We start from the raw sequence: 72,089 nt of genomic DNA, 5'->3' as shown, positions 1-72,089 counted from the left end.
CAAAGCTCAGCTCTGAATAATCATTTCAGCTTTTAATTTACAATGTGCCAGGAGAAAGGATTTTTTTTTTTAACAGATGCCACGACAGCCAGTTGTTTCACAGAAAGGAAGTTTGTTTCCCACTAGCACTAATAATACTCCTTTCCATCAGGAGCTTGAGTCATAGCCATTACTCACCTCTCGCCTAACCATTAAATCAGGTCCTCCCTCAGATTCTGCTCCTGTTTCAGTAACAGGGATGTAAGCTGCATCAAGGCAAAAGTATAGGGTGACAGTATGGGAAGTTTGCTCATCTGCTTGCTAAATACCTACAAGTTAAAATTAACATGCATCATTAGTGTTCCTTTCTGCATAGGTAAATGGCAGAATTCAGCCTTTAATTGGTTATGGACAGTAAAAAAAAGCATGCAAATAGTAGTGGTGTCCTGCAGGGATAACATTCAAGCAGCATTTTGTCATTTTGGTAGTCTCCATTATAAGTAATCCCAGTAATTAACTAACAAAAAGCTAGGAATCCCACATACTTCACATCACCTGTAAGCTAAATTTACTGCTCCACTTCCCCAAGAAATACCTGTTCTCCTCTATTTTAACATTCCTAGATTTTCATAGTTCTCTGACATGCAACCACAAGGAAGAGACTGTTACCCCAAAGAGCTGTTCACAGAAAATAATGTTCCTCCCATCCTCACTGCTACAACTAGCTGTGAACTAACAAAAATACCATTGATCAGCCTTCCTGAGCAGGATGGATGTCTTCTTTTTGAAATATCATGAAATCATCTTTTTCCAAACAAAGCCATTTTACAGTTTCCATTTATGGGATATGAACCACCCAATTTAAAAAAAAAAATAATCCTATTCTGGCATTCAATCACCTGCCAATGGAACATTCCTTGGCTTGCTGGAATGCAGAAAGAACCTTACAGTCATGAGAAATAAGCATCTTATCTCCATTTTTCAGATAAGGAAAAGTTACTTGATGCAGGTCACAAGACATTTCTACAGCAGGAACTGAACCCAAAATACTTGGTTTCCAGACTCATACTCTGACCACTTCAGTATGCTCCCATGGCTTTAAAAAAAAACAATAGCACATCAGCAGCCATTGCCCAGCCAATTTTGTTTAAATCGCTGCTTCTCAGTTGGTGATCTAATCAGGACGGCAGTCAGGCCTGCTCTGCTCATGACTCCTGCAGCGCTCATCTCAACAGGAGTTGCAGCATAATGCACGTTTATAATGGATGGTTGAATCAAAAATAAAGGTAAGCTATTTGTTTGAAACGTTCATCTTATTTATTTTATGTTCATATGCTTGCATAGGAGGTCTCTTAAGTGGTTGTTTGAGATCCAAGTCAGAGAGAGGTGTACGATAGGCAAAGCCAACAAATACTCTTACTGATTATCATGAGCATGTGCCTTAGCATCTCCTTACAATGAGAAATTCAGAGAGTAAAACTGAAAGAGTTCTGTTTTACCCAAGCATCTTCAAAGGGAAACAATAATGCTTAAAATGGAAGCATTCCTGGTGCTATATGAAAACAATCGTAATAGTAACGAAAAAACCCTCAATTTTTCAAGTGTATAGAATTAAAGATCTGTTTGGTAGTTGTACACCAGTTAACTATTTTCAAATATATGCACACAAAAATTAATGTTGTACAAAACCAACTCCCACATCCAATGATTAAAAGCTACATCCTAAGAATTATAGCTATTTCCCAAAAAACAAACGAAGACTTACACTATGCCCATCTGTTGTAGTGATGGGATTAAGTGTAATATGCCAGCCCCAAAGTGCTCTTCTCAATGACAGTTTCTATTGACAGGTACCCATATAAGTTTCCTTAAAGAATATGAGCCTCTAGCTAACTGACTTGACTGCAGTCCTAGCTTTGTTGACCACAAATACTGCAACAATGAATAGAAACTACTTAGAAATACTGGGGGTTTTAACAAGGACATTATCCCATGGTGTATGTGTGTACAGACACACATATGTATACACACAGAGCCCTCAGTAGATTTATCCCCAAACGTCTGGGCAACTGCATGGTTATTTGCATATCATCAAATGCTCATACTGACCTTTGATTAGATACAGGAAAAGGTCTTTTAGCCATTGAGTAAATAGTTTCACTAAAGATTCCTCGAGCTAAATACAGTCAGCCAAGTGGTGATTTCCTACAAATCTATATTCCTTGAGTAATGTCCATAATATAGCTTCAGCAAGTTAGATTCAATGGCTTATATCCACGGAGATGTTTATTTTTTTTGACCTCTTTGGGACAACAGTGCAATGACTTCTTAATTTCTGGTGACTTCTCTCCTATGGTAAATGATTTTGAGGGCTTGTCTGCCTGGGAAGGATACTGAAGGACAGTGTACGCTTTGAATTTACAGCATAGCGGTAGGCAACAGAAAGCTATAGTCAGTCAAAACTATATTAAGTAACAAGAATGTCCACGTGGACAATTACTGTGGAATCACCAGTGTGTTGTAAATTCACAGACACACTGTACATTAACACCCTTGCCCCCTTATAGACAAGCTCTTCACCCTTTCTTGATGAGCACAGTCCTAATTTTCTAGGGAAACGAACAGGTAAACACAGAATAAAGAGGCTTTAGGGATGGAAGTCTGAGCAAAGTATATATACAAAATGGAGGAAGGGTTTTAAGTCAGCCAGGTCAGACTGATTGGAGTTGTTTTATGCTTTAATGAGAGCTGGCTAGGAACTAGCTTTTTTTTCCAGGGTTAATTCTCGTAAAAATAGAGAGAGATGCTCAATCCTGGTCAAACACTGAATTTCAGCATACTACTAAATCAATATTCTCAGAAACAAAAATATAATTTTGATCAATAAAATGTTATTGATTTAATAAAGGAAAATGTTTCATTTCAATTCACATTTTTATGTTATTTTAATACACGAAACCTTTGAAATGAAAATCAGAAGTTCCTTTTTGATAAAGTAAAAATGTTATCCAAAAAAGAAAAAATATCAATAGAATGTTTTTTCTCCCATCTTTTAATTTCAATGAATTCAACATTTTCTGTCAGAAATAATGTTTTATCAGAAAATGCTTGATTAGCTCTGACTTCAGTCCCAAAAGATCTCTAGAAAGCCAGCTTCACCTGCCCTCATGGATCACAAGTCATGAAAACATCACCCCATCAACACCCAACTTGAGACCCACAATGCAAGGGACCAAAAGCCACAGACACCTGACAGAGCAGCCTAACAGCAGAAAATTTGCTGCGTGAACATCATTACAAGACAGACTGCTGCAAGGGCTGCGTCGCAGGCTTCAAATCCCCCACTCCACCAGCAGTAAAGGAGAAACTGAGATCACTGGATCAGGCGTCTCCGCTTCAGAGCAATATGTAAAGGCCCTTGTCTGCATTATGACAGAGCACAATGTCCACTACCCCATTTGCTATTCCATGACTATCAAGTGTCATTTGACCCGTGAGTTTCTCTGCAAATTATGCACTTCCATGTCTGTACACACACGCCAAATGTACTTGCGTAGATGGTACCTGCATGGTAATTCTGAACGCTTTAGGCTTTGCCTATAATAAATAGTAATAATAATAACAACAATAATTCTTATTCCCTAGTGGAAAGGGTACAGAGTATTTCTGGAGGGAGAAAAGGCATCTACTAGAGTGACAAAAAAGGGTTCAAAAAATAAAAAAGAAAAAAGGAAAAAAAGAAGAAAAAAATTTGTAAAAGTTCTACAGATTTATAAAAGGGAGCACAGCTCTGGAAGAGGCTCAGGTCACAGTTTTATCTTTGAAAAAGAACCGATATTACTAGCATTAACTGAGAGTTACATCTCAAGGAATGATTTGTTCTTTCTGGGAAGAAAAAGAAAATCAGCAGCTCAGTGGAATCATTGATATTTTGAATTTGATGCAATATAGCAATTCTTTCTGTGATTACTTAGACATTAATAAATGTAGCCCATTTTATAGGCTATTTATAAATCATGCCTTTAGTACACAGCATGTCCAGGAGAAAATGAGAAGTTATTGCTCACACAGAGTATCCTTCTTGGGAAATACACTTTAGTAACTGGATCAGAATTTACTTCAAGCTATCAAGATAAAAAGGCATTCAAATCAATGATAGCTTCAATCTGTATACAGTAGATTTAAATCTAGGCTAGTGAAAATCTAATCTTTCACCATTAATGGTGATTGGCTTAAACAGAAAATGCAGATGCTTTCTCAACTTTGTCTCTATATTGTTTTGTAATAGAATAAATTACAATTCTAATAATTTAGTGAAATATAATTACTGCAAATATGTAACTAGGAAAAAAAATGTTGTGCTTGTACCAAATAAGATTTATAAATAATCAAAGGTTTTGTACGTGAGCGTTCCTTATGAAACATTGTGCTAACCGCAGCCAACTCTACCTAAAGGACGTGAAAGGCTATTACAACGGCTTGTATACGATGTGACGATGCCAAAGAAAACTGGAGAATCCTTGTAATTAAATGAGCTAAGTTTCCAAACACTTAAGAAATCTCATCAATTCATAATTCAAATATGCCATCTTGAGCCCAAGACACATCAAATCCATGCAAGCATATAGGAGACTAAAACATAAATCCAACTTCATAAATATACCATAGATTTACCTTTCTTAAGGGAAGAATAATTTCCCATTCAGCTTGATGACTGTCTTGCTGCTATTACCAAACTGAGGTTTGTTCACATTTGATTAATTCTTACTAAACATTCCTGTTTTGTTAAATTTAGAAATCTTCTCTTAACATGAGCAGCATAAGCTAAATGTTGAAGATCTGTAGGAACTTCCATAAAAATCCCCCCTGCTAACTTCAACATTGCCAGGATTTCTTCTCTCCTTTTTGAACCTTCAGGAGATTCAAGCCTACTGATCTCTTTTTAATCAAACTTCCTGCTCAATAACTTTTCTATGCCCATCTTTCCTATACACTTTTACAGTGGCATCCAAACAAAGATCATTACTATAGTCTGTCCTACACTCATACTCTAATGACTGTCTTGCACATGCTGCCATAGTTTCTATAGCGCTACTGATGCTATTCCAATTTGCTTCTGTTGGCAATGTTTGTTTAGTAAGCCTACTCTTGTTTGCCAGAATTACCATGCACAGAGAGCACGGACAATCTAACAATTTCCTTTCAGTCAACTAAGGTTCTGATACCTAGCTAAATTTTGCTCAGCATGAACTGTGATTAACTAAACTGACTTCTACATGAAGTGATTTGTCTGAGGTGATTAAGTTTCCTGAACATCACCCACTTAAGTCAAAAACAAATATACTGGTTGGACTCAGGAATTTTTTCCAAGGTGCAGACTATTATAATTAAGTTATAATTTATCAACTATAAGATAAAGGAACTACATTTTAGAGTTCTTCATCTCCCTTTCTTTTACCCATTGGACTTAAACGGCAGCCATGTATGTCTGCACACATAATCAGTTACACAAGGTTTCCAAGTATTTTCAGGTGGACATTATAAATACATTCAGCTATGATGCACAGTTGATCAGGCATGTGCTCTGGGGGAGGGAGGCAGGTGGAAGCCATGACAGCTCAACTGGACTGAGCAAATGAACTCTATAATTTAACAGAAATAAAACGGAAGAAGTGGATCAGCAGCATCAGTCTTATGCCAAGAAACATCATATGTGGTATTTTGCTAGCTAGCAGAAGTGAAAAGCAGCTTTTCAACTCTGTAAGAAAGTGATAGAAATGCAATCAACACCTAGAAAATAAACATTAGAGGTGAAAGTTCCCGCTTCTGCCAGCGCCAACTGACATTTCCTTCATATGAAGGGAGATGGCTGGAAAGACGAGAGAAGCCATGCAGCAGTGAGCTCAGGAGAGGCTAACCCCACTGCTGCTTAGGCAGCTTCCCAGGCAGGCTTTGGCAGGCACACCACACTCTGCAATGCCACAGTTATACTTTTATCAGTATCCAGGCAAGTTAGATGGGTAAGTGCAAGGAGGTCTAAGTTGTCCTTACAAGCGTAACGGTAGCGCAGATGTAACTTCGTTATCTCTCAGAACTTAGAAGTCAGTCTCGTCCATTCTCAGTTGCAATGGAACAGAGAAAGGGCAGCTGAGCATACACTGAAATATTGCCATTAGTAGCTGGGTGCAAAGTAAATGCTGGGAAAAACGCACATAGCATGCTGCAAGAGAGGATACCCTCTAAAATCAGTTCCTTAACATACAGTACTTAACACAAGTTGATTTCAAAGCCTGGCTTGGATTGCTTACAACAAATGTTCTAACCCTGTTGTGAAATATTAAACATGTACATAGTTGAAGAACAAGGTTATTTGCGAGCTTAAATGCTTGTTCCTAAATTAACTTCAGCTAATCTATGGATAATTGACTGAAGTTATTTACAATAAATATAATAGCCAAGGCACTAAACTGTGTCCTGGAACAAGCATTTATGAAATACTAGCACAAACACAAGCCATATGATATACATGGGCTAACATTTATGTATCAGCTAGTTTAAATAAAACTCAAATAAGAACAATAAAAGTGTCCAAACCTAGAAAATACAAACATGAGTGAAAGAAGGCTATACTAAGTCATTGCTTAGTAATTTTTCTTTATTATTTTAAAATAAAAGAAGTCTCTTCATTATTTTGAAGATTTTTGGCTCCTAGCACTAATAATTCTATGTACAGAACCTAACTGTTCCTCCTGCGAGGCTCTTTGGCCTGTCTGAAAAACAGCAGCTCAGCAGACATAGAGTCTACCTTCTAGAAATTTGCAAAGCTGTACAGTTGTTTGAATACAATTTTCTGGATCTATGTAAAATATTATTTATTGCCCTTAAACATAAAAATCTATTTTATGAGTGACAGCCAAAAAAAAAAAAAAAGGTGGTTTATCTCATTTTGTCTCTGCCTGTGAAAAATATTGATAACAAACATTATTGGTCAAACTTTCCATTATTTTTTTCAGGAAGTTCAGAATTAGTTTTTGTTCAGTTATCAAAGAAAAAAAAAAAAAAAGGATTCGTGCTCTAAAAATGTAACTTTCACCTAACCTATTGCTGATTTACTAACACTGATGCCAAAACCAACCTAGTAAAAACAAGTAATCCCCTTTGCAATTTGCTTAAATCACGGATACAGCATTAATAAAATTTGGGGGGGGGGGGAGAAAATAATCACTTTCAATATACAGTAATGGTGTCGCTAAGATACTACCCTAAAGTTGAAGAGTATTTTATCTTTTTTTTGGAAAAAGCAAAACAAAACCAATAAAAGACTACTGTACTTAACTTTTGATGCCTGGATGACTTAATCTAGACAATGTGTAGCTGAAATTTTTTTCTTAAAATTAAAACTCCAGTTAGTTTATTCAAACTTAAGTTAGGCCGTGAACAATGTGCTTAGTCTATGAGAACTTTAACAAAAACTTTCCACTCCAAATCAGCATATCAAATAAGAGAGTCAAAACGTCGAACACTGAAAGATTGTGAATTGACACATTTTCATTTGAGTTTGAATTCTCCTTTAGATGATAAAAAACATTGTTTTGATCTTTCCAGAGAAAGAATATGCATACTATTGAAGTATTTCTTGTTTATAAGACACACACACAAAAAAAAAAGCAAGTAGTTGACTTACAGAAGAACCTTTTCAGAAACAGTACGCTATTTTATTATTATTATTATAGTACTGTTCAGCAGCTTCAGACAGTATCATCAATTCCTATGCTAGGCAATATAATGACGGAAAGCATTCTCAAGCAAAATACTTATTCAACTTTTCTTATACATGATAAAAAGAAATATTTTTCCTGTTTTACAAGTAGACTGCAGAGAAAAATATATGATATTTCAGTCATTCAAGAAATTTGTAGGACATTTGAGATAAAGCAGGAGCAGCAGCTCTGCAGGAGCAGCTCTCTGTGTTGGTTAGATAGGAAGACTGACCTCCAAAACAGAGACACTTACGTCATTCCAAAAATTCAGGTAACTTGGCAGTTCCTTGCCCACGGTAGTTTCACAAGTTTGTAAATTATCTCGTAATCAACAACCTCTGAGATATAAACAGTAATTCAATCAGGAACTTTAGCAGGGATACAGATGGAGTGATTTGTAGCAGAGGGCATATGGCTTTCCACGATAAGCTGCCTGGTAGCTTGGGACGGTTTCTGTGATGTACAATTTCCTCATGTTTCAAAGCTACTATGGCTTTAGGTATTCACAGCAAGCTGCTACTGGGTATAATTGTTGCTCTACCAACTACATTATCTGAATTTTGTTTTAAATGGGAAAATGGGGGGGGGCGGGGGCAAGGGCGGGGGACAGACAGCAGGGGTGGAATGAAGCTCCATACCTCCTTTTTGGTTTCAAAATATCATTTTATAAATTAAAATTTGGCAGTTCAGTGTTAAAACTTTGGTGGAATATTTGTTACTAGTCATATACCTTGTTGTCAATTGCTACACAACAATTCACATCTCTCACTGTTTAATTGAAGTGCTTTGTGCTTACATCTAGCACAGCAGAGGAGGGAAATTATTCCTAAACTATGAAATAAGAATTTTTCAGAAGCTGATGAATATTTCATTTCCAGTCTTTTACCAAATGAAGTTAAGAATGAACTCTTTTCACTTAAGATTAAAATGACTGGATTCATAGGCTGAGAAGTTGCTACCCCCAGTCCTGGCAAGCAGCAACTTGTTACCCATTTGGCCTGTTCATTTTAGCATTACCATAAGGGTACACTCCATGATTTGTGGAGAATGGTTACAGATACTAGATGAATGTGACTTTCGTTCTTTATCCATGCATACACCAAGTTATTATCCCTCCTGAGTCTCATCTTGCTAGGTATTTTCATCCGTTAGCTTTGTTCTCATAGCTTTCTGCACACGCAATGCTTTGTCTGCCTCAACTTCATCTTCCTGACTTTTGAACGGAACTGCTTTATTGGAGTTCTTTCACATTGTACCCATTAACAGTTGCTTTAAATGATGATAAAGAAAAAATTATTATATGATTTCACTGAGCAGGATAAAATCTTGGAATGTGATGATAATTCATTAAGCATAATCATAAAACATGATGAAAATAATTATGTTGCTTTTTAATAATAGAGGAGTACTGCTGCTAAAGACACAGAACAAATAAGTTAGTACCTACCTAAGAGAGAGCTGGCAAATCTCTTTTCGTAATTATATCGTGCAAAGATGTGACAAATAAAAGGATTAGGTCAACTTTAAGATGACTTCACATAAAAGCTTAGAACTGAATTCTTAGTACAATGCCTGCCTAGCAATTATGATATGCAAGTGAACTAGACATACAAGTCATTGCACTAGCTCATATGACACGTTTAGTTCTTATGATATGCTCATTTTATGCTGTTTTAATTGTTGCCCTTAGTAGAGCTAAGGAAGAGGTCTTTATTTTATGTAGGCAGCATTTCAATCTAATCATGCTATATATTTGCAAAATGTGAGTTTTCTCTAACCAATGAAGTTAATATATAAATGTAATGAAAATACGTGGAAAGCACATTATGAAAATATCGATGGACAACTTTTAACTAAAAGTAATTTATTGGCTAAATAGCCCTAGAGTGTTATTCTGGAAACCAATATGATACTCAAATCAAGTTTGCACTTAATTTCAGTATCTATGGCCTTGCATATTGATTTCAGTTCCATCAGATAGCAAAAGGATCTAAAATGGTTTGAATAACAATTTTGTGCTAAAAACCTTATTCCAGTTAAAACAGTTCTTCTGATGTAAAAGATGTATCACTATCCAATATTCCAAGGACAAACCCTTCTATTACTATCAAGCAAATATAATAAGGGGGAGAGAGGTGAATGAAATATCTGTCATAACTGTTGTAGAAAGTCATATGTTCTAAATGGTCAAAGCAACAACTGTCTAGTTCAGTCTATTACATGAATGTCCTTATAGAAGTCTGCAAAAAAAAGTTGTAATACAATGAATAAATCACTACGTATAAGAACAGGTACTGCTCCTGAATAGTGCTGCAAGCTAATCAAGCAAACAAGAAGCATCAGAATACAAATCAATAAATCAGCTCTGGTGTGTTATGAATTAGCTCTGACTAGTTAACAAAAAAAAAAAATCTGAGAATACAGTATCCAACATATATTTAAACATCCTTATTTGGAGATGGATTCACTACTGAATACATGTGCATGCAACAGCTGGGTGACCACAAATAAGTGCTCCATTAGCAGGGAATCATCTAGTAACTAATACCTAGGCATTCAACTGCTAAATTCTCTTCATTAATGGTTGAATATATTCTATTCCTGAGGAATACTATATAAAAGAACAATCTTAGTGCTCCCTTCTCCTATACATCTCTTAGAGAACAACATTCTTAACTCAGCATCATTGGCATCCCTGTCTGGAGTGAGTGATTTGATAGGTTGAAGTTAAAAAGAACCATTTCTTTGAGAAGATCCTGCTTTCAAAAGGAAAAAGAAAAATTGCCATCTTCAATCCCCTGGCTCTTCTGTTTATTTTCTTCTTCTCAGTAGGTTTTTTCAATAGAGCTATCATGGTGATAATTATACATAGATGGCCAGCCAGGCCAAGAAGCCTCTTATAGTGACTCTTAGGGGAGAGGGCACATACTTTGCCAGGCAGCAGCACAAATTGGGTCCCGCAAACCAAGTTTACCTTTTCTGTAGCCCAGATAAATAACCTCTATATATTCCTATACACACTTTGCAATGCTTAAGTTAAAGGAAGATCTCAGTGGGTGACCAGAATGCGGCCTTCCTTTACCACAACATACTGTAGAACTGCCACTACACACAATCTTGTACCCAGGTGGCAATCTAGGTACTTACAGTCACAAGCCATGAAAACTCCCTCCATAACTGCGAGAAGTTGCTGAGGCACTTTACAATCCCAGATGACACAGCATATAGCATAAGGAGGCCAACTGTATGATCTATAATTCCACAGATGGAGGAATCAGCTGGTAATCCCTGTCAAATCAAGGTTCTGGTCTACTGACACACTTGAGACTCCTTCAGCAATTATCCACCTCTAGTACTGCCAGAGTCCAATACTCCCTCACCAGCTTCTTTCAGATATTCCACATGTGAAAGGTGTAACGTTTAATATCCCCAGTTGCTAGGAAGGCACACATGGGTGAAGCCAGCTCAAACATGCTGCTCTGTTTCAAGTTATTTTACTAGTTGTCCTGTTCTCATAGTCTGTGTTGGACTGAGCCATGTATCTACACCCCCCATGCTGGTCTGGCTGACTCAGGGAGACATTTACATCACCAGATGATCTATTCAACTTTCCATAGCTGCTTATCTAAACCAAAGGCCACCCTCTGGTCCTCTTCCTGTTGAGGTAGTCAGCTGCTTTGCCTTATTCCCAGAGCTTCATGGGCACATCACCCCTGCCCCTCTCCACTGAGCCTTCTTCCCTTGTAGGAGTTTATTCAGTGAGTCACATTCCACCCCTAGGGGTTTAGTCAGTCAAAAGTATGGGGCCAGCCTTAAAATATCAGGGGTCACCATACCTTTTATGTCTTGTTCCTTCTCCAAGAGAAGGCAGGAGGCCTCATACAAAAGCTCAAGGGAAAATTCCATAGGGCTTCCATGGGTGGCAGCAGCTGTTCCAGTGCAGGGAATCATTAATATGAAGACTTGCTTGAATTTTACTACTAATCCCTCAATCTGAGAATGGTGTACACAAGTCCTTAAAAGCTTTACTGATGGAACTGAAAGATATGCACTGCTACCAGTTGGGATTAAAGAAAAAAGAAGCCTTTCTATCAGTTAATATTGCCACAAAACTATTCCTAACTGAAGAAGAAATAACCCAACAAAACACTGCTCCCCCCTTCCCTTCTAATCAAGTCTATAGATGGATAACCCTGGAGCTTTCAGTAACTGAAGGAAGCCAGTCTCTCAGTTACATATGACAAAACAGACACCCGGACCTGGTGCCCTCCTCGTTGCCTTTGACTGCAACGCCACCCCATCAGGCCAGCTCCAGCACACTCGGGGACACGAGCAGGGTTGTGGAAACTCTTCCAGATGTTGTGAAGGAAGGGCTCTTCTGGGTATGAAACACTGTAATTCTGGGTATGAAACACTGTAATTCTCATACTAGATCCAAAACACAGCACTATACCAGCTACTAGGAAGAAAAATAACTCTATCCTAGCTGAAACCAGGACACCACCTTATAGATATAGAAAGAAACATTGTTTCCATTGGGTATTCCTCTGAAGCAGAAATTAGCCACAATTGTAATCTAATAAGTCTTCCCCTCATCCAGGTAGCAAGTCCTACCACACACATCCTTCTTAGTCACTCTTTTATGTATTCTGTACAATGAAAGTCTGCATAAACCTATCTTTAACAGAACTTCTCAGAGCAGGTGACCAGAGAGACAGACAAAGTGCTATCTTGAACAGCAAAATGTGGGTAGAAGTTTGTCAGCTCACAGAGAGGATTGATCAGATTTTATTTCATGATTGTATCCTTTTACCAATATGTTTGCAATAGAAATTAAGGCTGCAGTTTCTATTTTTTTGTTGTTTTTTTTTTGTCTCTTATGTTTTGGATTTGTTTATTTAGCCCTTATCTTTAAGGATAAAAGTCTGTACTGCCTTCCAAAAAGCATGGTAACATTAAAATTCTAGACTTTGAATTAGTTTCCTAGTTGTAATAAGCCTGTGAAAGCTTTACCATGATTTTCTGTAATATTAACAATGGATAATCTTCAAAGTGCAGCACACAGTTGTTTGCCACAGTTGACAAAATGAAAACTTGGAAAAAAAATTCAGTTTTCACATGCTAAGAAGATTTATTTTTCTGAGCTTAGCACAAAAAACAAGTCACTGTAAGTTCTGTCAGATTTATATCTGCTCTGTCCCAGATCTGTAGGATCTCAGTTTGTCTGTCCCTCAAATTAAAGGAGACTGATGCTGTCAGCTTCTGTAACACCAGCACTGAAACATATAACAAGAAAGCCACCTCTATTATTCTTTACATGGGCTTTTCCCCTCGTTCTACTGTGGTGAGAAAGGAAGAATCATGACTACAACTTTTAGAAACAGGCATCGTTTCTATGGAAGAAAGAGGCAGAGCTTAGGTCACTAGAGCATACTCCCAGAGCAAGTTAGAATGAAACCCAAATTCCTGAGTTTTATCTTCTGTTGCAAATATTTTGTCAATAGGTTTTACAGGTTTATCTTTCACCTTTATTATAGTGGCTAGGCCACGCAAAGGACTGACTACTATTATCATCAGTCAGTTGGAACATACACTAGGTGACAAAAATAAATATGATGGGTTTCCACAGTTGCAAAATTGCTGTTGACTTGTATCAGTAGCAACATGGTTCCATGTAATAGAATTTCTAGGAGGGATTAGTTTGCTTTCCTAAGCAATGAAAGAACACGTTTGAGTTTCCAAAGAAAGTCTTGTACTCGGAGCTCTACGTTATTTTTTTCCCCTATATGTGTACTTGTCTGTCAAGCTGGATTTTTGTTGCTTTTTTTTTTTTTTAAGCCACCATTAGGAAATAGGGAAGAACCAGAGACCATTTATAGAAAGTGGCAATGCTATCAATGCTATGTAAGATTAGACATATCCTTTCCTAGATTCCTACCTGTAAGAAATTCAGCTACAAAAGTTTGCAAAAGTTAATACCAGCCAACTCTGTGTATTATATAATACCAATAAAATTTTAAGTGTAAGCTTTTTTTTTCTAGATTGCAGTCTCATTTGCCATACTGTTCAGCTTACCATCAAGTTGATAAGAAATGCTAAGATATCAGATTCCTTAGCTGTTTTCTAAGATGGAGAACAACAGACACTGCCAAACACCATCAAGTAATCTTCAATGCTATTGACAGATATTCAGCGACCAAGAACTAATATTCAGCCCTGTGCTTTCCACGTGCAAATGGAAATTAGGATTCACTCAACCAAAGTTAGAGGAATGACAGTTCCTCTTCACTCCTATTTCTTTCATGTCTGGAAGCCAGTGTTTTGAAATGTAGTATTAAAAAAATTTTAAAGATCCAGAAGATCTACCCAAGTCCAACAAATTAGCCTTTCTTTGACTTACATAAACCAGGGAATTTCATAGGCATAACAACCACTGCAACCATGGCAACACCTACTTAGAAATTTTCATATGCTCTGCCATCACAAGGTCTCCAACCATTTTGGCCCTGTCTCTCACAGAAATGTATATTTCCATTCTCTTTTCTGTCTATATGGAAGCCAGTTAAAAGAAACTCTACTTGTTTTTTAATTATTTGTATTTAAATATACTTGAAGTTAAGTAGATGAAAAATAGCTACATTGTATCCCTCACAAATAAAATGTTAGACAATATGGGGAAAAAAAAAACCCACAAACCCCACCAAATTCCTGATGCTATATGCCACACTTGTTCTTCTATCAGTAATACTTTGCTTTCTAAGAAAATGAAATATTTCAATTGGACTTCAAACCAACATACATTACCGCAATTCTGTAGTATATTTTTTTCCCAGTTTTGGTAATCCAATTCTACCCTTTTCTCCTCCCCTTGCAATTGCATTCAACTAAGTTTTCATTGTATTTCTGTTTTTCTCTTTAGAGCAAGCGAACAAGCAAAGCCAGCCAAAGAGCCTGCCCTTTGAAATGGGCAGTGCTGTATATCTAATTTGGATTAGTCATGCATTCATTCCAAACTAAAAGCAATGTTTATGCTTTGTTTTTTTTCCCATTATGCTTTGGCTCTTCAGCAAGTTCCATATTCATCAATACAAGTTGGCAGACAGGAATTTAGGCTAGTGGGGGATTTATTCAGGAAACAGACACAGTATGGGCATGAGGGAACATTTCTTTCTTATAAGTGCCGTGCACACCTTCTCATGTGTATTTGTGAGACATTTTATTTGCATAAACAGCTGTCTTCTTACCTCATTTCTGCAGCAACAAATAGTACCATGCAAGAAAGCTGCCATAAGAGATCCTGCTCTTATTCTTCAAACCACTTCCTCCATTTCTCTTTGCAGCTGGCTCTTCAAACTCAAAAAAAAAAAAAAAAAGAGCGTTACATTATTTCCCAATTCTATTATAACCTGTATTGCAAGAATGAGATACCAAGACTTAATTCCTGCAGCTAATTTGAGGCCAAATATCAATATCTTTTTAACTTTTAGCCACGTCAAAAATAATTATATCGGCTGTTATTCTGAAATTAGAATAACATTCTAATAATTAAACATGGAAAAAAATTCAATGAGATAAACAACAGAATTTTGGAAGATCAAAATACTACAGATTACTTTTAGAATTCAAATAACTGAAAAAAGTATATGTTAATACTTCATCTCTGTAAAGAATATTTCACAGGAAAATAAACAAAACAGGAATATGATAGTAGATTTCAGAGACTGGAACAAAACAGACAAATGTTCCAGGCCAACAAAAAGAAACAATAGTGGATTTTTTTTTTTTTTTTTTTTTTTTTAACAGGAGTATTTTGATTACCTTACTCAGAGATTTTACATAAAGATGCTATCACACAGTATGCCTCTAACTGTGCAACTTACAACATACCCCTGGTGTTGACTGATCTGTATTTGTTCAACTATTGCTGTTAAGTTATTCCTTATATGATATTGTACTGAATACTTACATCTCTTCTACAACTGTCTAGGCCTATATTAAATGCAGATCTTTGGAAGGGCTGGGTTTTTTAGATCTCGGTGAAAAGGAACTGACACTGAATTTCTTTGTTAAGAACAAACAGGAATTTGATGGGGGTAGGACAGAGGGCAATCCTTAGTCTCTTTCCCAGGTGTGCTCCAGGGGACACTGACTCTGGAACTCTGTTCTTGTACTTGTAAACTGATCTCTTCTGATGGCTTGCTACTTATGACATAGCACACTGTTGTATTCAGCCAGAACCACAATGAGAAGCAGAACATCATGTCTATAATTAATAGAAAGCATTGCCTCCAGGATGGCAAATGCAATGAAGTCTGTGACTTTCAGATTATCGAACAGCAAAATTTGGAAAAAAAAACCCAACCAACCAAACAAAAAAAACCCCAAAAAAACACCAGAAAATATTTCAAACTAAAAGGAAAATGAAGTTGCAGAAAGCAGCATAGAATGGATGAGGTGGAGAGAAAAACGAACACAAGAAATTTAAAGAACATCTACAGCTTGTCTCTCTGCTTTTCTATCCCTACATTTTGACCTTCACCACTCTCAAACACCTCTCTTTCCCCTTCAGTTTCAGACTGATTCTACCGATTGCTTCCTTAGTCTCTCTTCCTCCTTTCCCTGTAGTATCTTATGTAGTGTACCAAAGCCAAGAAGATAATGTACGTCACCATATCTCCTTGCATTTCAAGAACTAAGACAAACAAACATCAATCTTCATCAGAAGTATGGTTATAAATTTCACTTCTATAGAGTTCCCAAATATTCCTATAAAATCTTTATTCTTGTAAACAAGTCTCTCAATCTTAGACAGGAAACACCAAATGCCATCTAACATTACAGCTGACAGTAATCCTATCATTTTTTTTTCTCCATTCACTGCTGAGAAATCTGAAAATAAAGAAATAAAATAACCTGTTTCAAATAAACAGAATAAAAGTTCTCGAAGGGAGAGAAAGAAAGGGGAGAAGAGAGCCTAGTCGTGCATTGATGAATCAGAAGCAAAGCACCCGTGGCATCACAAAATAGTAAAGTTGCCTTAAATAAGGATCTAATTGAAAGGAATTTTGAGAACGTCAATTTCTTTTTCAATTTATTTGAAAAATAAATAATTATTTTATTTATAATAATAAATATATTATTATATTATTATAATAATTTTAATAAAAAAATAATTATTTTCAATTTATTTGAAAATTGCAAATGTTCTCACATGAAAACAAAGGTAAGTTTGTTATCTTTTCTTATAATTTTCTTAGGACAGTTGATAAAGTTTTCTATTTCAGATGCTAAAAAGATTCCAAGAGCACCTAAAAGTGACTAAGGTGCATAAGCTCCAATAAACTGTTTGCCTGTTCAAACTCCACACCCTGATTCTTTCCTTTCACAGACAAGAGAAACTATAATTAACAGTTTCATCAAAGTCTTCCATGAATGCAGGACAGTCACAAATAACTTGGCAGAGGCAAAATCTCAGAAAAATACAGAAGTAAGTTTGTGTGCAAACATTCTGTAATACTTACAAAACAGTTTCCAAGATAAGCATTTTATATCAAACTTCTAAAATGGATTTATCAATGTCCTTCTCAAAAAAAAAAAATCCAACACCCAAAAAACCACATAGATAACCTAAATTGATATTTTAAAATGTTAGAATGGGAGGAAAAGAAGGAAAACATACAAAATTGGTCCACACATTCGAAAAATAACAACAATGCCTTTCCTACACAGTACTGTAGAGTTTTTGGGAGGGGGTTGGGAATGCTGTTTTAGGTGGGTATTTCCCCCCTTCCACAACTAGAGCTTGTAATCTGTTCACATAGTCTCTTTTCATTACAATATAGGCTCCTTTTCTATTTTTTATTTTCCATAAATAAAGACTGAAAGAGCAGGCTCTGATAAGAATTTGGGATTAAAAATATAAAACAACATATGGGGAAGCATACAAGTTTTTGCATCCCTCCCTGCATGGGTCTTTAGGTCTGATCCTAGGCAATCACATTTTAATAAGAACTTTATCATATAGTTGATTTCAAGTACTTAAAATTCACTAATGATGATCTAGAGAAAATACAGATTTCAAAATGGTGACAATTTATAGAATAAACCTTGAGTTATTTTCTTTGCCTTACAGAAATTTGAGGTCCAGACACGCTAGATTTTCATGCTTTTCTACAAAATTATAGGAATAGAAATGACATATAAAAATGAGAGATTCTAATACAAGTATTTTGGCTTGAATAAACATGCAGAAAGTGCTCTGATTTATATAAAAGAGGTACGTAGCCATTTTTATGTCATTTTCCTGATCTTGAGTTGACGGCAGATCCCCTGCACCCAGAATCATATATGAAAACACAGGCAACTTTACAGACTGGAGTAATCCAGGTAGGATGAGCAACAGCACACATCTTCGGTCAAAGAGACCAGTCTTGCTAATAAGCGAGAAGGTTAGAAGGAAGGTTAGCATGATACAAAAGGGAATCTAATGTGAATGACAGATGAGGAACCAGACTTCGTAATGCCACTAAACAACTCTAGCTTCTTCCTTCAGTTCACATTATGTTACCAAAAGAAGGCTGGCAAGTACCAAGACTGCTTTTACTATTACGTATTTCCTTCACCTAAACCTAATAATTGATTAGCTATAAACCTGATTATACACACACATGTAATAAGCTAAAACAACATTTACAGTAATTGACCATTTTCTACTCCTAAACAATATAATGCAGACTGTATTTTCATAGAGAAAAGGAAGGCCAGATTACTCCTCCAGCCTTTTTCTCATTTCTGTATAGCTTTCACATGGAAGCATCCTTGAACGAAAAATGTTCTAACAAGGTTCTAACAAAGTACCACTGCAGTCCCAATTCTTTCCTTACCATATGAGGAAACATAGCAGGTGAGCCCTGTTCCTCTGATAAAACAACATCCTTCAGACATTCCACTGAGAATCATTCATGATTCTACTACATCAAGGGTGCCACAGACACTGATTTTTGCAGTGCTTTTTCTGAGCCACAGCTCCTGTGGATTACGTATGCCTCCGAAAACCAAAGTCTTAGGTGAAAACCAGAAATGCTTCAGAAGTAAACTGAGGGTTCTGCCATACGAACGTCAGAAAATCCTCACCTTGAAACTCTTCCCTCAGTGTCCAGGTGATTTACACTGACTTGCATAAATTAAAACAAGTCAATGTAGCAGTCAGTAGCAGTAATATATTTGTCCTCTCAAAAAGGGAGGCTTTAGAATAGGTCTGTTCTTACCTACTACCAGCACCTGCCAAGTAGCTTTGATGATATCAGCAATTACTTTCCTTCTATCTTTCCTTCCCATGTTCTCTTCAGTTCCTTATTGAATTTGGAAAAAAAAAAAAAAGAAATCCTTTTCCAAAAAATTCCAAATCCAAAGATCATGGTCTTTGCACCCTGTATTTATCTACTTGTATGCACACAGGTTCACAAGAACACTTCTCTCTTCGTATCCTAAGGATAAAGCAGTCATATTTTCAGTATCATGCCACTAACCCATGTGAAGATAATTTCAGTCCCATTGGTAAAGTGACTGCTCTGTTGGAAGCCAAGACATGTAACCCAACCTTCTGCAGCAGTCTTGAAGACTTTTCTGGCAAGTCTCATTAATGTCTCAACTCTGATTTCCTGAACTCAACTAGCAGGTGCTGAAATGTTGCCAGGACAAGGTAAACAAAATTCAACATACCCTATAAAGATTTTTATTTTGCTGACCACTTAGAACAGGTCTCTAGTTAGAACATGTGCTTGTTTTAAGAAGAAATCACACCAGACAAGGACAAAATCTTTGAATCCTAGCCTGAAGATCATCTGAAATCTCTGAAACCTGAACTTCACTAAGGCTGTGTTTACATGGTAAAATTAAAAACTTCGTTCCAAGTTCTTCACAGTGAAACTATCACCACTGCACTGTGACTAAGGAGCCCCTCCATTTAAAACTATGCTTTCACAGCTTCCATGAAGCTTCTTGACATGGATACAACAGATCTACAGATCTGTCCTCCTGATTTCTAGCAGCTTACATAAAAGCTTACAAAAAGCTATGTCAAAAAATATTGCCAAATTACTTATTAAATATCACACACAAAAAAAAAAAAAAAAAAAAGACAGACATTTGTCTTTGTGAAGGGCTGAGCATCCTGGAATGGGTTCGCCCTGAGAGAGGTGCCCACGCCTTATTAAAAGGACTGCTAAGCACCACACAGCCGCTCGCTCACCCCCCCCTCCCGCAGTAGGATGGGGGAGAGAAAGCGCGGGGGGGGGAGTAAAACCCGTGGACTGAGATAAAGACAGCTTAATAGGACAGCAGAGGAAGAGAAAATAAGAATAATAGAATATACAAAACAAGTGATGCACAACAGTTGCTCATCACCCACTGAGCAATGCCCAGTCAGTCCCTGAGGAGCAATCCCTGTCCCCCCAACCAACTCCCCCCAGTTTATATACTGGGCATGATGTCATACGGTATGGAATAGCCCTTTGGCCAGTCTGGGTCAGCTGTCCTGGCTGTGCCCCCTCCCAGCTTCTTGTGCACCTGGCAGAGCAGGGGAAGCTGAAAAGTCCTTGACCGGTGTAAGCACTGCTCAGCAAGAACTAAAACACCAGTGTGTTATCAACATTATTTTCATCCTAAATCCAAAGCAGAGCACTAGACCAGCTACTAGGAAGAAAATTAACTCTATTCCAGCTGAAACCAGGACAGTATGCTAGGAATTTGAGGGCTTATTATTAAGTTCTGTTGTATTACTGGTTCCGTGTTCACTATGAAGTTCTGTTGTTACTGGTTGTGACTAATGCCATTTTCAATATGTTCTGTATCCAGGACATCCCCCCACAGGGCTGTTGCAGATGACAGAGGAGCTACAGCATGCCTGCTCCCTTTTAAGGCAATCAGCCTGGGGCTAAGCCAGTTACCCTAGAGTATCTAGACTAGTACTATATACTGAAGTTTAGCTATTTGAATAGCTTTCTGTCTCAGAAAGTTTTAGACTACTAAATTTGATAAGGTTTACCCCACATCATTTGTTAATGATGAATTTTTTTTTTTCCCAAACCAGAAGGCATGCTTTAGAACTTGTTTAAGTTCAGCTGAATGCCATTTGCTGATGATGCATCCTAGAAGGTTTATCTGCTTCACTCCAAATTCACATTTCCTCTGTAGCAGCCAGTCCAACTTGCTGTAAACATCTCCAAACAGCATGTAGTTACTCCATTCATTTTTATCTGTGTTGGAAACCATCGTATCATATGCATGTCCAAGAAAGCCAGGCAAGCCTGTCACAACCTGGAAGTCTCTTTTGGAAGCATTTTGGCACTAAAGACATGCTGAAGGGAAGCCAGTTGAAAGTGTCATCCAAACAAGGTAACAAACGTAGATAACAACACACATTCTATAGCAAAGGGGAGTTGCCAAAAAGCCTACTGTAACATCGGAGTTGCAGATCGGTCTCTCCTAACTGACAAACCTCCTTGTCTCCTACAAGTAAGACTCACACAGATGGCACAGAAAGAGCCACAGAAGTGAATATTTTTCCCCAGCAAGTATCAATAGTACAATGTTCACATAACATCTTTTGAAGAATCTTCTATTTGATTGGATTTTTTTTCCCCCCCTTCCAAAGATAAATGAAAAAGCAAGAAGAAATAGAACTTACAGACAGCAACATTCATGCCTCACCAGGAAAATTTCTCATGCTTTATTTCACCGACATTCAGATTTCTCTGCTGCATGACTTACACTCTAATGACATTTTCAATAGAGACAACTTAATGATCTTTCATATTCTGAACAAAATGGCCACACACACTGTAAGTTATCCCTTGTAGAACTTTCTCTGATCTTCGTAGAATTAGGTGTTGGTATTGCAGTGCCTGCTGTTCCAATATCTCTTGCTAGTACCATCAGTTTTTTTCTCTCCACTTAGATTGCTGCTTAAGAACAGAGACCTATTATGATTATCTTCTAGAAGTGAAGACCTAATGTCACCTAACAATAACACTATTTCCATCATCTCATGCATTGTGAATCTTAACACTGACTCTAAATGACAGCATTTGTTTTCATCTTCCGCAAGTTTTCCATTCTTCCCCCTTATTAATTCTTTCCTCTCTCATTTAATATTTGTACACTTCACCTGGGAGTTAGATTTGATCTGTCTGCTCCTTTCGCATCAGTATTTTTACTTGTTTCTGTATCTGAATTGTTTGATAAACACATCAGTGGCACAGAGGTAACTGTAAATCAAGTCACTACTTTGATCCTCACATTTGCTATAGCTTTTGTTAGCATGGTAGCTAGTTCTAATTGAAACTGCTGATAAATGTGAGCCTCTTATACCAACAGCTATCCTTATTAGCTCTTCTTTCAACATTCCATATTTGCAATGCTCAGCAAAGCTGAACTGCAGCAATAAAGCCTCAGCTGTTTCCTCTTGTTCCTAAGATCTTCTATGAAATCCACTCCAGATTTCTTGTATATTCATGTATATATGTAACTGTACACATACAGATCTGCATATAAAATATTTTGTTTGCCTATGACTGGATATTAAGACTTCCTTTCACTTAATTTTTTTCTTTGTTTCTTTTTTTTTTCCTCCATAATGAGGGAAAAGGCACACACTTTGAGCTTCCATTTCCTGAAGTTCCTCTGTATAACTTCAACTCAAATGGGCAGTGAAGAACCACTCTGAGGTTACACGGCATTCAAACAACTAAAAAGAATCTGAAAGGACAGTTTGGTGTAGGTCCTCTGAGTGAAGTGGTGAGCAAGAGTCTATAATTAAGTGCAATTTGAAGATTTGGAAGTAATTACTTTCACATTGAGGCTATAAGGAAAGAGTATTCTCATTTCCATATTAGAAAGACAGGGTAGCCCAAACATATGTTCCCACCCCTACCATTTTGGGGATCTTTATGTATGTATACATGCATACACGGAGAAATGATACAAAGGAGGGCAACTCTGCTCTATAAATCTAGTGGTTTATTTTTTTAATGCTCTCCGAGTAATTCGGTCTGACAGTGCGTGAGAATTAGTTTATTCAATGGCTTTCTGTTTGCTTGGGATTTTTTTGTTCTTTGAGGACTGCAGAACAGATAGCAGCACCACACAATAGAGTTGAGCATTGTTGTAGTAAAAAGGAGCATTCAGAGCCAAATGGGTGTTTTGTTAACATTTTAGACCCTAGCAACAATACACTGACCTTGTGATATAACAAGACTAAAACAGACAAATATTTTCAAACATTTTGTTTTATGAGACTCAGCACAGAAGTAACTATCCTTCATAAAGTCAAAATCCGAATGAAAAAGTCAGTATTCCCACAGTGCTTTCAAATATGCTGCAATGTTGCATTTCATACTGCTTTGTTTTTAATGCTTCATTCTGCTCACAAGTCCAGTGATGAACGTCACTTGGAACCATGTAATGATTTTATTACAGTTGCCTCTGTTCTTCCATTTCTCATCATTCCTCCTATTTGTTTGTTACAGTCAATTGTTACGCATTGCTTGAAATTAAATTGTAAGCAATCTGAGGAAGTACTATGGTGGATATTCACAGAGTGCGTTAGCATAAGGGAACTAAACCCTCTATGCTTCCCCTGTTGTCAGCAAAAAGACAGGAATGGTTTCAATTGCCTTCCCACTCCAGAACCAACACCAAGCTTTACTAGAGCTGAAGCCTTTCCTTCCACTGGCAATAGGAGAAGCCTGTGGAGACTAGCTATCTCAGACTGAGGTTTGCTAAAATGCTGGGAGAGGGGGGCTAGGGGCCACAATTTTTTCCTATGTAATTAAGAAAATATACACACACAAGAATAGCCATAGGCATCAGATCAAAAACCCATCTAGCCCAGTATGCTGTCTCTCGTGGCAAACTATAGAGATTAGCTGAGGAAGTAAACAAAACAGTTATGACAAAATAATTTCCTCAAGTATTCCATGAGCTTGCAACAGAGAGACTTCCTCAATTGAAGGTGGCATCTCTGTATTTAGGGCCTTTGATGGATTTTCTCATCACAGAATGTTCCCATTTGTTTCTCATATTTTGCACATTTAACTTCAGCACTCAGAACATCCTGTAGCACAGCATTCTCCATACTCTTTGATTCCAACCCTTGACATTAAAAGCCTCCTCCTCTCATTTGGCTAAGCATGCCATGTACCAGTTTTATTCAACAATTTATTCCCATTTCATAGAATCATTTAGGGTGGAAAAGGCCTTTCAGATCATCGAGTCCAACTGTAAACATAACACTGCCAAGTCCACCACTAAACCATGTCCCTAAGAGCCACATCTACAGGTCTTTTAAATACCTCCAGGGATGGCGACTCAGCCACTTCCCTGAGCAACCCATTCCAATGCTTGACAACCCTTTCAGTGAAGAAAGGTGGGGGGTCCATTTGCCTCATGTTTTTACATTTCTGTGTATATGTCTTAGCCCAAAGATAAATTTACAGATACTGCATGTTTACTTCCAAAACCATAATTCAGTTTGTGTTGTACAGAGTATTCTGCATAGGCAGAAACACTACTGTGAGAAACTAGACATGAAAATATAAGAAAAAGAGGACAGAGCTAAGAGTTCAGCAAACTAAGCAGATAGAGTACCCTTGACCAAGCAGAAAACCAAGAGGTGGTAAACAGTACTTCCCATCATGCGTCGTGAAAAACCTGATAAGCAAAATCAGAAGCATAACACTCTTACTACCACCACTGAAAGAACAACAGTACTTTTAATTTAATATTAAAGCAGTGTTATGATATCCAACTCCTTCCAAGATGTTACTTGTGACAGTGAAAATCACTTTGATCTGATGACAATGAACTCACTATTTTATAACACTGGATAGAAAATTCAGCCAGCAGGTGTCTTAGGAATAAAAGCAAACAATCATCTCTTAAGTAAAGAACACCAACAGTTTTCCACTCCTCAACATTCCCTGAAATCTGTCAGTTTGATATTTGATACTTAAAAATTGTTCCAAAATACTCACTCACCGACTGGTTTGGATAACAACATTTGATGACTTCATTTCCAGGCAGAGGAGCCCAACCTGCATGACAAACAAGTATAAATAAGATTTAACGGAAATATAAACTACTGATTTCAGTATTACTACAGCATTTTATCATGTTTAGTGATGGAGAGGAACAGCACTGAGGCACTGAAATATTCCTGAAAAAGCACCATTCCGAAACTAGAAAAAAGAAAGAAGTCCAAACTGTTGGCAATATTTTCTGGTGTTAGTGTAAGATAAAGGAATTGGAACAAAGACTCTAGAGAGTGATAGAAAATAGTGATCTGGAAGAATGAAGAAAATCGCGTGTCAAAAAAAAAAAAAATTCATTATCACTTTTTACCTTGTCTAGTCATTTATACCAGTAACTATCAGATCAAGAAGGTAGTTTTATACTCTTTTTTACTGAAACAAATGAGCACATAGAATAGTGGACAAGGTGTCTTTATTTCAGGTTACTAATGTATAGGCAGAGAAATCTTTTCCGACCAGCAGAATATGTCTCTAAAACCCAAAGGATGTGTAAAATGATACTGGAACTAGCACAACTTAACTGAAGCTAATAATTTCTTAAGAAAAAGCCTTCAATTTATGCAATTTCTTCTGTATCTGTTTTTTACTGATTATATTACAATAATTAGAAAAAGCCTGACAAGCTCTTTCAGGAAAAATTCTAAAGGTCCTGATCCTGCAAGCACTGTACATATGCCCAACATTGGCATGGCAGTGATACTATCCAAACCAATGAGACTACTATCATGTTTTAAATTACAGAGGGGAAGAAGATATCTGCAATATCAGAGTCTCAGCCTCTAAAAACTTTCTTCTTTTATACAAACTCAATTTCCCAATTGCTAGAAGAGAAGACAATTATTAGGAACAGTGAAAAAAGTTCATTTTGTTTTTTCAAACAGCAGCAACACAAAAGTGTCGGCGCTGTACCAAGGGAGCTGACGTGGAACAGAGCATAAAATAAAATGGAGAAAAAAAAAAAGAACTTAGAGAGGCAAAGAAAGAGAAAGTCAGCTTAGGTGGAATTCACAGACCAGGAGAAATACCTCATGACAAACTGCCTGAGGAAGAAGTGGAGATACTTAAAGAGATGCTGGTGTTTTCAGAGACAGAAGTAAGAAGAAGAAAAGACTGAAAGTTGTGGATCTAAATCCCTGAAGGGAACATTAAGCTAAAAAAGTCTATTGAAGCACATTAAGGCAGAGCCTATTTGTACATTCTGCAGCTGCAGCAAATATTCAGAACTAAGGAAGATTACTACTATTTAAAAAGTTGTAAAGACAGTCTCATATAGACTTGTCAAGTTAGACAAGAAAAGACAAGACCGAGAAAATGAAGATTTTACTGTTCAAGATTTTAAGCTAATGTGCTAATCACACCAACTCCCCCTCCAATTCCTTCCTCTTCAGCAGAGGAACTGGCTAAATGATAGAATGAGGCAAGTCTCCCAAATGGTCAACACTTTTACCTGAAGGAACATTTCATTTACTGTATGTTTTATGTTAGGTACAAGTAGTTTTATGTTACAAGGATCCTCTAGGGCTTCTGTGATGAAAGACTCCAAGATTACCTGCTACTTCTTCCCCTCGCCCCCAAGTACTTATCCAAGAATACTCTTAGACATACATGTACACGAACTCCTGCCGTACAGTGCACAGAAGATAATCAATCTTGAGGCAGGGAAAAAAGAAAGAACAAAAAGCACCACCATATCTATGAGTAACGATATCAAGCTTGTTCCACAGAAATACACTATCAAATTATAAGTTACTTCCCATCTTCATTCCTTATCCCAGAATCAAATCAAGTAGACAAGGCATGTCCATCTGCACTAGAGTCAAAAGCAGGACACCCTGGTGGCAAGGGTGAAAGATGGGGGACCAGATGGTGCATTTCTCAACCCTTTTGATGTGGGGGGAGGCTTGAGCAAAAGATCAGTCATCCGGTGGATTAGTACCTGGCTGCTGGTGTTGTAGGCTTCTATGACCACAGGACCTCTGGAGCAAGGGCTACTAAGTAACGATTGCACCATTTGACAAAGCGGTACATGAAAATTCTTTACCAAAACTCTAGTGAGAAGGGTTTTAAGCTAGATATGCTGGGACAGAGTTACCATAACCTGAAGAGATGTGAATGAGGGAGCAAGTGGTGGAGCAGATGTGTGAAGAACAGCAGCACAGGGAGTCTCTCACCCTGTAAAAACAACACAACTTCAGGCCCATATTCAATGCCTGTATACCAGTGCACATAGCACGGGGAACAAGCAGGAAAAATTAAATCTGCAGCTATGCACAAACTTCTATAGCCTCAATGGAATTACAGAGACACAGTGGGATTAGAGAGCTGCGAGGGAGGGATATAGGCTCTTTAGCAAAGAGTAGGCAGGTACAGAGGAGGAGCTGTGCTCCAGGTGAATGAGAGGATTGAATGCATCAAGCTTTGCTGCAGGGTGGGTAACAAAGACTTCGATAGCTTATGGGTAAGAATTAAAGGACAGGCCTACACAGGTGATACTGTAGTATATGTCTGCTACAGACCTGCTACTCAAGAGGAGGTGGCAGATGAAGCCTTCTCTATGCAGCTGGAGAAAGCCTCACAATCACAGGAGCTGTCTCTCACAGGTAACTATAACCACCCTGGTATCTGCTGGACAGTCAATACAACTGGGCAGAAGCAACCCAGATTTCTGAAACAAATAGAAGGCAATTTCTTGCTGCATGTGATCAATGAAACAACTAGGGGAGATTCTCTGTCATACCTGCCACTCAAAGAGAAACAGCTGCACAATGGCAAGGGCAGCCTTGACCGGAATAACCATGAGACTGGGGAGTTCAAGATACTGAGACAAATGAGCAGGATCAACAACAGTATTACAATCCTGGAATTCAAAGAACAGATTTTAGCCTCTGCAGGGACTTGCTTGGCAGGATCCCATGGGAAACTGCCTGGGAGGGCAAAGGGACCCAGGAGAGCTAACTAATGTTCAAGGTCAGCCATGTCAGAGCACAAGAAAGTTCATTCTACTTCGCAGAAAGTCAAGCAAGCACAGCAGAAGGCCAGCACAGATAAACAAGGAGAGCTGCTGACTGAGTTCAGGCACAAAAGGAAAGGATACAGGAGCTGAAAGCAGGGACAGCTAGTCGGGAGGAATACAAAGACACTGCCTGCATAGGTAGGGATAGAGTTAGCCATGCTTAGCTGCAGTTCAAACTAGCAAGAGAGATGAAGGGCAGGAAGAAGAGTTTCTGTATATACACTGCTAGCAAAAGGAAGACTAAGGAGAGCGTGGGCCCACTGCTCAGTAAGGCAGCAGACCTAGTAACAAGCAACAGGGAAAATGCTGTGGTACTCGGTGCCTTTTTTGCATCAGTTTTCACTAGTGAGTCTCAATCACAAGGCAAGAACAAGTGCTTATATACGGATCAATCCTTTCTGGAGCCCTTCATAATGGAAATATTTTCATCCATTACCTGTTATTTACTACATGTCAACACATAGCACACAGTCTTGTCACTGACACCTAAAAAACAACCCCTATTTATTAATGTTTTTATATAAATTTTCTTTGTAAAACAAAGGTCATTGACTACACACATACCTTATATTCATATAAAAGCATGCCCAAGATAGTTTTCCATATTAAAAAATTTCCATATTTGTTAAAAGCATTTCACAGTTCTAATGAGGTGGTTTGTATCTGCCAACTTATTGCTCAAGAGACACATGCAATTTAATGATTTGAATAGTTTCCCATGCTAGCCTCTCGTCACATAACCAACAGCAGAGCCATGCTTCCACTGGCAATTCACCGGTGCAGTGGTCTGAGCAAGCCAGCCAGAAAGGTCAGGCAAGACTGATAACAGAGTCACCCAGGGATCAGTTTCATTCCATCTTTTGATTGAGGGATGGTGACCTCTGGAGAGTCACTGTCATCATCTGCTTTGCTCAACTCTGATGTGTCCAGTAAATCCCAAAGCTGTCAGCCAGCTGAAGAATTGGGTAGGTAGTCCATCATGTCCAATCCTACTGGGAAGGTACACTGAGTGGGAAATTATCTGCTTTAAAAAGCTACCAGTGTCCTTATTGCCAGATTAAAAGCAGATAATTATTACTCAGGATATTGTTGGAGAATCACCAATGTTTATTCAAACCTTTCCATCAAACACAGGAAAGAGGGGAAAACTTTCTGTATACACAAAATAGCATCACTGCAGGCCTTATTTCTTGCTACTTCTGCAGTGACTAGTATGCCACTGGGAGAAGAATCCTCTTTTTGTGATTGACTTGTACTAACAAAACTTGTTTGATACTGCATTTATATAAGTTTTGTCCCATTATTGGTTTCCTCTTCCTCTACCATTTCTATATTGATTATCTATTATCACTGTAATAATTTGTTTGTTTACATATATATGCTTTTAGAAAGCATGCTTAAAACCAAGAGGCACAAATCCTTATGTTCTTAATATATACTTGCCTGTGTTGTTTTCTAAAACTTAGTCCCAGCATCCAGAAAATATGCAGCTGTTGCAGCACTGATTCAGACAGGAGGCACTGACAAAGATTAACAAACTTTTCCAAACGGAAAAGTTCGGCTCATGTTAAATATTCTCCTTCCAGACATTTGTTTTCAGTATTAATACAGCAGATAAGCTATACTCACAGCAGAGAGAAATCATGCCAAAAGAGAGCGAGATGTACAAATCAAGTTCTGTACCAACACACATTTCTGACAGGGGCCCAACATTTTGTGGACATGGGGAGAAAGACTCAAAGACTCAGGTTTTAACTTCTTGTTGATTCAGAAAGATCATTGGCCAAATATAACTCCTTCGCACTCATCTTCAGATATAATTAGCTTTTTTGGTTTTGGTTGGGTTTTTTATTGACACATTGTGATACCAATTCAAGTTTAGAAGAAGAATGCTGTGAAAAAAATAGTAATATGAAACTATCTCACACTTCCTTCCCTTCTTTCCAGAGAATAAAGCATTATATCACAGAAAATGCTTAAAATGACACAAGTTGAACTTGAAATGGAAGAAAAATTACACATTGGCCTTCTGAACATGAATGGATTTCAACTCTCCAATTTCCTTTAAGTGTTTTGCCTCACACATCTGACTGATCCATTAAGTATCAGTTCTATTCCATAACTGGATGGCTCCGACCCTTGGGAAGAACATAAAGTAATACTTCCTGAAAATTACTGATACTGATAACATTTCCTTTATGCATACAAACTTGCACAGGTGAGAAAGGTGTAGAGTGCATCACCAAATGTAAAAAAAAAGAAAAAACAAAAAAAAACATACTCCAAGGAGTGAGGAAGAAATACCTACCATCAAAATAATCCCAGGGAAAGATTTGGGTTGCCATGAGCTTGCTGTAGCCCTGCCCTTTCCTCCTCATCTGAAGATCCACTTTGGGTTTACACATTTTCTAATATGCTTAACATTTTGCTCCTTTTTTGAGCTGCACCTAATTTTCTACACATGGTGCATTTCACCGACGTTCGTAACATGGTTTTTGTTCTCTTTATTATCCCTGAAATCAGTTTTAATTCAGATCCCCAGGTAGCATTCTTTTAATGATGAATGGTAAGTATTAGAGAACTGATTGTAGCTCAGGCACCTTTACTATCATCCCATACTTTTATTCCCACATGCTGCATTTTTATTCTAGCATCACAGATAGCTTATTCTACACTGTAGACCTGCTCTTTGGTAGTATTTTCTAGGAACACAATTTGTATTCCACAAGAGATGTTACACCACACAATTGTACATAGCTAAGCAAAAGTCAAAAGAAAGAAGATAACAGTCACCTGGTCATTAGGTAAGTGCTGCCACAACTAAACAAACTGGGGGAAAAAAAAAATAAAAAAAAAAATGAAGACAAGCCAAGCCAAGACCCGAGACCCATGTTCTTAGCTCACCATAAAGCCCGTGGTCTGCTAGTACCGACACCACCACTCCATTCATCAGACAATGAGGTTCACTGCATAATTTTATGTTATCTTAAAAGAAAAGTTCTTTATTATTACCATTAAAGAAATTCGTAGACATGAGAATGAAAAAAAAAACTGCAGCATGGATTTTATTCCTGTCTCCTGTAGAGACACCTCCATTTTAGACCGAGATCTCCACAAAGACCAGAAGGTAAATAAAACAAACATTTACTGTTTTCCTTTCAGAACTGTTTATCATTATTAAGAATGAAGCCAATGCTATGTCAATTTAAAAGATCTTTTACCAAATATAACTAAGAGTTAGCTAGGTTGAGAATTCTGTGGTCTAAGAAAGTTTAACACTGGAATTGTTCCAAATTCAATTAATACTTGCAGAGTGCTCTTAAAACTACATTTTCAAACAGCATTTTTGCATTGAACAAATTAAGCTGAAGAACTTAAAATTGCAACTATATTAAACTTTAATTTCAACTATATTCTTTTCTCTCAAAATTTTACTTGTAACCATGATTTCCTTCAGGACAGTGTATTTTTCATGGTCAGGAATTAATTGCATTCTTCTTTATAGATTCCCTGTAATATCTCAAAGCATCTAGAAACTCAATTTCCTGGGCCTTAAAAATACAGCCTAATATGGATCTAGTGATTCCTTTCCCAGAAACAGCTAACCATTCACCATCTGATCAATAGCTTTGTGAGTACCAGGGCCTGTGACCATGAGGCTGCTTCTAGCTGTCTGAGGGCCTCATCCACTCTTCCTGGTCAAGCAACCTATAGCAGATACTCACTACAATGTCACCCTTAGCTGTCTTCTCTTTGATTCTTACCCATAAGGTCTCAGTTGGCTCCTCATCCATCCCCAGGCAGAGCTCCATGCATTCCAGCTGTTGTCTCACATAAAGGGAAGCTCCCCCTCCTCATCTTCCCAGCCTGCCTTTTCTAAAGGCCCTATACCCCATGTGAGCTATCCTGCCATGTCTCCATGATCACAAGATTACGGCGCTGCAATGACACACAGATTTTTAACCAATCATGTATATTCCCCACGCTGCATGCAATAGTGTGTATGCACTTCAGAGAGGCACCCCAGCACACTGATTTCCCAGAAAGGGTTTGGGGGATTTCTCGATAATGATGCTTGGTAGACACTTCCTTGCTTACTTGCAAATGCCAGAGATGACCCTGCTTAAGCCCCGTTTTCTTGAATTTGTGATCACTTTCTGTCACATCACTCCAGGCACTTTGCTTGTCAACCCTGTCCGTCACACTCTCACAGGGCTGCTGGTAACTTTCTCCCTTCCCCATCATCCCTATTTTAAAGTGTTATTTAGAAACTCCTAATAAAACAAGTATATTGAAAATCCTAATAAAAAAAAGTTGAGGCTACTTCACAGTCCAAATGGGAGTCAAAAGTTTTCTTGAAGCAATTTTACACCGCTGTCATACTACCGATTTTAGGGACACAATACAGTCTCATGTGTGCAAGAAGTCCACTATCATATATAGTCTGTCACATCGACTTAGATTAAGTCATGAGTTTCTGGATTTTAGTCAAAGTACAACCTAAGGCCTTTTCATTGCCATGGGTACCTGACTGCAGTTATGCTTCCCCATTTTTCATCTCACCAACCTACAGAATCTTCTCTGCTTCGTTGTTTCAGTAGCAGTTTCTGCACCTTCTCTTAGGAAACAAACGGGTTTTAACTCCCTCAGCTGACTACACCACGAGGCCTTGATTCCTACTTTTACAGAAAATATTTTCCCAAGCAAACTATATCATAAACAGGAGAAGAGCAATTACTAGGTATCAGGTTCTGACACCTACTGTCTACTCACAGACAGTCCTCTGCTTAGCATGTTCATTTCATTTATGGATAATCTTGGAGAAGAATAAGTTTTGGCATCAACTCTGGGTTTGGTTTCCGTGTTTGAGATCAGGTAGCTAAAATTTAAGATCTAGGCTCTTAAGAGACAGAGTTCTGCAGAGCTAGGCACTGCAGAACCCATAGTTTTTAACTGATGAACCCTGATCTTTCCCTAGTGAAAGGAAAAAAAAAAAAAAAACCAAAAAAAAACCAAAAAACCCCAATGCTACTTTGTCTTTTATGAGGTTTGAAAAACTGTAGTGGATAAAATAGGAGCAATAGTACCCGTTTAGCCATACAAATAAAATACGCTATAAAGCATTAAGTGTCATTATTTTAATTGACTAGCAGAGTGATTAATCTTCCTCTAGATACCATTTCCTGTGAGACAGATATTCCCTCCTTTACAAATATGATGCTATCGATGTGGACATACAGAATACTAGGTCTGGCAAGAAACAATAATGGAGTGCTTTATAATTAATTAATATATACCATTAGATTTGATGTATAGGAGCCAGAACTACTCAGTTCTTCAACGATCTCTCACAGGACAATGCTTTTGTATCATCCAAGTATTTCTTATGGTAAGCATTAATTTATATTGGCAGGAAGCTTTGGAAGAGAGCCATTTGTCAGCTTTTCAAATACAGGCATGCGTCTATGATGCTACAGCAGCAGGTATGTAAAAAGAGTAACTTGGGTGTAGGAATGAAGTGATCTTTCTGGAGTCTTTGTTTTCCTGTTTCTAACATGCACCCAATGGCAACAATGAAGACTGCTTATGGATCTCATTAGCATTTAAACTAAATTCCCCTATAGATTAAGTTAGAATTGTTTAGCATTAAGTTACATAATTTCTGATCCTGGAATATAACTTCATGTTAATGTCTTTCTTATGGAAGAAGGAAGAAATCCATATAGAAAATCCTCAAGAACTGCTATTAAATCCAGTACACGGCAGAAGTATGAATTAGCTTGCTTAGCAGATCTCCAAATTTTTATTCTACAGATTGGCGTAAAGGCACCAATAAGTGTTGAATGCCTTGTTGGTGAAACTATATCCTTTTGTCAATGTACACATATTCAGAACTTAAGAGAAAATTACTTTAAACAACCCGGCCATTCCACTGTTATAGTAGCCAAATTCCTATTTAATCACCTATGTCTTGTCATGTTTTCTCTTGACTTGCTTATTTATGTCTTCCAGGAGTTTGTCTAGCTTAGAAAACATTACATTTTTACTCAACAGCCAAGGACTCGAGACAGTCACACATTAAGACCCTAACAGTGCCACAAAAAGGAGAGAGTTACTTTTGCTTCTGCAACTAACAATTAATCATTCCTTCTTTGGGATCAATGGATACAAGATTCACGAGAAGGCAACAAAATTAAAACCATGGAACAGATCAACTAAGATGGAAGCATCACAGGGGTAGATTCAAGGCAGCAATATACAAGATACTATATTGATGAGGGACCTTATTCAAGAGGTCCCTAAATACAGATCAGCTCCAATTCAGTTTGCCAGTAATTTCCCTAATTTAATTAGGGACCAATAGGAATTTTAAGTTTGTGAAGATTTAATTGAGTCAGGCTTTTGAATAATGCTGAGCTTTTCAATTTATGCATAACAAATGTGAAATAATTAACCCATTTCAGCTGTTCATAACATTCCCTGTTCCTAGCGAATTTTTATTAAAAAAAAAAACCAACAAGAAATCTTGCTGCGTGTTAATATACAGATATGCACGTTAATAAATTTGCTCATAACATTCTCTGTCTTTTTGACAACTGTGCTGCCAGCTTCTAACTGGGAAAAACACGTGTTTTGCAACTTGGGACTTATTATCCAGTCAGGCAATGGCACAGTTTCAGATTCTCAGGCAACTGCAGTCTTGCAGCCTAAAAGTTATTAGCTTACGGTATATAGTATGGCCACTTACACCGTCACACAGGAGTAAGATAATATATAGTAGAAGGTATGCAAAAAGAAATTGCTGTGTCTGCTGTAGCAAGAAAGCAAAAGCAATCAATAAGTCTAAAAATAGCAGATTAAGATTAGCATTTTAAACTGACTTACAATTCCTGTTTATATTAATGTAGTTCCCTCTCTTCCTCCCCTTCCTCCTCCACACACACAGAGGTAAAAGCAATGGAGGTCTTTAGAAATTTAGACTAATATCAAATTCAGTACTAGTCTCAAGATTGAAGCTGTAGCATTAGAATTAATAGCTATCAATCCCACAGAGGAACAGTTCCTTTTAAAAAGACCACCAGCTTCATCCAGGGAATACTTATATTGTGTTCTAGCTAATAATTTAACATTTCAAAAACAGGACTTTGAAATGAAATAGGATTTTAGAGCACACTAAGGATGATTTAAATGTTCTCTGAGGAACAAACATTATACTTATGACTGTTTAACACAGTGCGAGATCATGAAATTAGAAATGGAAGATTCAAAATGTGAATTATAAAGCATCTACTAAAAATACATACATCTAGATCCTGACTCAGTACAGGGAATGTGTTTCAATTTGAGCTCAAAATTAGTTTATATTATTGCGACAGAGTCCCCAGACAGACACCCTATGAAATCATGTATGGAAGAGTGGGAAGAAAGTGTTTAAGCGTCCGATTCCCAAGTTTCGCTGTGTACAGTATCAAGCTGATCGTCAGATGGTATCCATAGCAGGGAAAAATAAAGCATTATCTTTGCTAGACTCATCATTATTCTGCCTTTAATAATCACCTAATGCAGGCAAGCATTTCACCAGCTTTCAGAGAGCTATAGCAGGAAGGGGGGGGGGGGGGGGGCGGGGAAATCAGCCTAAAGCCAGGAATGCGCACTCAAAACTACAGAAAACATTAAGCATGGAACTTGAAGAAGAACCACTGTAGTTAGTAAGATACGTTATCAGTGAAAAAGAAGTAAAGTTTTGCAATAGCATAAGGGCATGACCAGGCAGTCCAGCTGGGACGACACAGAAAAATAATCTGTGTTCTGCTCTTTCCACAAGCTAGCACCATGCTGCAAAAAGGAAGCCCAAGGTGCCTGGTGCATTCTCCAACAGAGATATCTTGTTTAAGTAATAAAAGGCATTAAGTCCAAACTAGCAACAGATGCTAGCCAAAATGCTAAAGCAATTATGGAGGGTTGCAAGTGGAACCACAGAAACATACTGTTACTTTATCCTAATGTTACATTATTCTAACACATCAAAACCAAACATATCAGCCTTACATTTCATCTTGTGATAAAACTGACAGGGCTTGCCCATTGCTGCAGGTACAGTCATCTTTAAAGCTGCGGTTGGGAAAGTTTCCCTCCTCATTTTACAGTCATCCTTCTTTATGCAACACTATTGGACTGTACTATTAGACACTAGCAGAGATACAGGCCAAAATCTTGTTCTGGTCTGAATAATGAGATTAAAAGGCTCAACACTGCAGGACCCAAGACTTAAAACAAACCAAACAGTAAAAAAAAACCCCAAAACCCACACACCAAAAAATATGGAAGTCCAGCTGCTTTGTTACAGTGTGCATTAATATTCAGTTTATCTAAAGAAAACTAACAGCTAAACACTTTTACAGGCAAAGGATTACAGCTTCCTTAGGGAAGGCGTGCATTCCCCATCCATGCTATGATACAGGTCAGACCTTATTAACCAGCTATGTTGAAAGTTTTAGTAATTTGCAGTGACACAGGTAAGAGCCTAACATACCAACCCAGCTCTTATTAACTAACAGTTGGCCACTTGATATTCAATGATGTATCAAAGGAAACTTAGTAAGCAATGGGTAATGTTTTTTCATTTTACAGATTAATACACTTGCTATTTGTTCCCGCTGGGTTATTCAGATTGAAGTTTAGCTTCTAGGGAGGGCACAATGCCTGTGATATGGTTCTGAAGAGCCCTTTGAATTTCTTCTGCATTTCCTTGTACTGAATAAGGTATGCTGAACACCCTCTTTGAAATCCACTTCTCTTATTGTCTCCTTCAGCAAACAGTTGGTAATAAGAGATGCCAGACTTCCCTCTCATGCTACATCTGAAAGTGTTACTGCTAGTACTGAACAAACAGAAAGGAATAAATATTGATGGAAGGCTTTTTTCTCTGTTTAACCAGACTTACAACCTTTCCTCCCTTGCTTCATGAAAACAAATTCAGTCTACCGACCACAGAGCAAAATGAAAGAATCCTTTCGTTGGGAAAGGTGAAGAGCAACACTTTCCACTGTGGTGATAATAGGCAGCACAAAACTAATGTGTTTCCTTCACCTTTAACTGTTCATTTACTTGATTATCCACGTTAACAGCTTCAGTGGATGAGTTTTAAAAAAAATGCTATCTTACTACATTCAGAACATATCTGATGAAATTCCAACCCTATTTTACACTGTTCTGCAATATAAATTTGAATTTATTAAGCTTTCATGATTCTGGAACTTTCCTACAGGGACAGGAATACACTCAAGCTTTGCTGAAAGATTTTCCTGTATCCACATGCTATCACCTAAGCAGTGCAGAGACACCACAGATTTTGTATGTAGTCTTCTGAAGGACAGTGGGCCTGAACAAATTCAGTAGTACGTGATGTACTGAAGGCTATCAAGGGAGCCCATTCACTGTGAGCAAAGCAGAGCAGTAGACAGCTGTTACTTTTTTGTATGCAAGATTCAGAGCAAATACTGCAAAGCATACAGCAAAACTAGGCACAGTACAGAGCGTTAGTTCAGGACTAGACACTTGGTACATCATGAGGCGATTTCCCTTCTGTCCTTTCCATTTAAAATAGAAAAAAAAAGGAAAAAAACATAAATTGAGAAAGAAGACAGACATTTTCATGACTTCAGGTGCTCTAGAAATGCAAAAATAGCAACTTTGAAAAGGCAATGCTGCATTTAAACTGTGACAAATTGATGAAGTTAGTCCTACAGGGGATAGAGTCACATGAACCTCTAAGATGAAGAACTTTAAAAGATTCCAAGAGAGACTGATTAAAAGATACAGCTATTTTCAGAATAGACTGTGTATAAGAAACTTGGGTAAAATGGGAAAATTCAAATGAACATCAGGAATGCAAACATGAAAACACCAAACTTTAATCTGAATGTTTACCTAATATCAAGTAGGAAGCTGAACAGTTGGGGTTTTTTTAAAAAAAAAAAAAACCAACAACAAAAAAAACCCAAAACCCACCACACTATTTAATAGATTAAGGAGTCAAATTAGCAGTTTCGTAGCTAGTGGTAAAAGCAGACAAAATATTTAAGTGACATGATGAATACTATCCTGAACTCACGGAAGCCATCATATCAAGAAATAAGAAAAAAAAGTTCAAAGTAGAAACAGTAAATTGAGACAGTTCAGGCATACTAATGGCAGGAGGGGAAGAAGCAAGAAAAAAAAGATTCTAAGATTGGCAATAAATAAAAGAAATTAGCATGAACAAAACAGGCTGCACAAAGCAAACATCAAGAAATAAAAAAACCCAACAAAACACACAATAAGGTGTCATGATAATAAAGTAAAAAAGGTAGATAGCATGTTGTTACTGTCAATAAGATAAGCACCTTTTGCTCATCATTATTCTTTTTAAAAATAAACATTGTCTACCATGCTCCTTCACTTCCTTCTTTCCAACTTTTATAGTGCTAAGTTACACCAGAACAATTTTTATTTTTGAGATAGTAAAGTTTTGTCCCTCTTACACTGGTCTCAGATTTTAAATGAGAAATACATTGCCCATATTCTGTTCTGTTTAGTCATCTCTTGAGAAACAGTCTGCAAATGCACCATGGAGTAGACCTACATTTAGGAAATTGCCATAGCATTGCAGAGTTAGAAGCTCTGCTCAATGCCTTATTCTCCTGTTCTCTATTCTAAAATATTTCACTGCCCACAGACATTTCCTTCCAACAGATGTATCTGAGGGGAATGCAATCACAAAGGGAAAAAAATAGTTTAAAATGTACTATGCCTCTCTGATTATAATTAGATTTGCACATGTAGAGATCTAAATATGATGCATATGTCTCTGCATCTCTACTCCCACGCGCGTGCCCATGATAGTAGTCAACCTTCACAGAATGTGTGTGTGATGAGAATGTGTAGCATCTGTCAGATGCTCCAGAGTTCAGCTAAACGAAACTTCCTAAGAGCAGGCCCAAGAAGAAGCTCTAAAACGTTTTAAGGATGCTTGCCTGATGTACCTAGATCTTGTCATCTAGCATAGTTTGGTTTTCAGTTGTCTGTTGACTGAAGAGTAGAAAAACTGTTCAGGGAGGATTAGCCATTCTTCAGTTCAAAACAAAGCAGCTAAAAGCTTGAAGTCCTAGCAGTAAAAGATCAGACATGAAAATTACAAGTTTGTTACATCAATCCCTTCAATTTCTCTGCTAGATAAGGTGAAGAAAGGTCATAGTCAGGCCTTTCCAGCTTCCACCATCCATCTGTTTTGTTGCTCCCCGCCTCCCCCATTTCAGATTATAAATTAGGTTACAAACATATATTTTGAAGCCAGAGACCCACCAAAAATGCCACAACAAAGACAGATTTAAAAAATTCTTTCAGCTAAGTACTGCTGTATCATGAATTTATCTCCAAAGTAGGTTATTCTCAAAGTCAACAATAATTTTTTCCATATGAACATCCCCCATTAAAAGATACCTGGATGATGTTCTTATGCCCAGAATCAGTTTTACATGCATAGATGTGTTTCCTATATATTTATACCCAAACTGAAGCCAGGATCAAACAATTGAGGAAGTTATTTCCTCCTCCCTCATTATTTTTTTTCCTAAGGCTTAGCCATACTACTATAGCCAGGAAATCGTATTGAAGAGTTCAGTTGAGTATGCTCATGTGAAAGTGGCCAGCAGCACAACTGGATCCCAGCATGAAAACTAGACCTTCTCAGTCCAGGTTAATTCTGAAAAGGCACCACATGAGCATCCCACTGTGCTCATCACAGGAATTACAATAGGTACCTGAAACCAGTGGATGACCATTCCTTGCAATTGATCCAAATAGTAATGCTGTGGTATTCAGCAGGTAGTAAGTGAAAAAAATAAATTCATAATGCTTCATAGGTTTAAAGTGCAACATATGCTACACAAATGGTGGAATTTACACTGTCAAAAAAAAATATCTGTGCAAGTTAACTGTTTTGGTATTAAGCCTTCTCCTAGGTGTTTTTGGCAGGTTTTTTTGATGCGCATTTCATAACCTAACTGTGCAAATTCACACAAGCTAAAAAGAATTAGCTTTTGTGGTTATTGTTGTTAAAGACAGATGCACCCCTGCAAATATAGTTAAGTACTGACATTCATACTGTAGTTCCAATGGAGTGAGTACTACACCAACTGGACAGTGGTCTGCATAATAAAATCCCATCACATTTAGTTGAGCAGCAGTAGACATGAAAAAAAGATTTTTCTGAAGGTTACATATTAGGATAAAGGTCTGGGAATTTTGATAACATTTTTCACTTGAATAGGATAATATAAGTCTTAAGGGAATGCAAAATTCAATTACATGCACATTGGAATATAATTCTGACAGGAAGAGCTGCAGAACCAAATAAATGTAGCTTCTCCATCCCCCACTTGTTACTTTATCAGTCACCACAGTCAAAATGCATCCTTTTTCTCCCTTGTTGAACTGCATTCATTGACTGATCCAATATGAATAAACACACAAGAAAATCTTCCCTCCTCTTCCTCATGTCTATATCAAAAATCGCACAAAGTTCATTAACCACTTAATAAAAATGGCAACAAAAATTATGCCTGAAAGTGACTAATAAAGACTTCATAGAGACATCCCTCTACGAGATCCAAATGTCACAATGATTTCAATACATCTAAAATACTCTACAGATGTCTTACTGATTGTGTACACAAACAAGTATGGGAAGTAACGCTCTTTCAGCTCTTTCTGTCCATCAGCTTTCCGAGTTTAAAACCAAGTATATTTCCCAACTAAAAATACTTTAAAATTGCAAGGGCACCCAATAAATTACAATAGGATAACATGGACTAAACTTTACTAGATGATAAGATAGATTTTTTTCTTTACTGCTTACTGGCAGCAATTCAAATACTATTAAATTCAGATGCTATATTGCTACATTGCAGAGAAGTTTTGTAGGGATACACTACACAGATTGTAATTTGTTGCTCCCCATTTTATTTTTGGCTGTTGCAAATAGCCTTATTTTTGTTCTTTGGTCTTACTTCAGAGAACTGAATATTTCATTGAAAATGCAAGCTCTTTTTTTCTGATTAATGAACATTAGCTACTATCCTGAATAGGGAAGAGGGAGGGAGAAGGATGACTCACAAGATAAGAAGAATGCTGTAACCCAAGATGAACGCTGGATAAATGAGAATATTCATCTAGCAGGAGTGGAAAAATTAGTAGTTTCCACTAGCATCAGGAATGCTTTAAGATGCTAAATGGCAGATTACTGATGTCCAGACAGAATACAGGGACAAATACAAGTCCTCCTTTTGTGGTTTAAGAGCTCATTTGAGCATCTAATTGCACTTCAGGCAAAAAGGATATGTTGTTTAAAGAAAAAGGGGCTGGAGGGAGGGCACACAGACCAGTTCATTTAATCACGCCAGAACACGGAACTCTCAAAAGACTTCTTGCCTAATGCATAAAGAAATATTTTAGTCATAGAGACTAGCCCTGCCTTTTATGGGGACTTGATTTAATTTTAACACATTTCAAATTTCGAGGAACTTCCTTTTTGTTTCTTACTATCTCAGAGTTATTAAAGTAGGCGAGGGAAGACCAGTATCTCAAACACTTAATGGGAAGCAGGGAAAAAGCTGAAATTACGTACAGAACCCATCCTGCCTAACAAGCCTGCCTTGTCGAAAACAAGTTATTTTCACATCACCCATATTATTTATATTGCAGTAACCATTGAAAGCTTTATCTATGGACCAGGACATCACTGTGCAATGCACTGGACAACACACAATGATTAAATTCCTGCTACAAAGAGCTTTCCATCTTTTTATAAACAGATGCAAAAGGTAAGCACTAAAATACGTACCTTTCTTTTCTCCTGTAAAGTATTAAAAACTATTCATAAAAGCTAACCAGATTATCCTCCTCTCAAATCACAAAATCCTTTGCCTGCTCTGCAAACTCCACCTCCCCACAGAGAAGTGCATTCTGCCATAATAGACCCATCAATATACAACAAAACACCATGCCTCCATTTCAACAGTCAGCAAAAAAAATAACACATCACCTCTACCCACTGTCTTGGGAGCAAACAGAGTTCAACTTCACCTGCTAGTGTTAAAAAGGATAAAAATGCAGAAATTGTACCATGGATGTTTTTATCAGTACAAAGGAACAATTCAGTACAAAGAACTCATAAATAGAGAGGGAGATAATAGGTCTACCTTTGCTATATCAGAATTGCAAAAGTAAACAAATACCAACAAATCAATAAGTGTTGGGGGTGGTGTAAAAGCAGTTAATCCAATGGGTTTGGAGCAATCTATTTCCTTGCTACTTCAAACATAAAAGATTCTCTTGATCAAAAGAGCTGTGAAAGACTTGCACAAAAATAAACAGTTTGGTTGGCAAGAGGAGAGAGCTCTCAAACCCACACCTTGTGCAAGTACCTCCTCAAAAATACGCTGCAATTGCTAGCAAAGTATTTTCGCTTTGTCTGCGTGTGTGGGTAGTGGCATGTGTGTGCTATAACTTTCTCAAAATTTCAGCAAAGAAGCATGCACTTGATCTTCAGCCATGTCAGTTGTATTACCAGCAGCCCTCAGTCCCATTAATAAAAAAAAAAGTATTACAATCATATGCCAGACTAAAGTGGTTCTCTCCTATAATGATATTAATGTTAGGAAAATTTAAATTTTCCTATTTCATTATTATGAATACAAAATAGTTTAGACAATTAACTTGCTTGAGGAGTCAGGTGAGTAACCTCAGTAACACCACTGAGCTGCTGGATGAAGTCAGAGCAGCAAGAGCATTCTTCCATTTTCTTCTTTTGTAGGGATAGGAAACTGGGAGCAACTATGTCAAATGAACACATTTCACATGACACCTGTGATCAACCTGTTTGTCAGTATACTACCATTCACAGTGTAGCTCAAACTTGCATCATAAAGTCATGATCATTCTCCGCAGTTAGAACTAACACTGACACACTCTTCAGAAAAATTACAATATTTATAAAGCAGGAAAGGAGTAAAAATACTGTTTTTCTCTACTGCTGTATTAAATAAGCAATAGAATAACAATGGCACGTGTCTGTATTGCTGAGTTCAGAGGTTAGGTTTCTACAGCTTGTGCTTAATACTATACTCAAGAAAATTAAAAGTAAAAAAGAATAGCAATTAGATAGTCAAAGAACATTATCACATGTGTCTAGTTATGTGATAAGAATTATGAGCAAAGGCAAACTAAGATCTTTGGGTCTTTTAACAGCAGTTAGAAGCAGCCTGTAGGATCTGCAATTCCCACTCACATAAGGACCAGGGCAGGAAACAAACAGGGAAATTGTCGAATGCATCAATTGTGACACTGGTTGCCCAAATCTTTTAGAAGTTCTATTAAATAAATATCTGCTTTGACAGAGGATTATACTATCACTTTCCTTGGAGCTGAAAGAGTTGTATCTAAATTCTTAACTGGAGGTAACTGTGAGCAGGCAGGTCTTTTGGGGATTCTGAGCAGCTTACGCCTCTGAAGTGCTACAAATTCAAAGGAAAACGAACAAAAAAATGTCTATTTTGGAATCACACTCTCACATAAGGGGCGGGGGGGATCAAACCACAGTGCAGCATCATAAGCCTTATCCTAAATAGGAATATTAAACTGGGAACACAGGCATTGTCACCAGCTATCATAGGTCACTTCCTTCATACTGCTACCGCATATCTTAGTTGCTTAGGCCTTTAATTACTTGGTTTGACCTTAAATCAAAGAAACACACAAATTACTACCCTCTACTTTTAATTTCACTTCTCTGTTTACTCTCTCCTCATTCCCTGCTACCCCCTCTACTGTCACAGACCTTAAGCACAGATACTAACAGTCACATAAAACATTTCCCGCTTCAAAAATTTCTCCCAATTCCTGGAAAGCGGTGGCAAAAAAAAACATTTCCTTCTGCTCTTGCTCCATTCAGTCTTACCAATTTCCTTAGTTATTGTACTAGTATGAAGGATGCTTATATTTTCAGCACTTCCCGAGAGAACCATTTTATTTAACTGCTAAACTATGCAGAGCATCCTTGTTCCTCAGATAAAAATGAAGCCAGGACTTCATTGATGCTAAAGATTTGTTTCAAGTAGCAGTGTGCATCTTGTTATAAAAAGACAAGCATTACATACTGGAGTCTCATTGTTGTCCAGGGTTAGACCTCCAGTTGTGGTCAGCGAAAGAAAGATCCAGATAGTCTAGCCCACATACTAAAAAAAAAAAAAAAAAACAATACACCATCATACTTTCCAAAATTATCATCTCACCTTCTTTTAAAGTTCTTGTCAATGCCTTATTATGAATAAAATCGGGGTAGGGGTGTTTGAGAGCACACCTTATGTCAGAGCATAATTATCTTACTTTAAGGGAGCTGCATTTGCCGGCAATATTTTCCTGATAGTATAGACGACCAGGAAGTCTAATGAGCTTTTCCGTAAGATCTTGTGATACCGCAAAGTGAATTCATGTCAAGGCTAGTCTTCCATACTGTAACTTATCTGCAATATCTAAATTATCTATAAAATGCCTACCATCAAAAAATAAAAAAGATGTAGATAATTGATAACAGCACGTTATGCATATTTACTTTGTTCATGTTGTGGGTTGTGCTCAGGCTATTATAAAGATTGTCTTATATCTTTATTCACCCAAGTGAACATTTAAGTTCTCTCTAATGGTTTCCTTGGCCCCTGAGCTCATATAAATATTTCATTAGAATATAGTATATGAAATGCATTTTGGCAATACTCTTTAAAATATGCTAATTATAAGAGCACTGTCAGGTGAGGAAGGGAAGAAAAAATCCTTGCAGTAATTTCAGATGTTTCACAATTCTTCTCAAAAACATGTAATAGATTTTTCTAGAGGACATAACGCTGCAGCTTTTCACTGTAAATTTTTAGGATCACCCACCATACTAAAGAATTGCTTCTCAGAAACCATCACTAATGTTTTAATGTTATGATAGCCTTTGAGCTTTCTACTACCAAGCAAAGCATTTTGAATTGTTGTCTTGCCTTTCTAAAGCCAGATACCTTAGGTTCTAAGACTTATTTTAAAACTTTGGGGTTTTTTTCCAGTAGGAACTTTCCAGCAAAAGCTTTGTACCGGCTTAGAAGCTTCAAAGATGACATCAAAAACATTTTTGGGTCAAAAAATTTCAGTAGAGCACTTCATATCTAATCATAATAGTTTCTTAGGTCTACTTATTTGCTCCTTTGAATTAGATCTATAAGTATTCCATAAGTCAAATAACATAGACTGCTTAGTCACTACGGCCATATAGAAAAAGACATCCTCAATTATCCCAGCCTGTAGCTTGATTAACTTATTTTTCCCCGAGTTCCAAAACAAACTAAAAAACTAGAAATTCAACCCATAATAGCCATAAGTTTGCATACGGGAAACAGGTCTTTTTCATATTTGTGCTATTAAGGAAGAAGTATACTAACCTAAAAGCAGGAGAAAGATGAGAAACTAAAAAGGTATCTCACTTGACCTCAATATTTCAGAAAGTGAAGCTATTTACCTTTGACTGCAAACGCATCACACAAACATTTCCCAGTTTTAGTATAGTCCCCATTCACTCATTTTGAAAAGACAAAACTAGGAGGGCAGGTGGCCAAGAGATAGAAAAGTCATTTTGTTGTCTGTTTCATGATTAAACTAAAATTCACTTAAGTAACAAGGCTAAGCTTTCCAAGCCCCCCATTCCCTGATAAAAATGTAGTTTTAGGTAAGAGCACTTTGTACACCTGGAATGAATTCAGATATGCAGGTAAAAGTCCCTGTCAAATATATTGGGATTGAAATTGTACTAGATTTGACTCTTAGGTAATGCAACCCAAGGTTACTGTCTCATTCACTCCACTTTTTTTTTCTTAGCAATACACATGAGGAAACATCATTTCTGTAGTCTATTACTATTTATGATGGTAGTGAAGTGCAACATAGTTGCAATAAAACAGGGAAAGATTGATAAACTTGAGAAGAGTTTTTGTTAGGGGTGGGGGTGTTGTGTAGGGTGTAACAACTGAGCCACAACCTCTAAGCAATAAATATTACTTCAAGAAAAATGGCATTTCAGAGTAAATAACATTGGTACATAGCAAACATTTTAACGATAACAAAGCCTTGAAACCATAGCAGAAAGACAAGACTGCAGTTCAGGTCACATAATGATTTCCAATCCAACCATCTATTCCCTACAAATAAAACTTTCTTAAAGTCACTTCTGAGGCCATATGCTAGGACTTCAGGCTGGATTCTTCATTGCAGGTCAGGTTCACTTCACATCATTAATGCTGTAAACTGAAAGCAGCTCAGCATTGCCCAATGACAACCTACCACACTCCTCTGACCCTTTATTCCCAAGCTTCAAGATGCCCTGTTGGATTTTTTTTTTTTTTTGGGGGGGGGGTGGGGGTGGGGAGAGGGCAGTGGGCACATCCAAGGAGAGGTAAGAAAGCAAACACTGATGGTGGCGTTAGACTAAACTATGTCTAATTGCCTGCTGAGAAAGGTCAGGGTCATGTCATAAGCCTAAAGCTACAAGAAATCTACTTTTAAGCTCAAAGAGCTAACCTAAGCACAGTTCATGATTTATAGTAGTATAATCCTCCCCCCCCCCCTTTTTTTTCTTCCTGTATTAAAAGCTTTTGAAAAATTAGTTTTAATGTTTGGAGATGTACACAAAGAATTTTACACCAATATTCAGGAAGAAGCAGGCCTGTTTTAAACACTTTGAAAAGGAAACCTTTTCACTAAACTGCACTTTTTCTCTGTAACTTAACACAAAATCATAAAAACAGAGAAAAATCTGACAGAATAGCATAACTCACAATGGAGATTTTATCTGTTCATGGAAAATGAAGTTCCTCCATGAGTACTTACCGAGATAAATTTTCAGTTACAGTAAGTAATAGCTAAAAGTAACCCATCCGTTTTCAAAATAAAACAAAAATCTATCAATTACAGTGGATCAATTTAACATCCACTCTTCTGCCAGCTGCTCTAACTATAAGGCATTTTTGTTTCTTAAATGATATGAGTTGAGAAAGAGTCAAACTGCAAGACAAAAAATTTCATCCACTGACCAAGTTTCTAATTCTGTTAAGTATATACATAAAGGAATCAAAGAGCAAGTACAAAAAATTCAAAAGGTTTAACCACTAACATGCATTGCGAGCAAAACTGTCTCAACTTGGGGAATTTTTACACTATTTAATTTGCTCCTAATTAATACATGCTTCTATCATGGACCCTGATACTGAGGAAAAGAGAGCATAAGCAATTAAACACTGAAGCAAACACCTTTTCTCCCCTTGCCCAGGGTCATCTTGCACCACCAAACCCCCCTGCCCACCCCATCTCCCTGAAGCCCTTCCACCCACCTCCGGCTTAGGGTGCCTGGCACAACACTCATGCACAAGTACAGTAAACCCCAAGTAAGCTTGGTCATTTCCCTTCCTTTTTTCCAGGCTTCTCAGAATCTTTCATTTTCTAACAAAAGAAAAGTAGCTTTAACTGTTGTCATTCAAATATAACAACAGAACATCTCTTCTTTCAGCCACACTTAAATCTGTATTTACCATTTTCTTGTGCTAATAAAGTAAGCTGAATCAAGGGTTGGGGGGAGGCATGTGTACACAGCAGCTTTTTTGAGTGCAGCCACAGTATAAATGTGTTACAACTGAAAGAAAAAGACTGCTTGGTATTTTGCTAGTTTATCCTATAGTCGCTAGCAGTTACAATACATCAAGTCTTGCTAGTTTGGACCCAAATCTAACTTATTTTCTTATTCTTGTTATATCATATATAGCAAATACAGCATATAAGATATACAACAAAATATTTTTTTTTAAACTGTCAGAAAACCTTCCCAACATCTCTGCACATATTGGGACAATTTTTAGAAGCCACTATCCATAGCTATTTCACCACAGACATACCAGTAAAATCATCTCTCTTTCTGGCATAGTTGAAAAAGTTCTAGTGATTCCAGTATTCAAAGAAAAAGCTATATTTTTAGTAAGATAACAGAAAGTATAAAGATACGCATGTATTCCTATGGATTTATAGTAGTTTGATGAAAATTTAGCTATTCAGGTATATAAAAGTTAAAAATAAAAATCAGTGTCGCACATGCTTAAGAGCAATAACATATAAGAAATGAGACAATAATATCAGAAATAGCCAAGGTTTTAAATCTATCCATTTCAAGAAAACAGTTCATCTGTTTGGAGAACTCCAGGCACTCAAAGAGGAAGCCAAATCCTGTTTCTCAATAACAAGTGAAGAACGAACAGAGTAATATACTCAGTATGGAGTCTGAAAAACAAGGTTTCTGATCTTTTAAATCATAGTGTGCTAAATAGTACTGTAGGTCTTAACAAATTAAAATACAATCTGTCAAAAAGATTATTATCCCACTGTTCCTGCCACAGATTCTTAATGGCCACTTCCTTCTAGACTCCCAGATTCAGTCAAGGTAAGAGAACAACTTGATAACTACTGTACTCAGTTCAGCTGCAGTCTCATCTCTAACATCTCCAGCTTTTTCAATATGACTGTAGACAAATAATTTTGACCTCACCATGTGATACTTACTACTGGTACCCTAAACCTATGCTTCCCACAGCGGTTCCTTACCGTATGCAAAAGGCTGACTGTGAACAACAATAAAAAGACCAGCAAGGGCAATCACAGCTCCATAGAAAACATGCTACCTTTAGAACAAGCAAAAGGTCAGACATAACCCTAGGACTTGAACTGTGACATGACAGTATAACAGTACATAATTTCTTTCTCTTCCAGAGTCTCTCTGAAGCTTTTACAGCAAAAGGCACAGCAAACTCGTGGACTTGTGGAGCTGTCTGTGATGATAGAGGAAGCGCTGTGCTAGTGCTACCTCCTGAGCCTAGCGCAGGAAAGGAGCAGCAAGAAAACAAATATAGGGTGCTGCCAGGAGAGAAGCAGAGTTGCTGGGTGGCAGGGCTCTGAGAAAAAGAGGGGAGCTGTCCCAGAGCATGGTAGAGACCTCCACCTAGCAGCGCATCCAGCCGTACTGCTGCAGATGCTGTCATCACCAGAAACAAAAGGCTTTCAGTCCTTTACGTGCTTACATGGGAGGGGAGGTTGGCAATAAGATCAGTGCCTAGGCTTTCCTTTCAGACCTGCTAGCCTCTTGCTGTCTGAAAAGCAGGGGGTCAGAACAAACCAGCCCAAAATGCCTCAGAGAAACTGATACCAGGGGCAAGGCAGCATGAGTTGTTATGTGGGGAAAGGAGTGAGGCAGGTAACCCGTAATGTAGACCAATATCTTTATCTATTAATAAAATAACAACAACAACGCCCATTCAAAGATTAATTTTCCTTCTGCAAGGCTGTTATTGCCCATGCATACACACGGATTAGAAGAGTCAGTAAAAGGGAATCATTAAGATTTAAGGTGTATAGTTTGTTTCCAATTGTTAAACCAAATTCAAGATTACTTTTATACTTCAATATTACATTTATTTATAGTTTCTGAAATTAAGACATACTACTTATTCGAAAATATATTTCTTTCCTTCCAATATTTATTGATGATTTTTCTTTTTTTGACTGTCAGATCTACTTCTAGAGAAATACCACTTGGAGCAAATGTTAGATTTTTGACAATTAAAGGAAGGATTCCCATTTTGTTTTCCAGCAAACTTCTGAAAACAAGGCAGGAACAAGCCCACTAGTCAGCAACAGTAGCTCACTTTGACACTATTGCTAGTGACAAATATAGATTTTGGGCACAGCTTAATCACACAGGAAAGAAGCACCTTTTTCCTTTGTGAAATATTCATTCTTATATGGTGGTCAAAGCAAAAAAGGAAGACTTTCAGTAAAGTTAGACCATCCTAAGTTCTTAGACTTGGTAGATCATAAAAAGAAAGTAGGGAAGCTTAAATTCAGAGGGTTATTAAAAGATCTGAGAAATCTTGCTGGCTAAACTTCTATAGCACTATTAATAAAGATGCTTTTGTAGGTAAGAGAGAGAAAAAAGATTAAAAGGAGCAAGGGACAAGGGGATGATTTTATACTGTATCTAATGTAAAAGGTAAAACTATTCTCTGAATACTAACATATTAAAGGACATTTTGCTAATATTAGCAGTGATGACACTAAATCTGATTTTCTAAGTGTCAGAAAGTGCTGGTTTATATTTAATTTTGTTCTTAAAGGATGGTTTCATTTTTCTGTCAGATGCACAGTTAATAAAAATATAAAAACGCTTTCCCCAGTTTCCCAATTTCTTTACCAGGTCTGGATAAATTTGGTTTGCTAATGTTTTAAGCATATGCAAGATAAATCCTGAGGTGTAATTTTCAAATTAATCTAAATGTCAAGGCTCTCTGCTTGTAAGTCAATGAGTAAGAGTATTTTTAGTGTTTTAGGTCCAATCTAAACTCTTATGTGAGAGTACCTACAATTTTCTTAATATTAAAAGGGGGAGCGATCAGAGCCCTGTTTTAGTTGTGTAGGTTCTGCCTACGTCTTTGCCATCTCCCTTTGCTTGAAAGGAATCAGTATTGTCCCACGATGTTCTTTGATCAGATAATTCTTGCTTCTCTCCTCATTTTCTTGAACTCCTACGAAGGAGCTTTTGGGTTTGGGTTTTTTTTTTTTTGTTTGGGTTTTTTTAAACATGAAGGCTAATCACCTTCAGTTTAAAAAACACACTTCAGTTTTGAGTTTTATTGTGCACCACCGCAAAGAAACTAGAGAGAGAACCGACACCAATATGTTACATTTCTGCAGAGGCTTCCCCCCCCCCCCCAGCCCCATTTGTTTACGACTTGCAAGAAGTGTTCTACAACAAAGGGCTTAAGAGACATAAATAAGCCAGTGCTAAGTAAAAGGTAGAAAATATGACTCGGTGACAAGTTTCCCCAAACCAATAAACCCAGAAAAAAAGTAGCTACGGAGTCAAACACCAAGGCCAAAAGTTATGCACATTTAACCACAAGCCTCAATTTACTGCAGATATCTCACGTTTTCCTGCAAGCACACACAGGGGCATCCAATTCACCTAAAATTGACCTTTTCCTGAAGAAAATGACAGTTTGATTAACTCTGGCTGAGTTGATAAGTGCCTCACTTAGCGGCTTACAGCTCGTTGTAGCACCCGGCTCACTTTCCCTGCATTTCAGCGGCTCCATTTTGTGAAAGTGAACTTGAAGAGGCATGAGCCTGGGTACACCAGCTCCTCCCTCAAGCGCTCTACCTGCTGCATGACAGAAATATGCCACCATCTTAGGGACGGAGAATACAACCGTGGAGCAGAGAGAAGAAACCCCCAGCACCCCGAGCCCAGTGCTGCCAGGGAGCCCGCGGTTCGCCCAGTTCGGGGCAGGGACACGCAGCCTGCACTTTGGCAGTTATCACACATCAAGGGAGTGCTGTTACCACCAGGAATACCGATGGTCGGGAAGCAGGTTACTTTCTTCCTCTTGCAAAACAGCAAGAGCTCAGTACTAGGCCTATGCCAAAATTTTCATAATTCCTTTTATTTGGGCGTGTAATTTGCCATTCTGTTGCAGTGATTTAAAGAAAAACAGCATGTAAAAACTTACATTATTGCCTTTTTGAGTCTTGCCATTCAACCTCTTTTCAAGCAAGGATCAGAAAGCCACCTGCCAGAGCAAGGCATGGGCAGGGCTGCTTGAGAGAGGCACAGGGTGGCAGGGAGAATGGTGACACCCCCCCTCCCTAAGGAGGCCTCTCCTGCAGCCCCCAGCAAGGCCAGCCAGGACAGGGACAGTGACTGGGCTCGGCCACAGCCTAGCCGCCCCCAGGTGCCACTGCAGTCCCCAGCCCAGCTGGGAAGGCAGCCCCCGGGCTCGGATGGGATGGCCCGGCTCAGCAGGGCCCAGGGCCAGTCAGGGGCTGAAGGGCAGCCGCAGGCAGGGAGAGAGGCCTCAGCTGCTGGCTCTCCTCACAACAGCTCTCATAAGGGAAGGAGCTGACCTTGGGCTCCACCAAGCAGGAGGCAGTGTGCTCGGGGCCCCAATGCCAACAAAATAAGTCATAAAACACTTATTGTTCCCATCAGAAGGAGGATTATCGGTAGTACTGCCATGCATGCTTGTCTGCCTATCTCAATTTTACAGAAAAGACAGAAGAAATAGGTCACCTTTAGCAAAATGCCTCTACTCCTAATATAGCTATGCTTTTTTTTCTATTAAAGAAAACAAACATTTTTATATAACTGCAGATCAGGGAGGAGACAGAAGAGGCATCTGGGATAGAGAAATCTTGCTTTTCTTCTAGAGCTGAAAAATAATTTTAAGTTCAAAGATTTTTTTTTTTGTTACAGTATGCTTAGGAAAAAGCCACTAAGGGTTAGTCAGCCCCAGAAGTGCTTAGTTGTTGTTGCATTTGGTTTCAGAGAGCCAGTAACAAACTGTCTGTACTTCGGCCTTGTACACATTTGACATGACATGGAGGCTGCTCACTGTAAAGGCCAATACCTCTAAGCCCAGCGTGAGATATTTTACAATGAAACATGCCACTGACTCGTCAGAAGATGAGGAAAAAAGCCTCTCTCCTGATGGGAGGCAAACAGTATAAATAATATTTACGTGCAGGATACATCATTAGGTCTAAAGAGACAACAGCTGTATCTTGCAAGAAGTGGATTCACGCATGTTAAAAAAATTAAGCATGACTGTCCCAGCCCCAGGGTAAGGAAGAGGAGGAGGAATGAGTTTTAGAGAGAAATTTATCCTGCACAGGCCAGACAGACTTAATCTACACATAATTGATTATGAAAGGTCAACCGAACTGGGTGGCTCTTTAGTAGATGGAGCACGTCACACAGGGAGTACTGTGGGAGGACCTCACGAGTCTCCCATTTCGGTTACACAGGCTAGATGGAAAGGCAGCATCAACAGGGAGGGAGAGGCAGAAGCAGCGTACAGTGACCTGAGGTGAACAGGTTGCTGAAGCTGAACGGAGATTTGGCATTTCTTCTGAGTGGCACACAAGGGTCCACAGATTCTCAGTCAAGTGTCTTCATGGTTTTATACTTCAGTTACATGGATTCATTATTTAAAGAGACTGCATATAAAAAAAAAATCCAGCTTGCAAATGGAAAAAATAAAACTAGTTCTAAATAACAAATTTGCTTGTAGAATTACTCAAAGAATATCACTGTGAAAATTGCCAATGCACTGTGACATTAGTTATACATACTCGCCCTAATTTTGGAAGCTGTTTCAGCATCCAACATAATAAAATTCCGACTTTCTAAGTGTATGTTATTGAGTTCACACCTGTCTAGGCTCTTGGTGAATGACTTAAATATTTCTTAATTTCCCCTTTACTACCAGCAGCAAGTCTGAATGAGATGTAAGAATGCAGGACAGAATGTTGCTATCTTGTAGAAAAGTATCTGCTTTATGGCAATAGAGCTAAAAAAAACCAGCCCTAAAATGCTCCAGTTTTTCTCTTGGAAAGGAAGTAAAGTACCAAGATTCATCAGAGCAGATAAAAATAGGGAAGAATAAGTAAGAATTATTTTTAATCAGATGGGTTGTTAATACTTATTTTAGAATACTAAAATTAAGCTAGGAACTCTGCAATGTAACTATGAGGGTATTGCAAGAAATTATTCTATCATTCAGTTCCAGAGAACTTTAGATTAATAAAATTTTCATGTGATCTGTTCTTCTTGGACTCTTTCTACAAAGCATCACATAAATAAAATTCTGTAGGATTAGGTTTTAGAGGTAGAATCTTTATTTTAGTGAAATTCCTAGACACCAGAGCATCCTATGCCACAAAGCAAAGGATAATTTTTATAAATTTAAGTACAGGTAACTAGGAGTTACAACTGTGTAAGCCTAAGAAGAACTACAAGTGCTTTATCCAAATGATCCTTCTTCCTTGCAAAATCCCATTACATCTATCACATACCTTCATAGTGTCATATCTAGTGTTAGTAGAAAGTGAATATCAAGCTAGATACGAGTTTTATAAAATGCACGTACAGCAGAAGCTCTTACAAGACTTTATAAGTCAGTAGTATAGCAGTTCTGGCAATGGAGGGCCTTTTGAAGTAGGATTATAATCTTCATGGGTTAATAAAGCAACAGAAGCCTTCAGGAAGGACAATTCCCACATACTATATTTGTCATCTGGATGCAAGGGAAGAAAGGGGGAGTAAGCTGCAAATGGACTTAGACATATTGGTTTACCGAAGAAAAAAAAAATCAGACTAAATATAGTAAAAACAGAAATAAGATTCCATTTTTAGAGAAGCTAAACTGAAAATGCAGGTTAGACAAAGATTTCTCTTCCACTTATAACCTGTGGGAGTAAAGAGGAGCAAGACCCCTTCCTCCTCTGGCATCTCCCATGATTCTTCTGCCATTTCCCCTCCAAACTTCATGATACAACTCACAAACTTTGGGCAAGTCCTCAGTTGTTACAGAAGAAAAAGTTGTATCCAACGCCAAGAAAACTGACGTTCCCACAATGGCAATTATAGCCAACAACTTTGAAGAAGAAGCTGCTATTGAATGGAGGAAGAGGGAGAAGTAGGGAAGGAAAATTTAGCCAGGTCCTTTTGGCCATTGATTCTTACAGGCCCACTCTCAAAAGCCTCATCATACTAACAGCTCCAATTTGTATTATGTATTAAATGCAGAGAGGTAACACATCCACATTTACATGTTCAATTCAGGAAGTTCTTATGCGACCATAAGCAAGGAGATCCAACCCTGGCAGCTGCTAGAGGCCTATGCTTCAACCTCATCCATGTGGTTATCATCTCAGACTCGCAAGCAGTTATCCTCCACTAGCTGCTACTGCCACATGTAATGGAAGGAAAATGTGGAATTCATTAACTCCCACTGTGTCCTAACCAGTTCTGATATGCTTTAGCAGAGTTGGTTAGATTTTTTTTTTTCAATTAAATAAACATCAGGCAGTACTTCTAAATGCCACTTCCATTTCTTTTCAAGAAATAGTACAGCTATGCAAATTCAAATTAAACAGAAATAGTATGTTACTTCTATGTTTCGAAATACATGGAAAACTCACTTCAAATTAGGCATTCCCAAACTCAGTAGTCTGAAACTGCTTATACCCTTGTCCTCTGCTTTATATTTAATTGTTTACTCCTCTGTTATTCTACAGAATTATCCTGAAAGAACAAAAAGAGATTCTTTTAATTAACCACTCCAAGTTTTTGAAGATTAATCTTCAAAATATACTACCTCATGATTCTACAACAAGCTTAACAGATTTATTCTCAAGTTTTTTATGAACAACCCTCCTTAGCTTAGCTCTAAACAGAAGTTTCATATATTTGAAATAGAGTTGTTATAGCTTCCTTTGGTGTTCTTACCTGTCCTCTGCTTTGAGCCAGTCAATAGGCCAAGTCACTTTTTTCCCCCCCCTAAACCACAACTCTCATTAAATGCTAATTAAGCATTTGATGTGTTTGGTTTGGTGTTTCCCTCCACTCCCCCTGCCCACATAGTAATGACATTTGTCATTTTCTTAGGCAACCAAGGCCACATAGTGGAAGTAATTCTAATAAGCTACAACCAAGAAAATACAGGGAAAGAACAAAGAATAAGATCTCTGGTACAGAAAGCAGAACCACCCCCAAAAAAGGAATACAAGTGTTTTTCTTCCAAAATCTGTGAATGCTTTATATGAAATCATTAGTAAATATTTGGGGGTTTTGTTTGTAAAAATCATTGGCAAGTATACATCTCCTTTTTAATGAATCTAACACTTTGAAAGATGTCCTGCAAAAATAGGTAGGTTACATGAAAGTTTGTCACTGTCATTTTGTCAGCAAGATTCTTCAATCTATAATCAAATTCCTATTCTGTTGCATGCTGTAAAGACTGGTATTAAAGGACATGCCTGGGTAGGTGTCTGCTAGATTTTGAAGACCAGAAATAATAGTAAAAAGTAAACAAATGTGTGCAATACAAAAGGAAGATGGAACATCCAGGAGAAACTTAGTTCCACTATGCTGAGCTGCAAAAATATGAATCATCATCTGGTTGGTCTTGAATAGAAAATGTAGTTTAGGACTAAGACTAACTGCAAATATCAAAATACCACAGATGAAAACATTTTGGTAGACCAATAAACACATTTTGGGACCTTATGCTGTAGTTAATTTTAGCAATTTTGCCTCAGTCAGAAGCAGCACTTTGTTTACAAATATTTAGTAGGTCAAGTATGAAGTGTACTTTGGAAAATTCTGTGTAGAACATTTTAATAATAAACTAAACATTTGTCCTAATCTCATTCTAAATAAACACACAAAGGCAACATAATCCTTCAGAATTAACCTTTGATTAAATACAAGTACTCACAGTAGAAAAGGACTAGTTCTTCCTCAGCTCATTTTCCTTGCCTAAGGATATTACTTAGAAGTTTTTCATTTAAATTTAGTTGTTTAGACTCCAAGATGCATCCAATTTCAAGCTCTTCTATATAAAAGCATACCAAGGAGTAGCCCCTGTGCTTGAGCATAAAAACAGTAGAGCAAGCAGCAAATTAAACACTGAAAGTCTTAGATGTCAAAAGTGGTTCCTAATATACTCCCTTCTTGGGCTACCACCGATGTCTCCACACCTAATTGTAGGCATCACAGTGAGTATTTCTGAATTGAAACTTAACAGAAACATACTGTGTAACAACCATGCAGAGGCCACTGAAACGGGGAGGGGGGCAGGGAGCGATTAAATGGCAGAGATTAGGTGCTTTCTTCAGAGTAGGCCAGAAACAACGTCCCTTAACCAAGCACAGAACAACAACCAATCCTCAAATAGAAGGAACTTAGTAGTACCACTAAGATGATTACAAATATCACCTTTTTTCCAAACGTCCATAGAATATATTCAGATAAACCTGCAAAGGTCTCTTTTCTCCACTTCTCATTTTATTTTCTAATAAACTTATATTAATACACCTACGGACATGCACCTTTCCAAGAAGTAAACAATAGGGGCTCAACAATAATCTCAGCTTTCCTTCCATTGCTGCTGAAGCTAGGGTGTGTATGCACCTTACCTTATTACACGAGCAGATGTGAAGGCTTATTCTAGTTCTTAGAAGTCTGGTTACATAGGTGGCATATAGTGAAATCTAATCAGAAGATCCTTTCCCCTAGGTGAATCCTGTAGTATGGTTGACAACAGACTGAAATCAGCAGTACTGAGATGGGTTTCCAGAGGCTTATTCTACTAATAATGAGAATCTGTGGCTTATAAAGAAATTATCTTAAAGAGAGGAAACATTAACTATGAACTCCCTGGCTTTTCTCAGTGTCAAAACCTCAAAGCTATTGAAACATTGTTTTTTGCATTTAATATTTACAATGCTGTGATAGTAGCAATGAGATAATTATGGCACTTCTGCTACCAAGGCCGTGACTCACAAAAGTCAAACATCAAGTCATTATTTCTGTCATTCCACTGGAATGGGGAAAAGGAGAAGAAAAGGGAAGAGGAGAGAAATGTAAGCTTTTTACTTCGAAATGCTGTCTACAGAAGAAGAATATCTGTTTCCAACACAAAACAGTTTGTATCTTACACAATTGATGTACTACAGAGAGTTTTTACTCCCCCTTGCCCCCTTTCTTTTTTTTTTTCCTCTCCCTTCATTTTTTGAGTGACCAACTCAAAAGACCAATACAACATGCAAGAAGAGGACATGGGAGCGGCACAGTCAAGATGTCAGTTTCTGAAGTGCCCCAGCTTTTGAGCCTGTGATACTGCAGGCTCTATGAAACGTGATTAGCTACTTGGTGGTGACAATGCACAATATAACTCTTCATATGGTGAAGCTAGCCATGCCACACTGAATTACTATGAATTTTAATAAGGCATCTATGCACTTATGTTGTTATATGGGAACCCATTTTCCCAACATCGTCCGTGTCTTTCAGAGACGTGGTAGTTCAGCCTAACCTGAGAACCCCTTAAATAAAAACATTTCTAGGACTGTGTTGTGGGATCTCTTAAGATGACGTATTTTCGCTCAACATGGATCAAACAATATATTGGGAGCATCATAAAATGAAACAGGTACTTTCCGTCGATCAGAATTTTCCAAAAATAATTTAGTCTATGTACAAATTTCACAACAATCTGAAATAATTATTTTTCAGAAAGTGTTGTGACAAGTTAATAAGAAATAAAATCTTCCCTTTTGTATTGTCAAATGATGTCCCAGAGAATAAATACGGAAGTTTACTACTTGCAAATCCAAGATGGTCAAGTCTCTCTCCTCTTTTCAGTTGCTATACTAGAAAATATAAAGTACAATAGTAGGCTGCAAGATACACCAGGAAATTCCTCAGTGGCATTAGATGCTGGTAAAGCTTCAAAGCAAGTACTGTTCCATTTTTGCGCAACGTGATTCAAGAAAAGGATGGACCAGTTGGGATTGCAAGGGTTGAGGGCAGAATTTTAAGAAGAGTAACAAGCATGATCAAGGTTGAAAGGAAATTACATTATTTGGTCTAACAGACTGAAGGAAGATGCGATAACAGCTTTTCTATCTTTTACACATTAAAGTTTTAAGTAAGAGAGAATAAACGCTTCTTCGTATCCAGTGAAGATCAGGAAAGCAGTAGTGGATTTAATAGCAACAAGGGACTTTAGGGTGAAGCACATAGAGCTACAGATGGCTAAGTACTGGAAGAGATTGCCTGGGGAGGCTGCAGAATTTCCATTATTTTATTTAGAACAAGCTAGATAAATATGCATCAGGAATAACATAGGAAGACCTGATTCTGCCTTGGGGCTAAAAGTGAACCGTGACCTCTTTAAAATTTCTTCCAAGTTTGTTTTACAGGATTTCTGTAAGGATTCTTTGCTATCTGGCCTTCTCAGACCCCAGAAAGCTTCCTGCCCAGATGCACAACAGGTTTTCGCTGTTATCCATATCAGAAACTAGCAATTGACTCAGACCATGCCATACTGAGATGCAAGAAGTTTGCTGGCAAGTCAGCACTACTAGCAGAAAATGCTTTGACAGTTCTGCAGTAGGGCAAGATTTAAAAGCTTGAATTCATGGACAGAATTCTCCAGTTGTGAATGTGAACTTGCTGCGTGGATACCATTCAAAGTGTTTTTCCTCAAATCACCAAAGGCCCATTCCAGACAACTAATCCTCATTTATAAGGCAATTTAATTCAAATCATCTTGACATTAGTAATGTATGTTCCATGTGCTCAACTGGATAGGATTGTGTTAGTATTGTTGAGTTTGTTCATAGTCATATAGACACAAGTCATTTTGTCGCATACAAAGATAACATCGTGCCACACTGGATCACAAACAGAATGCAACTAAGACTTGCATAACATCTCTTTAAAGATGTATTTACTCCTTGTATTGTCTTCTCACAGGTATCCTACACAGAATATCTATAATTATTTCAAAATCTGTCTTTATCTTCACAGCCCTTCATTGCTTGCAACCAGGATACCTGGACTAGGAGACAATTTTCTCAGGAGCAAATATGAAAAAGCAAGATAAACCTTCCTGAAGAAACCATAACATTGCAAATCCCACTGTCCTTCAAGTGCGAAGGTCATCTCCTTACTTGGTAATTAAGTCCATAAATAGGGATAAATATATTAAAAAAAGAAATAACCTAAAATATTTCTTTTCTTCACACTTTGCATGCTTTTTTAGCTGTGAAGAGAATGACAGAATTACATAAATGCCAGATGTTTACTTGTGCTGCTTAATGCATTGCTGGAAAAACCTTAGTTAGTAACCGATCAGGTTGGAGAACACAAGTAACTTTTAAAATCCTGGCCATAATTTTGCATTCTGTTTGGTGCAGCGTTGAAAAGACTCAAAAGTGATTAATCAGTCCCCAAATACTCCAAACTCCTGAAAAACACTTGGAGGAAATTTTACTAATATTTGCATAAAAAGAGCTAACTCTGAAAAGGAGGCTCACAACAAGGTATATGCACACATCAAGGAAGCTGAACACATGAAAGGCTTACATTCTTTAACCTCTGGTTGAAAGAATGTCTGCCTGGAGCTTTAATCTCTAGCAGGCAGATGGGGTCAGAAGCAGCTTCCGGTTTGATTGGATGTTGTTAATTGTAAGTTAAGAGTTCAAGACAAAAGTTATCAAACTGGAACAAGTTACAAGAAGGTCTATTCAAAAGATGTGCAGAGTATCTATAGATACAGACCACCAAGGATATCTTAAGATTATACGTGAACTGTAGTGACTTATACAGATAGTTACATTCACTAAAAGAAATCACTTCTCTGTGGGGTAATTTAGCTTGGATAGAACATGATACTGTTGTGGCAACAGTGCTTCCAGTACCCCAAACTACCTCTCAGCAATCTAGCTTGGGCATTTCTACATAGTACTATTTTATGCCACATAAATGCATCTTAAATGACCACGACTCATTTAGCCTAGCAACAGGAAACGCAACAGAGGATACTGGTCTTCAGAGCAGAAGTTGTAGAAGGATTAATAATAAAAAAAAAAAAAAAAAAAAAAAATCAATACTCAACATGACCAACCCACAGAAGAAAAAAGGACAGGGTAGACAAAAGAAAAAAACTGGGAGCGTATTACTTGTGGAAAAGTCTCACAAGTTTAACTGGTATTCAGAAGATAGGTCTTAACCATCAGAAGTGGAACAGCCTTTCAGTAGGAATGGAGGGGAGAAGACAAAAATGTTAGTAATTTTAGAAGACAACTCCAAATGAATTGGTTTAACAGTCTGAATAGAAATGGAAGTTTTAGCACACTGACTGCACTTCAGCTGTAAACTTACTTATACAGGCCAAGCAGTGATGTGCTGACCACGTGATAAGAATGGATAAAGTATAAATACAAAAACAGTTCCTATTGAATGAGATAAAATACGAAGACAGGAAGAAACTGAAACACATTACCCACAAATTGCTTCAAAGATGACCCGAAATCACACTTCACTCAACAAATTTAGCAACTAATGTGAGAGGAGGTATGTATCTTTTGAGGAGAAATTGTGTCCTTCACATTACCAGCCTTTTTTTTTTTTTTTTGATAGGACTTCGTTTTGCTGGCACACAATACCTTTTTTTCACCCACACGTACTCAACTCTTGGGCATAATATGGTAAATACAAAAATGGTTTGGTTAGTTGTTTGGGGTTTTTTGGGTTTTGATTTTTATTTTTTTTTTTTTTTTAATTGCTGAGGTAGGTAACATTAGGGATAGGTAGAGAACTTAAAATGCATTTGAACCAGAAATTTATTAAGTCTTACTGTGAAGTGGTGCTGGATGTTCAAGGTTAGATCAATACCTACCATATTCATAAAAGTCACCACATTCATGTTATCTTATTTTAGGTTAAATCATGGGATTGGTATCTTTGCTAAACTGAGTCATCAAACTAAGCCAATTTCTCTTTAAGAAAAAAAAAGAAAAAGAGGCCTCATAAAACACCCTCTTCATTTATATAAATCGGTTTTAATATTCAGTCTTAAGAAGAGCTAAACATTCTATCTGGTTTTATTACCCATGGGATTGGACAGATTAAAATCTTTTGCTAAGCATTTTATTAAAATAAAGTAAGTGAGGAGGCATGTTGATAGCAAGGACAGGGTGTTATAAACAGTAACCAGAGCTTAAAAACATCCAGTACCAAGTTAATTTCTGTTGTCCATTACACATTTTCCTTTCTCAGCCCCCTGCGTAGCTCACTGTCTCTTCTAGTTCTCTGTCATTTCATGATGTCATTATCTTTCCCCAGAGACTATGTCACAAGTTTGGAACATTGTGTTGCTTATGTTGACATCAATGACAAGGCTCTCAGGTTTCTGAAGGAGCTGAAAACTGGCTGAATGACCATGCCCAGATTGTGGTGATCAGTGGAAAAAAGTCTAGTTGGAGGCCAGTAAATTGTACCCCAGGGTTCAATAGTGGAAGCAAACCTGTTCAACATCTTCATTAATGATCTGCATGATGATACAGAGCGTACACCATCAGCAAGTTTGCTGATGACAGAAAACTAAGAGGAGTGGCTGATGCACCAGCAGGTTGTGCTGCCATCCAATGGGACCTTGACAGGCTGCAGAAGTAGGCTGACGGGAAGCGCATGAATTTCAACAGGGGAAACTGCAAAGTCCTGCACCTGGGGAGGAACAACCCCATGCACCAGTATATGCTGGGGGCCACCCAGCTGGAAAGCAGCTTGGCAGAAAAGGACCTGGGTGTCCTAATGGACAACATGAGCCAATAATGCATCATTGCTGCAAAGGCAGCCAGTGGTATCCTGAGCTGCATTAGGATGAGCATTGCCAGCAGGTCAAGGGAGGTGATCCTTCCCTTATACTCAGTACTGGTGAGGCCACACCTGGAGTACTGTGTCCACCTCTGGGCTCTTCAATACAAGAAAGAGACGGACATCGTAGAGAAAGCTCAGGCGGGGAAGTCTTATCAATGTATATAAATACCTGAAGGAAGGGTGTAAAGAAGATGGAGCCAGGCTCTTTCCAGTGGTGCCTAGTGACAGGACAAGAGGCACAGGAGATGCTGTCTGAACATCAGGAAATACTTTTATTGTGAGGATGACTATGCACTGGCATGGGGCAGACAGTCAGATATGTTGCTACTGGCTGTTCATTTATTTAGCTGATGAGAAGGAAGCTGTTAGGCCTATACTTACAGCTGAGCTTGAGCCTTCACTCACAGACCATTTAAACTGCTTATCTTCCCTGACAACTCTTTGAAGTCTTAGAAGCAGTTCTGAGCCCCCTCCACCCACTTTATATGCAACACAGACTGTAAGCCCTGCAAGGCAACTGAAATTTCAGAAGTGATAGGAAGCGACCACTCCATAAATGATCAGACTGTGTAATTTTTTCACTATTCCAGTGTAAGAAAAATAGAACAAATTGACTTAAGCCTTCACCTTTAATTTTGCTCTTGCTCCTGCCTCCCATTGCTTTTGAGAACCAGTGATTTAACTCCTCCACCACAGAAAGGGGCTGGAGTGATAAAGGTGAGGAGAGAAAGCTCTGACAAATGCCACCATTCCAGAAGGAGAAAACACATGCCACATTAAACTAAGAGGAAAAATAAGAATCTGTCTTCAATAAACATCCTCAGCTTGAGAAACACTTGTTTACAGTAAGGAATGTGAGAGGATTCTAACTAAAAGGCATGATGTTACCAATGGCTGATATCTGTACTATTTTCCCTAACTAACTGGAAGATTTTTGGTTGAGTTCACGAGGAACACAGCAAATCAGACACCTCTGAAAAATGCTTCCTTTGTCATTAGCATAGTATATATTAATGTATTCATTTTTTTCTGTAAAGCTCATAACTTGCCATTTTCCAGATTCGCATGATACTTACAGTTACTATAAACAAAGTATAATGTCATGTAACCAGTACAAAAAAACCCACAACAACAAAAACCCACCCAAAACAGTACAAGACATTTAATACATCGCTACCCATTGAATTTTATGCTGGCAAAGAACTTAATCTGCCATGGTGGAAAGGGCATTTTCAGGGAATTCACTGATTTTAATGGGAGTTCAGGGTACTCACTACACTTCAGGATAGAGCCAAACTAAATGTCACCACTGACTTTTCCCACCTTTATTTTCACTATGTGAACTGATAAATATTTATGACAATTTTCACTTGAACAAAGTCCATCAATAATTTAAGGAGAAATAAAGGGTTACTGGTAAAATGGAGGAATTCCTCCTTCCCCAGAGAAGTTTCCCTCCATCTCCCCCATACTAAAGCTGGCACATCAAAAAGTGACAGATTAGTTTTATGAGGATTGATTTATGCCAGTCTCTGAAGAGTAATTAAGTTCAATAAAGGCCTGTCAATATCATTTGGTACCAGTTGTCACTTTATATCATGTCTAAAAGGTACAGGTGCACACAGAGATGGACACAAAACACAAGGACAGAAGGTGCTATTCAGCTAGAAAAGGGAGCTGATAAGTATTAAACACTTCACAGGACTGCAGTCACCACCTCACCTTAGAAATGGTTGTGAACACCTGAATCACCTCTAAAAGCCAGTCCTCAGTCAGTGGCCAAAAGCGCAAGTACTTCCAAAATGAGGTTATAACTAACTGATTAATCTCCTCTTTTAAAGGACATGCATCCCATGCTCACCTGCCTGCAGATCCAAACCTAATAGTTCTTCTTAAGGCCTTGGAAGAGGATAAGACAGAAGACACATAAAGCAGTAATTTCCCTCTTTTCCCTCAAGTGACCTTATGGCATCATGCTTAACACAGACACCTACATGATGGGAGCCATAGGCCTGAATTCACACTCCAAATTTTAGTCCAGTTATCTCATCTCCTGGATGAAGTGTTTCCAACAAGAAGCCTGCAGATAAAAAGAACCCACACCAACAATACTTTCAAAACTGTGTTTTGAAAGCAACAAGAGCATTACTTTTGTATTATATGCTGTTAGAAAGCTTATAAACACTTACCTCGAAAAAAATGAGTAGCAAGCCTCTAGTAGCAGAAGTCAGTTTGCTTTGACCGCAGCAAGAACACTAAGCAGACAGAGATGAAACTCCATCTACAGCCTTTGCTTTGTAGCACTTCCCCTGAGCTGGAGTCAGCTTTTCTGGGGAAGGCTGCCTGGGAAAGTGCTCCACCCTTCCCCTGAGCTGTAATACACACCCTGCCTGATTAATACAGCTGTACCAGAAGTTGATGAGTTGCTTCTCCATTAAGACTGCATGGCCTAGTGGGGAGCATCTGCCCTTTAAAGACCTGAGAAACATTCAGTTAAACGAGCAGAAGAAGCTACAGCTGCAGGCCAGAAGGCTCATGCAGGAATGTTATGAGAAGAGAGGACTTGCAAAGTTAGAAAAAAAGTCCTTGCATATGAAAGCTTAGTAGGGCCTCTAAGATACACAGATGTGACTATTTAATAAAATAGTAGGTTCCTAAGAACAGTGTTGGGTTTCCTTTTGTTATGTTTGAATTTTCAGAGCTGGAAAGATGAGTGCTGACAAAGAATAGCTAGTAGCTGAGAGACTTTGGTAAGCAGAAGACAATCCAAGAGAGGTGAGACTAGGTTTCAGCTTTTGGAGACAGGAGTGGTGGCTCTGTGAAATTCCGTGGAAGTTGGGGAGCTGAGTTTTTTTCATGGGCTGCTAGATGTCTCACTCTTACTAATTGTCGTGATAGACAGAAGCTAAATACTCTTAAAATCCTGCTGTTAAGTGCCTAACTCTCTTATGTCATTTTTTTTTCTTTTCCACTTCAGAACGGATCTTCTGGCCAAATTGTGATTGGGCCCAGATGCACAATCTGAATTGGAATTACTTTATTATGTATGATATTCATCTCATAATGAACCATTACTCACCATTTTATATTCTCATATTCCTATCAATGATCTAGAAAAGAAAGGTTTATCTACATCATGTCCATTTCATTTAGGATGTAGTTCTTAAGCTTTCATTTGCAGATCACTAGAGGCACAAAGAGCATTTCTTTGTTTTATTAAGGAAATCATTGGTCTGTATATAGTGAGGGTTTTTTAGAAGTCATACCTCAGTAATGACTTTTAGAAGTTTTTAAGTGATTTTATGACCAATTAAACTTAAATCCCCATACAGTTCCTCTTTTCCTGTGCTTGGAATGCCAGCTCCACATCTGTTGCTGGTAACTTAGAGTGATTATTCAGCTGTGACCACAATTTACAGACAGTAGCAAATAAAATCACATAGGCTAAAGTTAAATGAAAAAGAGAGGTTTGGGCTATGAGATTTTCAGCCAATGGGGGAGATTTATTAGTAGTAAATGCAAAGCCTAGTGGCCAGGAAAATGAAAACGCATATACAGAAAGAGGCAAGGAACAAAGCAGCGACATAATTAATGTAAATTAAAAATTTGCAAGGGAATATTTTCCTTTTTTCTTTTGTTTTATGTCAGAGAGGTTTTAAAATCCAATACAATTTTTCAAAAATAAGTAAAGATTCTTCTGCCTGTTATAAAACCTACAGGGGGGAAAATCTACATAAAGTCTTGATGCCTTCATTATGATATTATCTATTCTAAGAACATTCTCAATTATCATTTTGATCATCATTAGCATGTTTTATAGCATGTTCATTTGTTTTTCCTCCTTCTGGAATGTTAATCAAAGATTAAATTTACTGTAAATCAATCAAAAAATATTTTCTTCATTTTAAGTTTAATCACACAGTGTTGTAGTGTTTAATAAATGAAATATAAAAATACTGAGTCATTGTTGGTAGTTCTTTCAATAATAATGTAAAAAACCTTGAAGTTTATAAAACTATTACTTTGAGCATAACCTACAGTTACTTTTAAAATTTAACTAGTGTCTTTTATAAAATCTGGGATTTCTGTGTAAATTATTTCTACCTCCCCAACTTAATAATATATTTTCAAACTTAAGAAGTCATACCTTAGAAAGTTTGTTCCTGTAGCCACACAAATATACTTAAAGACCACTGAATTAAAGTGTGAAAGCTAGGTCTTGAACAGCTTCCTTTATTAGGGTAAAAGAAGAAAAGCATTAAAAATCACCGTATTACTAATGTAATTTCAGTTATTCTTCTGGCTGTCTTGTTAGAAATATTTGGTAAAAGGACCCTGCTCTTTAATCCATATTCTTACCCTTGAAAAAAACTTGTACATAAATCAGGCTTAAATTTCCTGATACCCCACTATTGTGAACAACGCCTCAAAAGCCAATGGAAATGGTGGGCTCTCATGCATGTGGGCATTTAGCTGGACTGTGCAAAGAGAAGTCTTGCATCCACCTTAAATGATATTGTCACATTTTTAGGAAAGTGAAAGTGTACTATATATTAATTTCATTACAATAATGTTGAGTTTATGGCCTTAGGAGGAGAGAGCAGATTCTGGGTGACAGTAATTTTTAATTGTTTTTCAGAGTGTGGAGGGTTAACCTTGACTGGCTGGCAGATACCTACCCAGCCACTCTCTGACTCCCACTCCTCAACAGGACAGGAGGAAAAAATATGGAAAACTTCATGGGTCAAGATGAAAACAGGGAAATTGCTTACCAATTATCGCCATGGGCAAAACAGACTCAATTTGGGGAAAATTAATTTATTGCTCATTAAAAATAGAGTAGGATGGTGAGAAACAAAGACAAAACTACAACACCTCACCCCTATTCCCTCCTTCTTCCCAGGCATAACTTCACTCCTTTGTTCCTGACTCTTCTGCCTCCTCCCCTCCCTGAGTGGCACAGGGGAATGGGGGTTGTGGTCAGTTCATAACACTTAACTCTGCTGCTCCTTCCTCCTCACGCTGTTCCCATTCTCCAGCATGGGGTCCCTCCCACAGGGTACATTCCTTCATGAACTGATCCAACCTGTGTCCTTCCCACAGGCTGCAGTTCTTCATGAACTGCTCCAGAGTGGGTCCTTTCCACAGGGTACAGTCCATCAGGAACAGACTGCTCCAGTGTGGTTCCTCCACGGACCACAGTTCCTGCCAGAAAACCTGCTCCTGTGTAGGCCCCTCTCCTGCCAGGAACCTGCTCCTGCATGGGGTCCTCCACAGGCTGCAGCTTCCCCTAGGGCATGTCCACCTGCTCTGGCGCTGGGTCCTCCATGGGCTGGATGTCTGCTCTACTGTGGTCCTCTTCAGTGGCTGCAGCAAATAACTGCTCTGGCATGGGGTCCTCCAGGGCTGCAGGAGAATCCCTGCTCAGATGCCTGCAGCACCTCCTCCTCCTTCTCTCACCTCGGGCCTTGCAGGGCTCTTTCTCACATGTTTCCCCTCACTTCTCACTGATGGGCAGCACTTTGCCCTTTCTTACCCAGGCTTTCCCTGAGGCACCACCGTGGTGTCTGCGGGGCTCAGCTGTGCCCTGCAGTTGCTCTGTTGGAGCAGGCTGGAACCATCTGTGTCTGTGTCTGTCTGGGGTCCAGAAAGTATGTAAAAGAAAAAGATACTTTAGACAACTTCCCTTCTGCAGTCCTTGCATACACAAAATTCTGAGGTTCAACTTTCAGGCTTTTAATAAAATAGTTGAATGTCGTCAAATTAGATATTTTCCTGGTAGTATGAAAAATTATAAAATAATTTTGCAACCATATTTTTATCGCATTGGGTGTTGTCTAGGTTCATTTCAGTATAAGAGTACTTCCTTTGTGCTACAGTCTGACTCCAAATTACAACACAGCTTCAGCTAAGAAATTGGAAATCAATTCCTAAAATGTTATATTGATGACAAATAAATGATAGGTAAGTCACAACATAACAACCTGAAAAACTTTTGGACAGAAAATCAACATAAGTGTTCATGTACATACCAGTGGAAGGCGAGCTATATCCTAGGCTTCCTGAATCATATGCAAATTCTTATTTCAGAGACCAGAATAATTTCTGCAGAGAATATTTATGGTATTCTTAGTATGTGGATCAAATTGTATAAATATGTGTGATAACCTTTAATTAGGTACCAAGCTCTTTTCTATAGTAAAAATATATCACAAAATATAGACCTGAGAAAATCATGCGTGAATATTTGTTATCTCCTATAATTTGGATCTGATAATCTGTTGACAGACAACCCTACAGACTGTGTTGGACGACAGTAAGCAAACAAGAGAGCTGGTCATTGAACATGCTGATAGTATGATGAACAGATCAGATATAAATAATAAAAAGCATTATACATAGGCTATGCACATAGTTCCCAAAAAGTAAAGGTGGAAGGAAAATGGTTTTCCTGTTGTGTCCACCTTATCATTTTCTATTCTATCACTATTTTAATTATTTTCATAGTATCAGAAAGACGACAGGAAATATTTCCATCACTGACCTGCTGAAACTACCAAAGTAAATGCTACCCCCAGTTTTTACTCATTCCCAGCTATCCAAGTGGCAGATGAGAAGTTAATGTATAAAAGAATATAAATGGGTGGACCTTGAGAACGAAGAGCTTTATGTAAAGACAGAACTGTAGCTGTCCCTAAGGTTCATATCTGAGGGTCCAAGCATTAAAAGTAGTGAGTGTTTGGTAAATTTAAATCTGAAATGGGAATTATGTACAAAAAGAAAAGGGAAAAATCCGATTGTTACAATCCATTTTTCTTACCTTAGAAAGAGGTTTGAAAAATAACAGAATGAGATAAGAGGAAAAGTCAATGTTTCCTTTTGTAAAAAGCTAATGGAGACAAAATCTTAGCCATTGTGTATAAATACTGTGTTTGACCAGATCTGTACAAACCCTTTTGTTCCTCCGTAATGGAACAACACGTAGAAGGAAAGGTTCCCACAGCTAATTGGATAATTTGAGTGATCTGAAGACTTCATATAATGCAGGTTGCATTTCTTCATACTTCAGCGTCTTATCATTTGTCAGTGAATACACTGAGAAGAGAGCAAAAGACAGCCAGAGAAGCAGACATGACAATGTGCTCTGGCAAAGAACGAAGGGGTACAATTAGGTAGGATTCAGAGGCTGTTAATAGAGGCAGCAAGGCAAATTAGTAGTGTGAAAAGATGATCTATTATTCCTTAGTGAACAGTGCTGCAATTATTTTCTCTCTCTTTATGGCAGGTCTTCCTGCCTTCCCCCCCACCCCACCCCCCCACCCTTTTTTAATTTTGCCATAGTATTAACTGAGTGAAAGCTCTGTCAAGGTTACACCTGATAGGGCTGGCACACTTCTGTCCTATATTTCGCAGACAGAAATATGCTTGCATTCACTGTGCATTATATGTGTGGTGACTCTGAGATGTCCAGAATCTGTAGGTCTCATTAGTAGAGTAATAGTAAATGCTGCCCCACCTGGACACTGGAGTCAGATTGATTCTGTAACTCAAATGAAGATGTACTGGAGGACAGGAAGATTGCATGTATTTCTCTTTTTGTATTCAGACAAAACTTGCAGGCAGAAAAATATGAGAAACCTTGTTGTTTCATTAGCCTTACATTTAAAAAATAAGATGGAAATGTAAGGAATACTTGTTGGTAGATGATCTTTTTCATTGTTCTATAAAGTTCAGTATCTTGTGACTTTTCCTGTTGCAATGCATATCACTAAGGAAATGCTTATATTGCTAGCTGCATGTTTCAATATAAGCAGTAATAAGGATTGGGGTGTAGCAGAAGAAAAAAAAAAAAAGGTGGGAAGTAAATTTTTAAACATCTTTGGATGAAAAAATGCAAGTCACTGCAAGGTGGCAAAACTAATGGGTTCCACTTAACTTGAGACAGCTGAATGAGCCTTCTGCCTGATAGCCATTAGTGAGTCTAGGCTGATAATTCTTAGTTTGAGAAAACCGTCTGGTAAGCACCATAGAAGCAAAACTGAATGCCTTGAAGCACTTGGAGCATATAGGCAATAGCAAGTAAGAGGCAAAACTATAGTTTGGGAAATAGCATTTCAAACTAAATGATTTAGACTGAGCGATTCATTTCTATGCTTCAGCCTTGTAGAAACACCAGCAAAGACTTTCCTCAAGAAATCCTGTTTGAAGAAAGAGTAAAGAAGGCTAGATCCTGTAACCATACTGAGAAATACTGTACTCAGTGTATAACTCACGGAATAAGACAGTGAAAATCAGAACAGTGAACCTGACGTAAAGACAATCTTGAAACTGAACACATCTCTTGACCCTATCAGAAGGAAAATCAAAATATCAGATATGTTTATCAATTATTTTTAATCAGAGAAGTATCTTACTTTGTAAGAAGCCCTATAATCTTCAATGGGTTACTCATTATGGGTAAGATAATATAATATGGTTTGTATGAATTTTTTTTACTGATATATTAAAGGGATGGTATAAGATCCCACTATCAAACTTCATATATATATCTGTATTATCTATTTTCAGTATCTTTGTATTTCTTAAGAGATTATCACATGTAATACTTCACAGTTCCAAGGATTCAAAACATAAATCCCCTGCAAATTGAAAAAATAACAATTTTTTATTGTTAGATTGTTTGGGTTTTTTTGTGGTGAGAGCTTTCCAAGGAATGGAGGTAATGCTTTCAAAATGATGGTAGCACCCAGGCTAAAGCTGACAAAGAAAAATCTTTCTGAAAGGGTTTACAAATAGGAAAAAAAAATATTCTATCTCTATTAAGTTTTTGGGTTTCTCAGCATATAAATTTACCTAACTAATATCCAATTATAAAATGCTTTAAGCATTCTTTCATCAGTGATATCATACATGTCTGATGTTAAATAAAACATATTACATGCTTTTTTTCTTTTTTACGCATGGAAGAACTCCTTTTCATAACTGCCGTACACTGCAACAAGAGTTCCATTTAAAATTTTTTTCTGGGCAAAAAGGAAGACACCATATACATGGAAATAATAATTTACTGGTTTTCCGATTAACATTTTAACAGTCTAATTGTCCAAAAAAATAATTAATACAGAAAAAACCCTCATTAGTAAGACAAGTAGAATTACCATGTAAAACTTTCTCATATTTACCCCTTTTTTCTGGGGCTAGACTCACTTTTCCCATGTGCCTCTGGGTCCTAAGCTTCAGTCTTCCTCATTGAGACTGCAAAAGGGAGACTGGGAGAACAGTTTATCAGCAGCATCCTGAGGTCCTTACTGGGAGGAATACGATGTCCATAGTGGTAGTTTCTTCAGTCTTTGGTCCCCCTGGAGTTGGTTTAAAGTGTTTTCTTAGCCCTTCAGTACAAAGCCTAAAGCCTTTTACTACTAACAACAAAATTGTTTTCATTGGACCACACAGGCACTGTAGTTATGATATTCCAAAGAAGACTGAATGAATCCAAAATAAAAGGTAGGTTAACATAAGTACCAACTTCATCAGATGTTAAAGAAAAAAGGAGGCTTTATAGTCCAAGACCTCCCACAGCCTCTCTGATTACTCCCCATGGGGATTAAGTTGTGCCCGGAGTCACCCCGTTAGGGCATGTCCTCATCTGTGCTCCACAGCAAGCAGCTGTGGGCACAGCCATTTTCCATCACTGCCATTTTCAGCTTTGTCTGCTGTTAAGAAGAGAAAAGAGGTGAAGACATAAAAATCTTTTTCTTTTCCTCTCGCTCAATGCTAGAGCTACAATGTCTACATTTCTTACTCAAAGTGAGAAAATAGAACCAGAGACCATCTCCTCCCTCAGTAATCAAAAT

The 72,089-nt window shown here is 37.9% G+C and overlaps 1 long non-coding RNA gene across 1 annotated transcript; it reads right to left on the bottom strand.

Annotated features, from left to right (window-relative positions):
• Positions 1–14,981: 14,981 nt before the first annotated feature.
• Positions 14,982–64,511, bottom strand: LOC148055681 (uncharacterized). Its single transcript, XR_015704573.1, has 3 exons — positions 64,425–64,511; positions 24,777–24,832; positions 14,982–15,092 (listed from the first exon to the last, which is right to left on the bottom strand). It is a non-coding gene; the product is annotated as an uncharacterized LOC148055681 (long non-coding RNA).
• Between the last annotated feature and the right edge of the window lie 7,578 nt (positions 64,512–72,089).

This window comes from Nipponia nippon, unplaced genomic scaffold (assembly GCF_047370975.1).
Source record: "Nipponia nippon isolate SJK-2023a ecotype South Korea unplaced genomic scaffold, ASM4737097v1 scaffold_2, whole genome shotgun sequence".
Classification (NCBI taxonomy): Eukaryota; Metazoa; Chordata; class Aves; order Pelecaniformes; family Threskiornithidae; genus Nipponia; species Nipponia nippon.
This window is presented reverse-complemented; position numbering and strand designations above follow the sequence as displayed.